The sequence below is a fragment of the Phytophthora sojae genome (assembly GCF_000149755.1).
Source record: "Phytophthora sojae unplaced genomic scaffold PHYSOscaffold_1, whole genome shotgun sequence".
Taxonomy (NCBI): Eukaryota; Oomycota; class Peronosporomycetes; order Peronosporales; family Peronosporaceae; genus Phytophthora; species Phytophthora sojae.
In genome coordinates this window covers 2,649,946-2,710,893 of record NW_009258115.1, presented here as the reverse complement: position 1 = coordinate 2,710,893, position 60,948 = coordinate 2,649,946, and the positions used below count along the sequence as shown (strand labels likewise).

Here is a 60,948-nt window from a genome sequence, read left to right as displayed (position 1 = left end):
GTTGATGATTGAACGAGCAGTGCAGGAAGGATTTCCCGTGAGCAAAGTTGAACGCCTGCGTACCAACGTCTATGCTTACGACGTTTGGAGGCTGGTACTCAGTGACGACCCTCCTGCGGACGTAGAACCCATGCGCGGGCACATGAAAGCAGGCTGCAGGCCGTTCAGCTAAAGCACGGAAGTACGCACCAGAGTATCAAGCGTTTCTGGAGTCGTTCAACGACATGCTTGTCAAACTTGGATGGGTATATGAAAACCCAACGAGTCGTTGGGCTTGTGCCGCATTGCCTTTGCGCAAACGTGGAGGTGGTGAGTTCCGGCAGACTGTGGATTACAAACCAATGAACGCGCAAACGGAGCCCATGGCAGGAGTGATGCCCAACCTGCATGTAGACTTGGAAAATGTACGGGGCAGCAGACACTTTGGCCTTTTCGATTTCATAAAAGGTTATTGGCAGCTACCTTTGGCCAAGGAGTGTCAAGAGCTCCTATCGAACATGACGCACAGGAAGATCTACACTCCACGACGCGTACCTCAAGGCAGCGCAGATGCAGCACTGTACTTCCAGTCCACCATGGAGCGTTGCTACGCCGCACTGTTGTACAAGCATTTATTAGTCTGGATTGACGATCTCTTGCTGTACGCCCCCGATGTTGACACCTACCTGGACAAACTGCAGGAGCTGCTTGAGCTCACGGCAAAGTTCGGTTTTAAGCTGAGTGCCGCCAAGTCCTGCCTCTACAAGCAAGAAGTAAAATGGTGTGGTAAGATAATCAATGGGGAAGGAGTGAAACATGACCCAGAGCGAATTACTGCTTTGCGGAGTATGCCGTATCCAACGAATGCAGGCGAGCTACAACAATTCCTGTGTTCTACGAACTGGATGCTCGACAGTATCATTGACTATGCACGACTCGCTCGCCCTTTGCAAGATGCACTAGATCAAGCGATGACTAAAGCCTCGAGACGTACTAAGCGTGCAGCTTCGGGCATCCCAGTCGCACGTACCTCGTCAGAGCGCGAAGCGTACGACGTGATGAAGCGAGCTCTTGCTGAGTCAGCTAGCCTCGCGTTCCCGAAGCCGGACGCGGAAATGATTCTCCTGACTGATGCCTCGGATGTGGGCTGGTCTGTAATCGTCTCGCAAGTGCCTGAGTGGAAACAAGGTGCTGAGATTCAGGACCAGCAGCACGAACTATTGATTTGTCTCGGTGGTACGTTCACTGGTGCTCAGAGAAACTGGAGTATCATCGAAAAGGAGTCATACCCAATCATCATGGCATGTGATAAGCTGAGTTACCTGTTGCTGCGTCCTGGTGGCTTTCGCATGTACTGCGACCGCCGCAACCTGATACATGTATTCGCACCTGGCAAAGAAGTTAAAAAGCACGTACGCGGGAAACTTCTGAGGTGGGCCATGAAACTAATGGAATACCGCTACAGTATCGAGCATATCGACGGAACCAGCAACGTTTGGGCCGACATGGTTTCTCGGTGGGCCTGGGCGAGTGGAATGCCAAATGTGGCGGTGAAGCGTGTGACGTTGAGACGGCAGCGTGAAGACAACGAGCCTAAAGACCAAAAAAGACGCCGCCAACGTATTCGACCATTTAGTGACGGTACTTTCGTGTGGTTTACGGTGCAAGAACTGCAGGAGGCTCAACAGCGGCACATTGTGAGCCTGCCTAAACGTTTGAAGCGTGGTGATAACGGACTTCTGTGCAGGGATGGCTGCATTTGGATCCCAGACAATGAGCCTGCCCTACTGCAGCGGCTACTTGTGGTCGCTCACTGTGGCGTGCAGGGCCACAGAGGTCGCGAAGCCTTAATGGCTGTCATGAATCGACGATTTTACGTACGGAATCTCTCAGCCATGGTCAAAACCTTTCTTGCTGACTGTTTGATGTGTCAGCATGTAAAGGGGGGGGGAGATTGTAACCAGACCATGGGCTGACACCTTCCGTTGTAAGGATCGAAATGGAGCACTGCACTGGGATTATTTGCATCTAGGAGAATCCTACGGTACCTACAAGTATCTATTGGTACTTAAGGACGATGCGACTCATTTTTGTGAGTTGGTACCATGTGCAACACCGAGTGCAGTAGTGACTGCTGAGGCCATTCTCGATTGGCACAGTAGATTGGAGCCCCCCAAGTGTGGATTAGTGACCAAGGGAGTCACTTTAAGAATCAAGTGGCGATTGAAGTGGCGAAGCGACTTGGTTGCCAGCAACGGTTCACCGTGGCTTACAGCCCGTGGACTAATGGAACTATAGAGAGATTGAACCGAGATATTATTCAAGTTTTGCGTGTGCTTTGTCTCGAAAGCAAAGTGGATATTCGAGATTGGCCATATTTTATCTCGGCGGTGCAGTCAAATTTGAATCACACACCGGTACCTTTCCTTACGAAACAAGGCTCCCGTGGAATTGTTTTGTGTTCTACCTGCAGTCTCTCCTCTAGATTTCACTTTTGAGAAAGACACTGAGACTTTTGTCGAGATTGGCATCAACTCAGAGCAGATTCAGAAGAACCTTGACAAACTACGAGTGTGTGTGCAGGAAATGCACAGGAAAGTGGAGATAGCAAGGTCGGATCAAACCAGGCGTAATCAGGCGATGCAAAAAGGGGCAAGGAAACCAAATTTCAATGTTGGAGATTACGTTTTGAGATCTCGTGTAGACCAGAAACACAACGACAAGCTTTTAGTCACGTGGATAGGCCCGTACCAAGTGGTTGGTTCAGACGAACAATCTTTCCGTGTCCAGCATTTAGTGACTGGTGCGGAGGCAGACGTGCACTCTTCGCGTCTCAAGTTCTATGCGGATGAATCGTTTGAGGTGACAGAGGAAATACGGGAGCACGTGGCTGCTCAGGGTATTGTCCTTACTGTTGCGGAGCTCAAGGATCACCGATGGAACTCGGCCAAGAGATGTTTCGAGGTTCTGGTAGGGTGGAAAGGTCTGGAACCAATTGAGGACTCTTGGGAGTCTCTCAGTTCTTTGTACAAGGACATTCCCGTGATGGTGAAGCAGTATGCTTCGGGTAAGAGCGACTTGGAGTTTGTTTCAGCAGTCGAGCAACTTTAAAACTTCAAGTTGAAGTGCTAAAGTTGCCACTGGTAAGGTGTACCGAAATTCGGGTACATGGATACATTCAAGCAACATTCCTGTGAAGCCAACATTTGATCACCACTTTCAACGGCGTGGTCAAGTGTTGGTGGGGCGGTGTAGTGGGACGATGGTCTTCACGACCTGACCACGCACTGGGCTGTCGATCGAGGATGATCAGAGCCAAGCTGGCGTAGGATAAGACCACGAGGTGGTTAAATTAGAGCAGGTATCGTAGTAGAGCTTGTAGGCGTATCTGAGGTCTATCTAACCTCCTCACTCTAGAACTTGAGAACAACCAAACAAGCAAGGAGTTCATAGGAAGCGCCAGCTTCCTTTGTGACTGTGTTCATTCGAAACCCACTACACTTTCTTGGAATGTCAGATTTACTGTTGACAGCGATAGGTTTGTCAAAGACATTAGTATATGAGATATTAGGATGCCCATCACTGAGACTCTCCAACTCGTATCCAAGAGCGATATTGATCTTGAACGCCATCAACTGAGAGCTGAGAATGGTCTCTAGTTTATCATAAAACTCTGTTGGATTAATATTCTCATATAGATGAGCCTCCGTCAGTTTACCTTGATAAAAGCGATAGTAAGAATCCCCTTGTAATTAGGGGACATGTGAGTATTTAATTTTTTAATAGAGATTTTGTACTGCTTAGCAATCAATTCTCTGTTTTTCGGCTTACTAACATCGCTGATATAAACCATTCTATTGCTGCGACCAAGCACCTTAACGCGGAAATTGCTCCCCCATTTGGTACACGGAACTCCAACTCGCTTAAGACCTTCTAGTTCGTATCCAAACATATCCGTTGTATATCCGCTCTACTATATTTTATAATATATTTATCTCTCAAGATCAGTATTTTTATTGGGGTATAGCCCCCCTTATAATGAAATGTGCATTAAGACTTTTTACCCTTTTTACAGGTACTTTTTACTCCAATTTATGAACCCCTGTATTACAATTGAGAATGGGGTAGGGCAAATGAACTATCATAGCCTGCCCGGGGGCGATTTGGATCGAATTTTACCTCGTTACGAACTCATGTTGAACGGCGCCCAAACGCGACCCTTCCAATATTACCTTGTTCGAAGGTATAACAAGTTCTTTAACTGAGATCAACCTTTTATCGAACCGGTGATCGCCCCGTTTGTATCAGCAAACAAACGATTGCGTTAATCGTTGAAGTTTAAGGTAAGAGTTGACGACCGACGATTCATGCACATGAACCGTGGAACCCTTTTCAAGGGGTGGCTGAACTCCGGTTATATGTGGTAACGGAGGCAAATGACAGTGGAGCCCGCCGTAAAAAACATATGAGAGGTCAGGCAGCTCCGTAAAAAGTCTCCGCTGACGTACGAAACAATGTACTGAAGAGTCGTTTGGATTAAGTTATTCATAGCTAACCTAATTCAAGGTATCGGTCAGTACACTGATTGATCCTTGGCAAAACTGGCATGGAGCAGTGAAGTCTAAATCCAAAGGCTATACTATGCTACCGCTAACAATTACGAACCACTCATGCGGAAGCAAGAAGGCAGCACTAGAATTAGTTGGCATATTAGTTGCTGCAATCGTTGACTGAAGAAATCTATAAATCGCTTGCTACACACAGTTCTGCAGCAGCGGGGGCAACCAAGTACGAAGATGGTGACTAGGCCAGACGTGCCATATAGTGGAGACAACAGCCAGGATGTGTGCTCAGTAGCTGTGAAGAAAACGTGGAGAATTCTCTTTTTGCCCTGACATTTGGTATATTATTCTGACAGCCTTGATAAATAGGCATTTGCGCAGGAAGTAAGACGTCGTTGCTCTTCAAGATCGCATGCTATATCCTGAGCAAGTTAAAGTAGCAATTGCAATTCTGACACCAACTTTTGGTCTTGAATGTCCACACAAACGCCAAATGTATAGCTAACACTAGCGGTTGTTAAATTGTGTTACTGTATAGTGAATCTGGCGAACATGATGTGGAGTGAGACGTGTAGTCGTTCATCTTGAAGCTCTTTTAAATCACTTACAGTGAGTTCGTGTTATTGTGAAAAGCACTTACGTGTTGGGGTTGGGGGGCACACTGCTGGTCTCGCTGTTTCAATGAGCTTTAAATTAATGTAATGTAAGAGCAAATGTGCATACCGGTGGTTGTTGAATGTAATGTGACAGAATTTTTCGCCATGAGTTACAATTTTACTGATATATTGGCTTGCTGAATGCTCGAGCACGATTTAGCCTGGTATTGTGGGGATATTTAACGATGTCCACCCGGAAATTTGTTGCAATCGATTCAGCGGCCAACGGTGGCAACGCCAAAGCCACTTATCATGATTCTAAAGTGTTTATTTACTACTGTAGCATGGAAACCAGGACTAAGCAAAACATTATACATTGTTTTACGGTTGAAAGAGGTCGAAAGCTACGACGGCACTACCAGATGCGGCACGAGATCCCTTGCGGTTACGTCAAGCCTCTTTCCTGTCTTCATTTATGGCGGCGACGGATGACTCGGACATGCAAGTTCTAGTTGATCAGCATGTGTGCAACGTCGGGAACACGCACGCTGTCTACCAGTGCTCGCTGCGCTCGCTCCTGGCATCGGTCCCCAAGCTGCCTATACCGTTTTCCATATTAAACTCCAAGCCCGGTCATTTTAATAAAATCTGCAGGCACTTCGTGCATATATTTTTGAAACCAATTTGGTAAAAGTATGAGTGTGTATAGGATACTTGGGGGCGGTGCTGAGAAGCTAAGATACAATATTTTCCGAAGCAATGCCCCTCTAGTAACCGGGGCGAAAATTCGCCGTGACGATGCTGCTATACTAGTATTAAGACAGATACAAAACATAAATTAATTATTAATTAATTTACCTCTTCCTTATTATTTTTCACTATCTACTCCACTTGAGACCTCAATTCTCGATGCAAGTTTAGATTTTAATTTCTATTCTGGTTTCTGATTTTTCTTTTCTCTGCTAGCTCAACCTTCTGCAATTCATTATACTCCTTTTGCTTAGCTAGACGTTGTTCTCGATTCTTTTGAAAGTACCTCCTTGAAGCAGACCGGTCAGCGACATGAGAGTATTCAGATGCCACATCTCGAATGCTTTTTGCTGAGTCTCAGTAATTCTCTTAGGAATGGGAATAATATCCTCACATCGCAGTAGATGATTTGTTCACATAACTCGCAACCACCGACTAACCACTCGCCATCGCATTGGTGGATCTCTCCATCTGCGATAGCTTCGTAGTATGCTGCTTGGTCACCGTTATAGCGATCAGCAATCATTGCTTGAGCGATAGTACTAGTATTGCACATTGTTATTGTTGGTTGGTTGGTTGATCGTATGATATGTTGTTATTATACTTTAACATTTCTTCTCTCAAGATCAAAAATGAAAATTTTAAATTGGTATGATAATCTTGTAAGTTGAATTTCTGAAGGTAGGTACCTTGGCTAGTTAGTAAGTTGAAATTGTGAAGGTACCTACCTTAATGAGTTAGTGTATTGACTTTACCAGTTTTCAATTCCCCTCGGAGAGAACAGGTGGATTTGCGAGACATCACCCTTATGAGTTGCGAGGGAAGCCCACCACGGGAGGACCGCCCACCGGGGGCCTCCGCCCCTGCTGGGGCTGGAGGTCCCTCTACCAGCTCCCCAGCACCTGCGCTCGTTGCCGCCCAAGCTGCAACGTCACCAGCGGTACCTGGAGCACCGTTCATACCCAGCCATACCGGCGTGAACCAGACCGGAGGGACTGCCCAGCTCCGTGCTTCGCTGGCAACGAATGCAACGGGGACTGAGCGCCTCTCCCCAGAGCTTCAACACCTCTACCAACTCGCGACTGCAGCTTACCCCCTTCACGCTGACTCGGCGCTCCGAGCCATGACGGGGGAGGAAGTGGCCACTATGGACGCCTACGTTTCGCGACGTCTCGACCTGCCAGCCCCACCAACATTCCTGAGCTGCACTACTACGGGTCTGAAACGCGCTGCGTTGTTAGCCTTTCATCAGGAACATGTCGAGGCCTCCGTCATCGCGGACGTACCAGCAACAGTGGGGCTGGGACGGAACATTCCACGCCAATCGATCCTGCGTGAACTCGTGGCAGGCAATGCAGGAAATGAGCCGGGAAAGCTTCGCATGAAGCGGTTCATCAAGGCGGCTCAGCGTATCCTCTTTGACGGCGAGCACACTCTCAGGGTCATCTTCATGTCGCGCCGGGCCGCGATGGAATGGGATGGTCAAGAATTTCGCCTTCGAGGGTGCCTGCTGCGCTTTAACCTATTGGGAGTTCAAGTGCCTGGCGTGCGCCCACCTCCCGAATTGGCTCGGCACTATGCGCTTCGGGTCCTGGGCACTGAGGGACTGAACCCCATGATCTTGGTTCAAATATTCGGCGACATTGCCCAAGAGGCTATTCTGGACGTGCGTCATCCTGGTATGGATGGCCTCCGCCAGATGGACAACGACTACTGGGCGGTGATCTTCGCTTCGATGTCGTGCCCCGCTGCTCTACAAGGCGTGACTTCTATCAGCGCCGAGAATGGGTCGTTATTGCTGCGCCACTTCCAACGAATGCAGTCCCCTCCATGTCGACGCAGTCTCAGCCCCTACCACCTCCAACATCGCTGCAAGGTTTTGGACGCACGCCTGCTTAGCACCCGTGTCCCACGACAGCGGAGATATGTTGGCGCCATGCAGGACCCTCCGCCCGCGCTACCCGACTGTACGGACCTTGTGACATTGGAGGATCTGCTGAGCCGTATTGTCCTCGACCCTGCGATAGCGCTTCCCACCGATAGGTCCACCCCTGTGTTACAGGTGGTCCCCGTCCCGGTGGTGCAGGACGCGCCAGCACCTGTAGCTTCGGCCAGCTCATCGGATGCAACCGGTATGACTGTGGTTCGGAGACGCCGAGGTGCTCCGGCTCACCGATCTGCTCAATCTCAAGCCGACACCACCGGCGGCGGACAAGATTCCGTTCCGGAGGCATCAGCGACATCGGCAGGACAGACGATTGGGGCGGCTCTGCGTCGCACTCCCCCTCAGGGGATGGAGGATGCCACCGCTCGAGCTTCTGGGAAACGGACCCCAGCAGCATCCACTGCCAAGCCAAAGCCGACCGCGGCTGCGCTACGGTACCAGCAGACGCTGGCGGCTTATGCAGAGCTCGCTGGCGATTCTGATGACGAAGATGAGTCAGATGATCGACCCACCTCGGCTCAATCCGCACAAGTGGTGACCGGTAGGTCGTTGATGGCACGGCCAGAGGGGCAAGAGACCAAGTCTGAAGACTTCCGGCCTTCACCAACGGAACCGGCATCGGCGACTGTGGTGGGCGTAAACCAACAGGCTGCGACGGACATCCCCATGTCAACAGCGGATGCCAATGAGTCACAGGATGTCACCACGGAGGAACCTATGCCTGCCACTCGCTCCTCATTGCTGCAGTCACCTGCTGCTGGATTGGCTCAGACCGACCATGTAGGCGGTCCCAATGTCTTAACCGGCTTCCATAGCTCGTCTTCCGAAACTCAGCCATCGAAGGAACCTTACTGGCATTCAGCGTCGCCGGCTAGTCCCGCACCGATTGATACGGACGATATCGTAGCAGAAACCGCCTCAGACGAACCCAGCGACTGTGGTAGTGAGGAATTTGTCATGGAGAAGGTTGTGGCACCAGACAACCCATATCTGCTACGGTACCAAGACTGGATCGGCTCGCTCCATGGTGCGCCAGTAGGGGTACCGTGTAATGGGCAGTGCCTTTTCCTGGCATTTTATGCCTCGGTTCACAATGTCCAAGACTCGCGTTTGAAGCTGACCTCGGCTGTCATCACTGGACGGCTACCAAATATACATTAACGGGCTGTCATACCTGCAGCAGATATGACAGGGTTTAAAAAGATATATGTTGACATAGCGCTCAAAATCTCCACCGCAATTGTCGTACATGCGTCACTTGTGTCCGCTTGATATCGCCCTGAATCAGGCGGCTTGATAGACGCTTGCTGGGCTTTAAGAATGTACCCGTCATTTCGTTCCGGACACCGCCGACGCTGCATCCCTTCTAAATTTCACCAGTTTCGAATTTGGCGCGCGTCGGACACAAGCGCCGGAGCGATGGCCGCAGAGGACGTCGATGCGATGCTGGTGCTGGCTAGCGCCTAAGTCGAGCAGGAGGAGACGCTGCACGAGGTGCGCAGGGAGGTGTACGACAAGCTCGTGGAAGAGGCGTGGAGGATCGCCATGCGGACCAGGCACTACCTGACCACCCAGTGCCTGGACACGCCCTGCGACTCCGCGTGGATGATGTTGTACACGCGCGGAAGCGACATTGTGAGATCGGGAAATGACTGCGGCCGGGCGAGTTCTGGCCGAGGTCTAACTGCCTTGAGCTTGCGAGAGATGGCTGACCGAGGGCTGTGATTGGTCGGTCACATTCCCCGCGCGTTAGTGCCCAGAAGATTGATAGAGACTACGGAGTGACAGGAGGGTCTCGGCGGGTCAAAATAAACCGCCTGCCGAGGTCTCCGAAGTTTCATAGTGGGTACACTTTATGCCCAGTAGGAGTTCGGATTTAGGACGAAGCTTCGTCCGATTGTAGGATCAGCTCGAAAGCTCGGTCCACACTTGATATTTGTATAGACCTTAGGGATTAGCTATAGGAGAGGCCTGACAGCCTCTAAACCATTAAACAGAGCAGAATTTCCCCCCAAGCCACACAAGGGTCAAGTCCGTCTACGGTAAGTCGCTAAGCTTAGCGTAGGGTGTGGATACACTCGGCTGCACGGGGTATGTCTGCCGGTGAGCATAAGGTGCATTGACCGAGTGTTCATCCTGGTAAGGCCAAGAGTGAGTAGGTGGCCGAGTGTTGGGAGGTATTAGAGACCTCTGTGTACAGTTGTACGTTTGACTGGGTGTGAGGCAAGGACCCCCCAGTGTATTTGACTTCTAGCCGAGGCTTCGCCCCGGCGCCCCTGTAAGAGGCTTCGATTGGCCTGGTACCCTTCCTTTCTGAGGGACCACAGAGGTTTAGTGCGAAAGCACGTATTACACATTGCACCCTAGCCGTGGCTCGTGGCTAAGGGTGCTCTTATATTTTATCGAAGGGTAAACCTACCTGACCCGCAACACACAGGGAGGCACATTCCAGCCCGTATAAGGGATCGGACCTGGTCTTCAGGTTTATTATCCCGACAATCTATCGCCGACTCTTCGGAGACGGCGTGTGTTGTTGGTAGGGCTCGTCCTAGAGACTTCGGTTGATAGGGCGAGGACTCGTAAACTCGTGTTTTCCTACACGACAACTGGTGCCGCGACCCGGGACTGGTGTGACCGATTGTGCGTTGTGGTCTGTGTAGGTTTTGCCCAACGAGCATTGAGGAGAGAAGAAGAAGTGAAGAAGAGAAGAAGAAACAAGAACAAGAACAAGATGGCGAAAGGATCCAAGTCAGCGGTACCAGCTACGCCGGTGAAGTCGGTACGAGGATCGGCCGAAGGTTCGTCAACGATCGCGAGTGACTTAACGTCTCGGTTGTCGACGATCTCCGAAAGGTCGGTCAGTTTCGAAGAGTCGGTCGACGAAGATTCGGACGCCAAGGATGACATGATGATGGACTATGATGACCTGGAGGAGAAGACTCCAGTGACGACGCAGGAGTTCGGAGATGAAGAAGATGCGATGCTGTCCGGGGGACGTAGCGGAGGCTCGCGCTCCTTGTCCCGGAACCTCGTCGCAGAATTTGATGAAGTGGCGAAACCCGACCATGCGGATGACGACTTTGAGGATGGCACCGAGACCTCGGCTTCGAGGGCTCTGGTGCAGGTTACTAAGGGTCCTCAAGAATCCCGCGGAAGTCGGCCCGCTATGAACAGCAGCACTCCAGCTGCGAACAAGGTGCTCGGCAGAATGCTCGAGCAGATGGTGGAGTCGAGCGAGTAGATATGGCAGTTCAATCCCGAGATGACGCGTCAAGCGACTTGGGCTGAGCTGAAGGAGGAGTTGCAACACCACGTTGAGTCGACCTCGGTTACTCAGGTGGCCGAGGACACGGTGTCTCTCCTACGAGTGATGGGCTGCGAGCCAAGGAATCGTCCGTCCGAAGTCTCGATCAAGAGTTGGACGCCAGGTCTCGCCGGCAAGGAGCTACATAAGTGGAAGAGGAAGCTTCGCCTGAGCTTCGGGGAGTCGGACCTGACTCTGGGACGCCCCCCGAGTGCTCGCCCCGCGAGGGAGCAAGCTGATCCTTCGAAGATCCCACTGCCACAGACACCCAAGAAGTCCGCCGAGCGGTCAAACCAAAGCCAAGCGACGGACGGAGTGTTCTCCGCCAAGACCGAAGGTTCGCCGTACTTCCAAGACTCGCACATGGCGAGTCGAGCCGACCGTATTGCGCGTGAGTCCGAAGGTTCGCGACGCGAGCGGAGCACGCAACGAAGCTCCACGCGACGCTCAAGCCGCCGGTTTACACCGCGCGATGACTCCTCGTCCGACGAGGACAACAATGACAACATCGACTATGAAGATGGGTTTGACAGCCCGAGCGATGAGTTGGCCCGTCAAGTGCGCGAAGTGAGTGAGATGGAGCGTCTGAGTTCGACTCCTCGGCTTGAGATCGCCACACACCGGCCGCTTGCGCAGATCAAGAATTTCTCAGGAGCCCGCAATCGGAGTGAAAACTCTATGCAGTGGCTCCGAGCTTTCGTCTACAAGATGAAGGGAACGCACACACCGCCTAACGAGTGGTGCATGGCTTTCGAGCTGAGCCTTCGGGACGGTGCCCTTCACTGGTACCGTCAACTCCCGAAGAGGACTAATCGTCAGTGGAAGCGACTGAGTGATGCGTTTATCAAGTATTACTGCTCGCAGTTTAGCCAGTCTGCGAAGGCTCGCTACTACTCTGCGAAGCGCGAGTCCTCGGAACACCTTTGTGACTACCTCAACCGACTGAATGGTTACGCCCGTAATGCTGGCATACAGTTCAAGAGTGGTGGTCGCGATGCGAAGGACCATGTACAGCGGTTCCTCGAGACGTGCGGTGACCGAAGCCTCGAACGCCGGCTTTGCCACGTTCGGGTGAAGGACATTCACGAACTCGAGGACATGATCAACGACATCTTGAAGTCTGAAGAGCGTGGGCGAGACCAACCGCGTCGTCGTGATGACCGTCGCCACGAAGCTTCGCGTGACAGTTACCGTCGCGACCGCGACCGTGGATACGAACGTCGCCGCGAAGACTCGCGCCATGTTCCGCGCATTTCGCGGGCTGAAGCTTCGCTGTCAGACTTGGTCGCTGAACTGCAAGTCCGCGGTACCAAGGGTGGTAGAGCCGAGCGCTCGTCGCCACGCCGTACCCCGTACAGCGACAGCGAGAGTGACGCCAGTTATTATCATTACTCCGAGAGCGATCCGAGTGATGGTGGCTACAGTGACGTTAGCAGCTCTGGTGAGGGAGGAGCTCACGTCGCTGCTGCCAATGAGCGCGAGCGACGCCAAGCAGCTGAAGGAACGTACGCGCGCCCTGACCAACGTCAACGCAAGGGATGAACCCGGCCGAGGATTCGACCGGAGTAACCGCCACTCCGGCCGAGACAACCGTGATGGTCGTCCGCGTCAGTACGGACCGTGCGCAGCTTGTGGTGGAGCTGGGCATTCGGCTCACTACTGCTACCGCCGCTGCCGACTGTGCCAGCAGGTGCATGACATCGGCAAGTGCGAAGCACTTCAAGCCCTCACTTCGTTCATCAAAACGAAGGCCGAGAAGAAGGACCTCTCGCCAGAGCTCCAAAGCCTAGTCTTCGGTGGCAATTTAAACTAGGCAGCCCGCCTACTGAAACTGGGTTGGTCCCAATCGGGCTGCCACAGTTAGCTGAGCCCGCGATTGATGCAGACTGTGTCTACGCATTCGTGGGCGAAAGTAAACGGCCGAACGACAAGGACAAGGAATGTGTGAAAACGACGGAAAATGAAAAGGAGAGAGGGGCAACCCTCGGTGGAGGTGTAACAAGTGAAATGAATGATGATGAAGATGATGAAGATTACACCGAGGCTTGGGTCTCAAGCGCGGTGCAAGAAGGACACCCTGGCCGAACGCCCAGTGGGGTGACGAAGTTACTCCCAGGCGAGAGGCTGGGGTGGTGGTCCGCGCAGAAGTTCGACAAGAGAGCTCGGATGAGAGCTCTGGTCAAGGGCGCGGTAAATGACACGCGAACGAGGATTCTATTGGACACTGGCGCGAATGTTAGTGTGGTCTCCGAACGGTTCGCGAAGCAGTTGCGGTTGCGTGATATCCAAGGTCACTGCCGCTGTATGGAGGTTAAGGTTTTTACGAAAGGAACCATGACAACCGAGAGACGAACTCTCGTGAAAGTAACCCTCGGCTGGAGCAAAGTGTACGAATTCGAATTGTGGATTATGGATCATGGTGCTGGTGTGGATGTAGTCCTCGGCACCGACTTCATGATTCCTGCACGAGTGCGCTTGGACTTGTTCCACGCGACCGCGAGGTTGCCGGACGAGGTGAGTATTCCACTCATTAAGACGCTGAACATGCTGAATGATCAAGGTGAAGGCCCGCACGTCAACGGTGGTCCGTCCGAGGACCTAACCATTGAGAGCCGAGAGTTCGCAGAGTACAGAGTACCGAGGCGTCAACCACCTCTGGATACACACGAGGTGTGGGTACGTCGCACGAAGTCTCTGTTGCCTACGGTAACGAAGTTTCGGCGAGGCAAGGTCGAGAGAGTGCGGTTGACGAACGTGTCGAAACGTTTTACGGTTTGCCGTGCTCACTCACCTATGCTAATGTGGGTACCGATCGGAGATCTCCCGAAGTCTGAAGGTTATGTTCGACTCAGTTCGGAACGATACGAGGACTGGCAGAAGTTGGCGTATGACGGAAGTCGGGATGAAACGGTGTTCAAGCGTGAGTGTGATACGTATGCGGATTGGTTGGCCTCTCAGCCTTCGGCTGTGGTATGCAGTGCCGGCCGGAGTGTTACCCCGGCTACCCGAAGCCTCCCAGACGCACGGCCGCCAGCTGAGTTGTGCCGAGCAGTGGGAACGTGAAATCGCTAAGCGTGTGGAGCAGGAGCAACTCGCCACCGACGGCTCACCAGTGGGTGATGATCCGGTGGCGCTCCCTCCCGTGCACGTGAAAGCCGATGACACTAGTACCGAAGGTTCAATCGAGTCTGAGAGTGAAGGAACTTCGGATGCCAGCACCGATGACTGTGAGATCGGGAAATGACTGCGGCCGGGCGAGTTCCGGCCGAGGTCTAACTGCCTTGAGCTTGCGAGAGATGGCTGACCGAGGGCTCTGATTGGTCGGTCACATTCCCCGCGCGTTAGTGCCCAGAAGATTGATAGAGACTACGGAGTGACAGGAGGGTCTCGGCGGGTCAAAATAAACCGCCTGCCGAGGTCTCCGAAGTTTCATAGTGGGTACACTTTATGCCCAGTAGGAGTTCGGATTTAGGACGAAGCTTCGTCCGATTGTAGGATCAGCTCGAAAGCTCGGTCCACACTTGATATTTGTATAGACCTTAGGGATTAGCTATAGGAGAGGCCTGAAAGCCTCTAAACCATTAAACAGAGCAGAATTTCCCCCCAAGCCACACAAGGGTCAAGTCCGTCTACGGTAAGTCGCTAAGCTTAGCGTAGGGTGTGGATACACTCGGCTGCACGGGGTATGTCTGCCGGTGAGCATAAGGTGCATTGACCGAGTGTTCATCCTGGTAAGGCCAAGAGTGAGTAGGTGGCCGAGTGTTGGGAGGTATTAGAGACCTCTGTGTACAGTTGTACGTTTGACTGGGTGTGAGGCAAGGACCCCCCAGTGTATTTGACTTCTAGCCGAGGCTTCGCCCCGGCGCCCCTGTAAGAGGCTTCGATTGGCCTGGTACCCTTCCTTTCTGAGGGACCACAGAGGTTTAGTGCGAAAGCACGTATTACACATTGCACCCTAGCCGTGGCTCGTGGCTAAGGGTGCTCTTATATTTTATCGAAGGGTAAACCTACCTGACCCGCAACACACAGGGAGGCACATTCCAGCCCGTATAAGGGATCGGACCTGGTCTTCAGGTTTATTATCCCGACAATCTATCGCCGACTCTTCGGAGACGGCGTGTGTTGTTGGTAGGGCTCGTCCTAGAGACTTCGGTTGATAGGGCGAGGACTCGTAAACTCGTGTTTTCCTACACGACATGACGACGCCTCGGACCTAGGGGTGATAGCGAGCCAAGTGCCAGCCGAACCCTCTGACGTAACGGAAGACCGTTCAGACTGGGGTGACAGTGAACAGTCCCCGGGGTCCGAAGACTCAGTCCAAGATGAAGACTCGGTAGCAGTGCTGACACGCAATTATCTGTCGGCCGCCGCCGTTGTCGACGTTGAGGATGGAGAAGCTGACGTCGAAGCTGGCAATGCCCGAGCCGAACACTTGCCCAATGAGATCAACTTGGAAGATTACGCTCATGAACTAGCTTTCCTGCCCGACCTTACAGAAGCCTCGGTCACGGAACTGGACTACTCGGCTGAGAATGTCCGGCACCCGGAACGGAGTAGTGGACGGCAGGATCGCTTAGTGAAGGTTCTGAAGAAACATGAGAAGATCATGAACTCTAGTGGGAATGCTCTACCACCGCCTGCGTACGGTGTAGTGTGCGACATCGATGTACAGGGCCATGCGCCTATCAAGCAACGAGCACGGAGGATTCCCCTCCGACACCTCAAGAAGCTCTACGAGCTTTTGCGAGGTTTGCTCAAGGCCGGTCTGATCGCGTTCTCCAACAGCCCATGGTCGTCACCGATCGTGATTGTGCTGAAGAAGAATGGCGTAGATATCAGCCTATGCATTGATTACAAGATGGTGAACGCAGTCACCGCTATCATGGAGTATACAATGCCCCTTGTGGATGATCTGCTCACAGACCTGGAGAAGTATCTGTGGTACTGCTCGCTTGATGCGGCGAGTGGGTTCTGGGTAATCATGATGACACAGAGGGCTCGTCAGATCTCTGCTTTTGTGTGTGCACTGGGTCATTTCGAGTGGCTCAGAACGCCCTTTGGGCTTAAAAATGCACCTATGACCTACCAACGAATGCTCGACAACGCTCTGTGGGGGTTTGTTCAGCCGAAGGGTGGCTGGAAGCATTATGCGCGTCTGATGGCAGAAGCTGAAGCACGCGACCGTGAACTCGCCGACGCCTCGACCGAACAGTCACATGAAGAGTCGTCCGACCTGGACCAGTCGCCTACGAAGTTTGAAGCGGACTTGGAATCGGATCGAGTGAAAGCTCGGTCTCGGAACTAATCAACAGTCCTATTGCGGACATGTTTGCGAATAGAGAGCCCGACGAGTCTTCGTTGGTGCCGGTTTTCGAACGGCGTTCGTTCGTTGACGATATTTGCTTTGGCGGCGAGTCTTTCGATGCATGTCTAGCGACGCTCGATGGACTCCTCGCCCGGTTCGAGGAATGTCGGATCAGCGTGAGTTTCACCAAGAGCATTTTCGTGCAGCCCAAGGTGGACTTCCTGTCTCACGAAGTGTCCCGGAGTGGTATTAGAGCGGACCCAAAGAAGTTGAAGGCTATCACCGAGCTGTCCTTCCCAACGTCCAAGAAGGGAGTGCAAGCTTTCCTTGGCGCTCTGAACTACTACAGCCGCTTCATACAGGACTTTGCTGTCTACGGTGCCGCGCTATACCAGCTGCGAGACGAAGACTTCGCACCAGGGGGTGACCTCTCTGCAGCCAAGCGAAGCTTCGCGGCATTGCAACGAAAGGTCGGTGAGGCACCTGTCCTCCGACACTTCGACCGTGACCAAGAGGTCCATGTGACGCTGTTTGCAAATGAATGGGCAGTGAGCACCACGCTCATGCAGGAGCACGAGGCCTGATGGCTCAAGGACGCCGAGATGAACTACCACCCGGCGGAAAAGGAGGAACTGGCTTTGCTACAGCTGTTGAAGGTGTGTTACACCCAGCTGGCCGGTCGGACCATACATGTCTACACGCGGTTTTCGACGCTCGACTGGGTCCATAAGTCGAAGACACTCTTCGGACGTGCAACGCAATTTGCCGTCTTACTGTCTCCGTGGAGTCTAGTTGTGCAACGAGTCAAGGAAAAGGATTGCGCCTTCGTGCAGCTCTTACAGTCGACGATCACAAGCTTCGTTGACCTCGAAGCCTCGTTGGCACCAGTGACCCCTCGAGCCAAAGGCTCGCCGAGTGTTCGGATGGATCCGCATTTGCTTTATGCACGGTTGCCGCGTACATACAGTGGCTACGTACTTTCGTTTGATGGCTCGGTGAAGACCGAGAAGCATGGTGGCTATGGCAGTTGCGCCTGGATACTATGGCGACTTCCTGAATGGAGTGTAGCGATCGCTGCGAGTGCGTATCTCGGGACCACGACTGTAAACCTCGCTGAGTACACCGGAATGAACAACGGGGTCTCTGCCGCCCTAGAACATGGGGCCGAGGACTTAGTCATTGTCGGGAACTCGAGACTCGCAATCCAGCAATCCCTAGGGGTGATCGCTTGCCGTAAGGAGTCGCTGATGGCACAACTGAACAAGCACAAGGAACTGACCGCGAGACTTCGGTCCGTGAAGTACCTACATGCTATCCGAGAGTTCAATGCAGCTGCAGACTCTTTGGCGAGCGAAACCTTGGAGAAGAAGGTGTCGATGACGGTGAACAGCGAAGACCGAAAACGAGAGTTGATGGAATTAAATCGGATCCGAGAAGTGCTCTATGAACCGTCAGCCGAAGCCTCTGAAGCTTCTGGAGAAGTCGTAACGCGTCACGTGAACTCGATACGTGTGATGGATACGCGTGACAGTGACCGTAGTAAGAATTTTTTCGATTTTGTACGGGATACTGGGCATGTAGCCGCGATAACGAGGCAACAAGCCCGCGCGCGTGCGAAACAAGTGCGCTTTGCCGATGAAACTTCGGGTGATGAACCAGAAGAAGGAGCCGAAGGAGACGAAGCTAATAATGTCAGCAACGAAGAGTCTAACGAACTTCCAGACCAACCGAAACCTGACGCAATGAACCGAGTGCTGACGACATCGACCCACTAGCTGTGCAGGAAGAACGGCGCAGGCGCATTGGCACAGCCCAGGATGAGGGGCTCCGGTGGTCAAACCTCAAGACGGTGCTAAAGGGAGAAGAAGCGAAGCTTGCCTACAAAGCTGCACGCGAAGCCTGGAAGATGGCGGACAAGTTCGTGTTAAGCGAAGATGGCTTGCTGTATTTCCTTGGTGCGAACCGTCGGTGGGGTCGCGACCGGGCCGAGGAGACGACACTACGGCTAGTGGTGCCAACAGCGATGGTTCAAGAGATCCTACAGAACTGTCATGACTCGTTGGAGGGCGGTCACCAAGGTATCGTCCGAACCTCCCACCGAGTCAAGGGTGACTACTATTGGATTGGCTTGTTCGCCGATGTGGAGAAACACGTACGCTCGTGTCCAGACTGTAGCTCAAGCAAGAGTCGCCCGCAGCTACGTGGGTACTCCCCAGGCAACATTCTGGCCGAGCGTCCGCTACAAATTGTCTCGATGGATTTTGTGATACCCCTACCGAAGACTCGGCGGGGCAATACCGCACTGCTACTGTTTCAGTGTGCGTTCACTGGATTCGTCATGGGCAAGGCGATGGCGGACACATCTGCACTCTGTGTAGCACAAGCATTCGAAGAGTGCGTGTACCGAAGGTTCGGAGCGCCGTCTCTGATCAGGCATGACCGAGACCCGCGCTTCATGAGCGAGGTCTTCCAAACCTTCGCCGAGATGATGCAGTCGAGATCTAGGGCTACGTTGAGCTATCGGCCGCAGGCTAACGGCCAGCAGGAACGCTCGGTCAAGACCGTAATGCAATCGGTGCGAGTGTACGCGGAGGACCCGCTGCAACAAGACTGGGATGAGATTGTGGAGAAGTTGATCTTTGCGATTAACAACTCGCAGGACGCCACGAGGAAGGACACGCCCTTTTACTTGGTGCACGGATGGGACGCAAGGTCCACCCTCCGAGCAATGTCCTCCTCACTGAAGCGAGGTGTCGGGCGACAGTCCGATGCGTTGGCATGGCGCCGAGAAGTCAACAGGCAGCAGGAAGTTGCGTTGGAAATGGCTAAGGAGTACCAAGCAGTCGAGAAAGCTCGGCGTGCTCAAAAGTATAACGAGGCTTTGAGCCGAGCGGAACGTGCCGCGCTTCCACCTTCCGCGACTGGCGAAACCTCGGAAGATGGTCCGACAGGTGCAGAGGGTGAGGGTGACACACCAGACCCCGCACCGAAGTCTCTCTTCCAGCCTGGTGATCGTGCGTGGCTTTACATGGAACGCGTCAAGCCAGGATTGACCAAGAAGTTGGCTCATCGATGGCATGGTCCCTTCCGCATCAAGCAGAAGGTTGACGAGTATGCGTACGAATTGGATTTGCCTGATAAGAGTGGTTATCGGTTCTACCCGGTAGTGCATGTGTCTCGGTTGAAGGCGGTGAACGAGTTTGGCGATCGACCGAAGACTCGACTCGCCGCTGAGGTTACCGAAGAGACGCGACTAGACTTCGACGAGGAGTTACTCCCGGAGGATAGTTGAGAACCCGACCACCTGGCGGGCGAGTATGAGTTTGAAGCCATCTTGGATGACCGAATTCCCCTCTCGACGAGCACTGAGCGAGCCGTCCGAGAGTTCAAGGTGAAGTGGGTTGGCTACGACGAACCCTCGTGGGAGCCCGCGTCGAATCTGTCTTGTGGCGGACTGCTGCATGACTATCTACGCGAGAAACGACGTGACCGAAGGTTGCAAATGGTCCAAGTCGCTGACGAGGACTAGTTGCACCCCCCTCACAATGATGAACTGCCGGCAGGGCTACGCAGCCTGCCCCAGCAGACGAAACATGTTACTGCGGAAAGAAGATTGTATATTTGTTTGTTGGAGTGGACAAGACTTTACGAAGTGGAGATCACGACTGGAGAAACTATGGAGAACAGCTGAAGAAGGACAAACGACTACTGAATTGCATGGGCGAGCTAGTTAAACTACGAACGAACTGTCTGAATACCCTGATCTAGCTCGACCTAAACATGAAGGAACGATGGAGAACTGGAACGAGGCTTAGGCGTCCGAAGACGAGGCAACCTTGGCCAAAAACGCGGAGATGCGCAGCCGGAGAAACTTCGGCTTGCGCGGCATATTGATCAGCAGCACTTGGAGGCGAACGTGGCGCGTCAGCCGGAGTCTCGCTGGCTGGGGCCTCCTCAACAGGGGCCTCCGAAGCCGCGACGCGATCTTGAACCGAGTCCTGCGTTGCTGTTGCTGCATCTTGAGCTCCTAGCGCTTGTGTAGCTTCGCCCGAAATTTCTTGAGCATCCACGGCGCGGCGAGATTCGTCCTGAACCTCTTCCGAAGACTCTTCAGCAACCGGAGACTCGATCTCTTCGATCAGCTCCTCGACCTCCTCCTCTTCCGAGATTTCGTCTTCACCCGGCTGTCCGTCCTCCTGCAGACCGAAAGGAGGCCCGTGAAAGTTCGTGAACTCACGCACCCACGGAGCCGTAGCACGGCGCGGGTCCAGCACTGGGTTGACCGTAATAGCTGTCGCGACTTCACGAACAGTCATGCCACGCGAGACGAAGAGTGGAACCCTGGAGTTACACGGAGCGAAGGTTGTGTTGTACGGGTGCTCGGACGGCACATCGGTGACGCACCAAGCCGACCATCAGCTGAGCGAAGTTTGCGAAGCGTCGTTCCGAATGTTCGCGGAGCTCTTCGATCTCAGCCTGCACCTCGTGGTGGGCGATGTCTTCGACAGCGTACCACTGCGCAGAAGAACGCGGAGGAAGTCCCAAAGCCTCGTGCGCAGTTGCAGGCAGCGGGTCACCCGTGCGGCAGAAATGTGCAGCATTTGACGAAGGCTCGTGCAGAGGACTGGAGTCGGGCGAGGACCTGAGGACCAGCTGAGTACACGCAGGGTCCGACGAAGCCCCGCTAGCGGACGGCAAAGCGGGAGTTGGCAACGTCAGAGCCACTGCACTCGAAGCCGAGGTCTCTCCCGTGCTTGCAGCCGAAGCATGGTGCGCGATGACCGAAGGTGCGGCCTGGAGACCGCCCGCCACCCCGCGTGCTTCTGCAGAGGCGGGAGTTGGTGACGGAGCAGCCCCGGCGCTGCCACCAGCACCAGACGATGGCGCTGAAGCTGCAGGAACTGCAGTCGAAGCCTGGGGCCGTCGGGGCGCCCCGCTTGCTAACGCAGAGGCGGGAGTTGGCACCACCGAGGCCTCCGAGGCCGGCGCCGACGAGTCGATGACCTGCCCCGTGGGGCCACGCAATTGAGCGTCCTGCAGCAAGATGCAGCAAGTTGAAGACGGTTAGACGCGATGAAGAGATCAAGCACAGTACTCAGGCACCTCGCACGAAGACTCACCTGGCCGACTGGACCGAGGTCCGGGAAGGTGAAGGGCGGCGCGCTGCCAGGACCACCGGAGGACTGCATGGCGTCGGCGCGCAGAGAGGCACGAAGGCAACACGGCACTCACCACTTGGGACGGCTCGGGCCGAGTTGGGGGTCGCTGTGAGATCGGGAAATGACTGCGGCCGGGCGAGTTCCGGCCGAGGTCTAACTGCCTTGAGCTTGCGAGAGATGGCTGACCGAGGGCTCTGATTGGTCGGTCACATTCCCCGCGCGTTAGTGCCCAGAAGATTGATAGAGACTACGGAGTGACAGGAGGGTCTCGGCGGGTCAAAATAAACCGCCTGCCGAAGTCTCCGAAGTTTCATAGTGGGTACACTTTATGCCCAGTAGGAGTTCGGATTTAGGACGAAGCTTCGTCCGATTGTAGGATCAGCTCGAAAGCTCGGTCCACACTTGATATTTGTATAGACCTTAGGGATTAGCTATAGGAGAGGCCTGACAGCCTCTAAACCATTAAACAGAGCAGAATTTCCCCCCAAGCCACACAAGGGTCAAGTCCGTCTACGGTAAGTCGCTAAGCTTAGCGTAGGGTATGGATACACTCGGCTGCACGGGGTATGCCTGCCGGTGAGCATAAGGTGCATTACCGAGTGTTCATCCTGGTAAGGCCAAGAGTGAGTAGGTGGCCGAGTGTTGGGAGGTATTAGAGACCTCTGTGTACAGTTGTACGTTTGACTGGGTGTGAGGCAAGGACCCCCCCCCCCCAGTGTATTTGACTTCTAGCCGAGGCTCCGCCGAGCACCATATCGAGGACGCTACGCCGCGCCGAGGAAGCGCTGTCGCAGGCGCTAAAAGGCTACGCTCCTGCCAGAATCTCTTGGCCCTCGCCTGCTCGCCAAGCCGAACTCGCAAAGCTTGTAGAAGCCCGCGAGCCGCTTCTGAAACACACATTCGGCTTCATTGATGGGAAAAACTTAAGGGTGAGTTGTAGTTTGCAAAATGTTACTTGCTATGGTAGAATGCTAACATCAATGATATTGTAGGTTCAGCAGCCGTCGAATGCGGACTTGCAGAACGCCATGTATAACGGGTGGTTGCACACCGTTTTCGTGACAGGCACGATCTGCTTCGCAGCCGACGGCTGCATCATTTGGTGTAAGCACAATTGCCCCGGGTCGTGGAACGACTCCGACACCTCCTTGGGCTTCCGTTCCAAGTTGCTCGACCCTACCCTCTGCCCGAACACACGTATGAACGTGGTGTCGGACTCGGCCTTCCCGTGTTCGACCAGCATGGTCGGTCGCATCCTGACTCCTCTCAAAGATGGCGATCTCGAGGGGATTCTCCCGTCGCTGAGAAGCTCCGCGCGGACGCTTCATAACGCCATCTCGTCCGTGAGGCAGGCGGCGGAGTGGGGCATGGGGAGCATGCGAAAGGTGTACAGCCGCTTGAACCTCCCCCTGCCGTACGACCCCGAGCTTCGTGGGCACCGAATCAACAACATCTTCAGAATGGCTAACTATCGCGTCCGCACGGTCGGCATCTCGCAGATACGCACGACGTTTTCAGGCGAGATGGAGCTATCCAGTGAGTAGGGTGTCGAACTAGCCGTGTTTGTACTGCATGCAACAATACATTTTTATTTGCCGTTGAATTGAGCTGCTTCATTATCTCGATGTTGCTGGCAGCAGCGTGCTGCAAAGGTTTTGCGACGGAGAGCCGAACTCGATGCTCGTGCGTCTTGCACTTGACTTCACAGAGATGTGTACACAGCACGAGAAGTACATGTGATGATGAAGGCGCTAGAAGATCACGTAACCCATGACGGACACGCTAGCGGATCATGAACAACATGTTTGATTTGAGGCTTAGTGGTAAGTGACAAGTATATAGTAACTAGAACGTGAATGATAGCCTCACTTCGAAGAGCATGCGCGCCTTCCGCTCACGCCTTCTTAGTCAGTGCGCCGATCAATATGAGCAGCTCTTGAGTGCGGGCGCGCGCATCTTCGCGCTCACGGCGCGCGCGGTCCTCTCTCTCCAGCTTCTCCTCACGGCGGCGCGCCTCAGCTTCAGCCTTGGCTTCCAGAAGGCGGGCCTCGTTGGCCGCCTTTTCGTCGCGGCGGCGCTGATCTTCCTCGGCGCGACGGGCGTCAGCCTTCCGCTCGCTCTCTTCGCGGAGCAGCAGAAGCGTCTCGAGGATGCCTCCTCGCATGTTGCTGGCGTTGTGTTCAAGGCCATCCAGCTTTGTCTTGAGAGCTGTTGTTGCCTTCATGGCACGGATGCGCTTAGCTTTGGCGTAGCTAGCTTCCGCCGTGTCTTTGTCTTCTTCATGAGCGCGCTTGGCGCCCACCGTGTCGCGAAAGCTGGCCAAGTCCACGCCTCCGAGACGGTTCGACGTCTTGTAGAGCTTGGGGTACTTGGCCGCTTCGGCGGCATCGTGGTTGGTGGCAGCGGCGGCACCTTGAGTCGATGGCTGCTGTGAAGCATCACTACTGGGGGCAGTAGCAGCCGTCTTACGTGGTGGCGGCAGCCCTCCCGAGCCAGCACGACGTGTACTTGGCGCTGCTCGGACAGGAGCAGGACGCGGCGTGCGTGCAAGCTCGTCCAGATCATCGGTGGTCAGCGGCGACGAGAGCAAGTCTTGGAACGCGCCTCGGCTCGATGAGCGGCTGGAAGCCGTCGACTCGTCGGAGCCCGGCGACTCGCCGCAGTCGGACCTGCCCACAGTGGCGGCAGTGGGCACTATCAAACCTTCGCCCTCGCCGTCGCCGCCCTCGTAGAAGCTGTCGTCCGGGTCGACTTCAAAGCAGAAGTCGGGCTGGTCGTTGTCGGCCTCGTCGTCCATCTCCACGACGTTGGCCTTGTCGTTGATGGCACGCTTGACCTCCTTAGCTTTCTTGATGAGCGGGGGGATCTCCTGCACGCCGGTCGGCTTCCGGGTGCTGTGAAGCACCTTGACCTTACGCCGAAAGCTCTCGAAGTCTCGCTCGGGCGAGCCTCGAGGCCTGTTGGCGTTGTACGTCATAGCGAGGCGTTCCCACTCGTCCCTGCCGAGCGGCAGCATCTTCTCGACGAGCGTGAGGAGGCGGTCGACATCGGCCGTCGAGTAGTTGGTGGTTCCAGAGTGCTTGGGCATCTACACACACAGACGAATCAATAAAAAGTCAGCCACGCTGCTCATTGCCACGTTGGACCGTGTTGGCGCGGCGTACCGGGAGTGGTGGGCGGAGGCGAGGCGGCGGAGACACGCTTGGGGGGGGGGGGGGGAGAACTGCTTGGAACGTGGTAAAACCAGAAGTGAGAGACGACGACAGCTTCGCCGCGGCGGCAGCTTGCCAGGGCGATGCCTTCGCCGTCACCAGTTCGCATCGATCTTGAAAGGATGCTAGTAGCTCACAACTTCAACGCTGCGCGCGAAATCTGCGCGCGCAAATAGCAAGTCAGTGTACGTGAAAACTTCGAACGAAGATGAGCCCATCAACCCGTCGTTTGGCGCGAACCTTGGCGCCAGTTTTTCATGCTTCCCTGCTTGTTGCTAGCCTGCAGCTACTTTGCCCTCACGGCAACCACCATCAACAACCGCACAGCAATAGGTTATCTCAATGCAATTCATTTGTTCACAACACGCTTACCTACACAACTACACCTCCTTCACTTCGCTCCCTCCCCCCTTCTCGCTGGTCTCTCTCTTCACCTTGCTTGCTCTCTCGTCCTGCTCACTCTTTGGCCCTCTCACGGGTCTTGGGCGTCTTGAATGTTGCGGTGGCGACAGCCATCCAGCCCACAGCGGCAAACAAACCACAAGTCGTCGCCATAGTCGACTGTCACCTCCTCGCCGCGGTGGATGTCTTGCGTCGACCACGGTGGTACGGTGGCCGTTGGCCACTTCCACGAACTTCGCCACCGGTTGGCACGAGTGGTTTACGAAGCGCATCAGCCCTCCCATGTTCTCGGCGTTGATCGTCACGCAGACTGGGAACGTCGGTCGCTCTGCCCGCTGCCTCATCACCAAGCGGTAGCCGCTATTGCGCGGTCGGGTCGTGCGCGAAACACTCAAGTGCTCCATCTCGCCGAGGTATTGCCCCAGCACATCGCCCGCTTCGATGTCCTCGCCAGCGACCACGCCCAACGACCTCGTGCGCACGTTCCTCCCTAGATACACCTTGCTCGACTCGGCCAGCGCGTGCCACAGAGCCCCCCGTACGGGCAGCAGTTGATATTGCAGTAGAGATGCATTAGCGAATTGCGGCAGGAGTCCACACGGTACGGCGATGGGCAGTCGCACCACCCAAAGTGAGGCACCGACGGAAATACCGTCGCGAGCGGGTTGAACTGCTCGCGAAGCTGAATCACGCGGTGCGGCCACTGCGCTGGAATGAACCGATACCGTGACCGCGGCCCCCGTAGTTGCGTCCGAGGCGATCCGTCCGCAGTGACTCGCATCGCCCCGCGTGGGTTGATGACGGGTCAGGCATCGCGCTGAGGCGCCGACTTCCGGCGAGCGTAAGGCGCGGCTGCTTCACGACGCGCACGACGGCCCTCGTGGCGAGGCTGTAGCGCCGCTGGGGATCTCGGCGGCGTCTCCAGGAGCACCGGCGACGACGTGGTGGGGCTGGCGTACGGGCGGCTGAACACCGGCGGCGACACGGGCGCAGGCGTCGACTCCTGGCTTGGCGGCGGGTTCGTTGCCAACTTGGACTTGGGGTGGCTTCGCTCTGGCGGCAGCCACGGAGGCGTTGCTGTGCCCGTAGCGCTGGCGGACTCGCTGGCGTCTTCGATGCGGCGCTTGCTGTCGCGGTCGTACTGGTGGCTGGGCTGGATGTTCGGCGGCGTGTTCTCTTCGTCCTCGCTGGACGTGTCATTGATGCACCGACGCCGCCAGTGAACGGCGGAGTGGGTTAAGCGCACTATTGTCCCTGCAATCAAACACGAGGTGAGTCCTCTCATAGAGAAGTGCATACAAAGACATCAACCACGCTCACCTTTCGAAGTGTTGGCTGCTGTCGACTTCGCGCCGCCGGCGGCAAATTCGCAACTGAGCGTCTTTTCGATTTGGCGGAAGATATATGATCATCGATATGCCCGTAGAGTGAAGGATGCATATGTTAGAATGATGGGCAGCATAAAGTATACTAACAACAAGACAAAACTTTATGATGGCTACACGGCATATATCTAGGGGTAGGGCAGTTTATCGAGACGATATCTGCGTCCCGCGAGATCTATGCGCGTATATGACGCGGCATATCAGCTGCAGGTATGACAGCCCGTTAATGTATATCTGGTAGGCGTCCACTGGTGCCAATGATCTCAAGAGTCGTGTCCTTGACATTCTCATGGCGAACCTGCGCTATGATGTAAAATTGAAGCTCATCGACCCGCAGGCGGAACTGCTACGTATGTACCCCGATGTTGACCCCCCCAGTTTCAGTCGAAGCGGCTGCTGCGGCGCTGTATGCGCATTACGCGACGGCTAAGACGGTGTCGGTGGCTACCAGAGTACCGCGGGCCTTCTGGGCTGGTGCCCACGTCCTCCGTGCGATGGCTGTCTACTTGAGGGAGCCCCTCTACGTCTGGGACGTTGGCGCGGACGATACAGCCCATGTGCAGCAATACGTGTACGATACCTTCATGATGCCTAATGGGGACAGGCACGAAACTGGAATTGTTCACGTCCTGCAGGACGATCGCATTCGAGACATTCTGGAAGAATGCTTTAACCAAACCAACACGTCATACCAGTCATGCTGTTGCTCAAACATGCTGAAGGCCACTTCAATGGGGTACAGCACGGCCAAACATTTGACTGGCACGCCCAGCCCCGACCAGCCATGCGACGAACTGTCTTAGTTCCAGGCACAGACGTTTCCAGCCGACCACTCCCCCGGTCCGACCGTACTGCGTCAGCGACTCTGAAGCTGCAGCCACCTTTGTCGTGTGGACATCTGCCTCCCCCCGCTCACCCGGGCAGGAATCAGACTGCGCTTCGTCGTCTCATTAAATTCGCACGCCCAGGCCGAAGCCCCGACGCTGATACTCGTTTCCAAGTTCTTCGACATCATGACATCTCCAGGTTGGTATTCTGTGTCCCCCTCTCATCCCAGGGCGGAACTCAGGCCGCAACTCGAAGAATCTCTCAAGAACACAAGTCCGGACCGAAGTCAAGACTACGTTCTTCAACGACTGCTACAACACGCTGCGCCCCCCGTAAGGTTGAAGTCTACATCCAGCCCCCATCCCCCTCTCGCCGGGACAGGAATTGGAATATACTACGCAAGCTCGCAATCAAGATCAACGGATCAGTGCCCAAGACCGAAGTCCTGGACCCATCTCCACCAGGTTTCCAGCCGGGGTTTGTACCCCCAGAAGTCCAGAGCGCACTGGACCATGCATCGCAGGCCGGAAGCTGTTTTTTAGAGAGGAGGTCTCCTCTATATACGCTAGCCTCTTGCGGAGAATTCTCCCCGCGTTCTACATATTTGCTACTTTAGGTTTGGAATTAAGTCAATGTAATCAACATTCCCGGACCAGCCATGCGACTTCGCCTTGATTCAGTTCACCGTAAAACCGATCTCCCGATCCTACCAGCTGATACCTACGATCCTGAGTCGATTGCAGAGGAAGCGGCCATGGAAGAACAAGCTCTTCTGGAGGAAATGGGGATCGACTTTTACGCCAGCGGCTCGCAGGGAAGTGTGGTGCCTGAACCGCAAACATGGGAAGCAGTTCGTCGGGTTGAGCCCGCTTCAGGGTCACAGCTTCATAGCGAGGTGTATGCGCGGCTTCTGGCTCATGCAGATGTGTCGACTATGGATTTGATTGATCGCAAATTGTGCACGCGGCTACACAAGGACAACGAGGGGCACAGAGGGTCAAGCTTATCGGCTGCCTAATCCAGCAGAGGGCCAGCGACCGTGGCTGGCGTCGCTGGACTGGTTGTGTGACACGCCAGCAGCGCTCAAGCATGTACTCGCTTACCTTCCTTTTCCAGAACTTGCGATACAATGCTGTTCCCGTGACTACCTTGCGAGATGGCGAACGGGAAGTGTACTTGCAGCAGGTACAAGCGCTGGAACGCATTTGGACGGATGATGACAGCGATGATCGAGCACGTGAGTACTGCTACCGCTGGATTGAAGACTGCAACCAAGCCCGGCCGGAAGATGCTGGAAATTGCTCGCAATGACACTCGATGGGAAGAACTCGGTGCACTAGTGGACTCGTCATTGTTGCGACAACGGCCACTATCCATCCCAGTTGAACACTGGTTTATCCTGCATGTGCTCCCCTACGCGGTTCTGTCCTGGCAAGATACTGCCATGGGTAGAGCTGTGATGGGGGCTCGCGCCATCTGGTACACAGAGTATGCACAGATTAGAACTCTGTGTGCAGCCATTGCAGATCACCGCGATTGGAGCGCAACGGTCACGCTCCCCCTCGGACTTGCACGGTTAGAGGGCACCTCGCCCGCAGCAGCGCCTGCGAGTGAGGTGAGCACGACCGTGCGCGAGAAATAAGGGCGGCTTAGCCGTCCCAGCCCAGTGCAGTCGGCGGCAGACTACACTTGGGCACTTCTTTCCCGTCCAGGACTCTACTAGACGGGAACAGTCGCTCCTTCGGGAATTCAAGCAGCTTCGGAGGGAGTCTCTCCGCCAAGACAGGAAGGCGTGTGGGAGGACGCGTGGTCGGGGCGACACCCTTCCTTCTCTTCATCCTGACGCTGCTACAATTGGCCTCCTCAGCCAGAACGTTCGAGGCTTCGGCAACTGGACAAGGCAAGAGTGGCTAGGTTCATTTAAGCGGAAGCACGAGCATGGCCATTTTGATCTCGTCTTCCTACAAGAGACGCACGTTGGCAAGACGACGGTCGCTGCTGCAACGCGAGAGCAAGCGAGCCGGTGGGGATTCCGTGTTGGGGCTGGCTGTCCAACCCTGTCCTTGTGGTCGGCAGGTACAACGTCGTCGGCCGGTGTGGGTATGCTAGTCCACCCTCAGAGCCGATTTCAAGACCTTAAGCCGGCTTTTGAAACCTATTGGTCTCCACATTTCATGGCAGCGACGGCCGTACTGGATGGAGCACCCGTGCTCTTATTTAACGTGTACGCACCAGTGGACCCCGCGCAACGAGAACAGTTTTACGAGCAGCTCACGTCAATCGTGATCCCGGAGGACACCCATCTCTACGTTGGCGGAGATTTTAATTGTACCCAAGGCGGACTTGCTGATCGATCGTACGAACCCTACGCGGACAGTTACAGTTCGGATGGTCTTACTCTGCTGGCGCATCAGTGGCGTCTTCATGATAGCATGGCCAACTCCATGCCTGCGCTCGAGGACAAGGTCGGTCTGAAGCGCTTCTACGAAGCCCACCACACCCATCAGTATACTGTGGCGGGCCGTGAGTTGGCCACCAGCCGCCTGGATCGCTGGTACGCCAATGATGTGGCAAGACCGTGGATGGCGTCGACCCAAGTTGATCAAGAAGGGTTCCACTCCGATCATCGTGGCGTCGTCCTGCATTTAAGGTCACCGACGAATCCCATCCAAATTCAGAAAGAGAAACGAGTCTTCCCGGTCCCGGCATATGCACGTGAACGAGCGGACCAGTTTGTCAAATACGAGCTTGAGCAGCTTCGTCAGCGGCTGGCCGCCAGCTTGCTGTCAGCGCAACAGAGCGCAGACTTGTGGGATGCGACGAAAGTGCGTATCCGGACTGGGCTTCTTCAGGTACAGCGAGCTGCCACGCGCAGCAGGACAAATACTTACCGCAAGAAGATTCGGCGTATGTATGGCAGACTGCGGGTCGCAATGGAAAACGCTCGTGTGGATGTCGTCGATGCGTCTGGAGGCGACCCAAGCGCTTCTCCTGCTCAAGCCACCGTTGCGCTCATCACCCAACAAATCGCCACCGTCAAACGCGAATGGGTACGGGCTAAATCGTGCTCTCTTTTTCAAAAGCATACATGGAGGCCAGGCAAGACGACCAAACAGTTCTTCAAGCGCATCTCCTGCATATTTGGGGACAATCTAATCCCGACCCTCCGTTCTCCAAACGGCCAAGGAATTACCGACTCGCAAGCTAAAGCGGAAGCGTTGGCCGACGCCTGGAGTAGTATTATGCAGGGCGATGCTACACCGCCGGAGGCGGTGTCCCGTGTCGCGCAATGGATGGAACAGGACACCGGCGACGATACGACAGCACTAGGAAGCTCGGATTTAATCACGGAAGAAGCCGTGGCGGCGGCCCTCCAAGCGTGCAAGGCGGATAAGGCGTGTGATCCTGACCGACTGGGCAACGACTGGTATCGGGCTAACGCGGAGCAACTGACACCAATTTTGACGACGCTTTACAAACAATGGTACGATGCTGGGATTTTTCCTACTTCGTTCCTGGACGCAGACATATTTTGCCTCAAGAAGAGTGGTGACGGCACGGATCCTTTGAACTATCGTCCGCTTGCTCTACTTAATACAGACTACAAGATCTTGACCCGATTACTTACCACGGAGGTTCGGCGGACGCTTGCCAGGAGAATCAGTCGCTTCCAGAACGGCTTTGTTCCTGGCAGGCAGATTCATGCTACTATCGATTATTTGGCGGCTGCTCAACGGATGGCACAAACCTCGCCGGAGGCGCGCGACGCGTTGGCTCTCTTACTGGACTTTGCCAAAGCTTACGACTCTTTGGATCGCACCTTCCTGTACAAGGTTCTTCTAAGGCATGGATATCCCCCACGATTTGTCCACGCGATTGAGAAGCTGCACACTGGGACCACGGTGCGTTTCCTTGCCAATGGCACTCGATCGCGCAAGGTACTGGTCACTCGGGGCATTAGGCAAGGGTGCCCCTTGCCCCCCTTTTGTTCATCCTAGCGCTGGAACCGCTCTATCGCAGACTGGACTCGGGGCGAATCCACCGCGGAGTCACGCTGGTCACGCAGCAGGCGATGATTGTTCTGCGGGTAGCCGGGTACGCGGACGACACCGCTGTTTATTGCCGTGAGCCGAGTGAAGTCCCAGCCACTGTTGAGACTATCGATGAATTTGGTAGCGCCTCCGGACTCCGCCTCAACCGCCAGAAAACGACTGCGATTGCGCTGCACCCGGACGGACTCAGCCCTGGCGTTGAATGGAACTGGGAACTACGCTTGCTGGCACCCGGGGATACCTGTCGTTATCTCGGCATTCCGTCTGGTAGTCAGCGGTGCATCCGGCGCGTTTGGGAATTAGCAGGTGATCAACTACGGCTACGTATCCGACTTGCAAGTCAGAAGACCCTAACTGTGGATCAACGTGCGAGAGTGGCAGCTGCCGTAATTGTCCCGAAGCTCCTTTTTGTCGGTCGTCATGTTTGGCCGGACACTGACACCGTTGTGACGTTTTCGAAATGCATCCGGAATTACGTTTGGCATGGATTATTTACCCCTCAAGTCGAGAGGCCTAACACGTGGCTCGCAGCTGATGTCACTCGTCTCCCTCGTCATGAAGGCGGCCTCGCTATTCCGGACCTTCGGGCTGAGCTCCTTGCAATGGCCGCAGTGCATGTTTCAGCTTGGGCTGTGAGTGGCTCATTGCTAGATCATATCGTTGGTGACATACTGTTCTCTCGGTGCTCTTCACTGACAGCCTCATCGCTGTATATCACGCCACAGTCCCGCCAGCGAATTGTTCATGGATTTCGCGACGGCTACACGATGTGGAGGGCTGGAGTGCAGATGGTGCAAATGGCGGGGGCGCCTTCCCCGGCGGACGGGCTCAATACGATTTACGCAGAGCTCTTCGATATCGTGACCAATGCGGTCCCTGAGTCCATCTGCTGGGACAACGGACCCTGTGACCTCAGCTTGTTATGTCTGGCGGGTGCAGACACTTCCGCGCAACGACAATGCATGCGTCGTTATCTGGGAGTGCCCCACCTGGAATGGCTACCTTATGCGGAAGTGAAATACGTGCTGACCTGGAATGGTCCGCCGGCGATGTCGTTTCCTGCCAGCATTACGGCACCGGGGATCCTACTTCGTGATGTGTTAAGGTGGACTCACATCAGGACTGGACGCATCGCCTTTCACAAACAAAGGCCGATCTCAGATGATGCAGCGCGTCGCCTAATTGTGGCTCTCTTGACGAATTTCCCAGAACTCGTATTCGCTCCCTCGCTTCAAGCGAGTCGCTTGGTGATGAACTGCGCATCGTTGCTGAACCATGGGACCACCCTCTCTGTGTTCGCACCACTGGGGCGAGGGTGACTGCGGACGCTAAGGTGCCATTATGTCTCTCGGGCACGGGCCAAGGCCCCGGGGTAGTGGTGTATGTTGCGTCGAGAAGCGACGCGGTACGAAGTCTCAATGACTACGTGGGCGACGAGGCCAAGATTCGAGATATTTATCCTCATCCAAGCCTAAACAGACTTGTCTGCCTATGGCATGGTAAGGGGCGCTGGCAACGATCGCGACATGCTTATAAAAGTGCTGTATTAGCGGCGCCTACTCGCCATGGAGAACAAGATGTGGCCGGCCGCCAACAAGCCTGGCGCAACGCACACCCCGGCATTGATTCGGTGTTAGAACAGGTCAGCTGGAAAAGTGTGCGCCAGATTGTCGGAGCTACGGGGTGGGGCGAACAAGTTCTATATCGACTCAAGCTGCGTGCGTTTAGCAGGTGGGATGTTACCCAAAACAAAGTTGGGTGCCCAATCAGTGAGTGTTCGAGCGCCTCGGCTGATGCGGAGCACACATTTTGGGCCTGCGCCGGAGCTGCCAAACTCTGGCAGGTATTCTACGCTGCATGGGAGGCGTTGGGGATTGTTCGGACGACTTCTCGGCTAGACGCAACGTTCCGGTTAAAGCTGGAGCATGTGCCCCCTTCGTTGTGGACATTTCTCGAGGATACGCACAAAAATGACACTGAGGAGAGCCGCAATGCTGTTCGGGGACATTTGTACGAGATTCTTAACGATTGCTGGCGAGTGGGTGCTATTGAAACCCTCCAAGCAATTTGGCGTCGGCGGTGTCTTTATCGAGATGCCAATGAGGACACTTCGCCATATAGGGTAGCAGCGGTACTACATGGGCGACTCCGCACTGCCTATCTGACTGTGCGAGCACATTGCACGACGCATGCTGCTGGGCCCCACAAAGTTGCTGCAGCGAAACTCTGTTACTTCGCATTGACTACACCCGGGCCGGAGACACAGGCGCTGCCGTCACCTACGAGGCAGCAGCAACACCACATCCTCTATTTCGATGGGGGTCCCGAGGCAACCCCGGTCCCGGAGGCTCCGGGTCGGCCATAGTCCAGGTCGGTGGGGCTGATCCCAGTCCGAAAATTGTCTGGCTGGCGAGCATCTCCTCTGCATCCAAGACCACCAACAATATTGCTGAATATCGGGGGCTACTAGTCGGGCTCAGATATGCGGTGTGCGCTACTCTATACGGCATCCATGTCGTTGGAGACAGTCACCTCATCATCACGCAGCTTCGTGAACGGCGATTTCCACGTTCACGACATCTACAAGGGTTGTACACTCAATGTCGTACAATGGCAGATCGTCTGATGGTGCGATCTTGGACACACCATCTTCGCCATTTCAACAAGATGGCGGACGCATTGGCAAACATAGCCATAGATTCCAAGACAAGCAAGCAAGCGTTTGCAGCGGACGTACCTGACTTGCCCCAAAACTGGTCCTCGGTGGTCACATTCCTACAAGGGGATGTTGATCACTGGATAGACACACTGTGTGTCTATGTGTCACACACATCCGGATACGGAGGCAAACTGCCGGGCCTCCACTGAAGAGGGCACACTGTAACAGTCGTGCATATGCTGGTGCTGCATGTAACCAGCACGACTTAACTGCGTCGAATGACGGGCATTTGATGGTCGTTAGGAATACCACGCCCTCGTGGTTTCTTCGGTTCGAATCTCATCGCTATCAGCAGTATATAACACGATAAAATCCGGTCAGTTTCTTACGAATGTGACAATAGGGAGAAATCTTGTAGAAGCTCCACATGCTCTGAATTTCAAGCGATACAAAGTTGACCAAATCGGTTTTAACTCCCCTACAAGAACAGGTCAAGTGTCAAGGTAGGTAGGTATCTTCATAAAGTCAACACACTAACTCATCAAGGTAGGTATCTTCATAAAGTCAATACATTTCGTTTTTCGTTTCAAGGTGAGGTTCCATTTGAGTCATTTAGTTCTACGGCATTGATACTCCAAGCAAGGCCCGGGGAAAACGGAGGTCCCTGTGAAATAGAAAACGACCTGGCTCCCTTCTTGCCGTGGCAGAAGTCAAATACCTGAACGACCGAAGGCCAGCGAAGAAGCAGGCAGGCAGCACTCGCTCCACTCTCTCGCAGGCGCAGGACTCATACACCCGCATCGTTTCAGCTCTGGTGGAGCGAGAACGAGTCTGTCAGCATTCCGAGGATTGCCAGCTGCTAGAGGGCGCGGTCATACGCTTCCACTCCTGTTCTCCTCGCCGACGCGCGGATCCGAGCATCCGAGCTCAAGCAATAGCCTCCCACCTCAGCACTTCACTTGAGAACTTCAGATGCTGCCGCTGCTCCACGGACCGCTGCCGCCGCCCGAGCGAGAGCTGCAACGGGACTCGGACGTCGCCCGTCAGCTGGCGCGGCGCTTCGCGCGCGTGGTGACCTTGCGACATCGCCGGCGCCACCACGCGCCGCAGCCCCCGAACTGCGCGTCGAGACGCCGACAAGGCGCGCGCCGCAATCACCGTCGGAGCGAGGTTGAAACTGAGCCCGAGCCGGAGGACGCGAGCCTGGACGCCTCCATCCGCTCGCTGCAGTCTCACATCGCGTCGCTGGAGCGCTCGACGCTGCTGCGCGACTCGGCCACCCTGCTCTGGCGGGCCAACAGCTCGGTCGTGGCGCTTGACCTCACGCGTGAGTACTTCCTGCAGTTCGCGCACGGATACGACTCGGCGGACGGCGCGCGCAGCTCGACAACCGAGCGCTTCATGACGAGCGTCTTCCGGCGGGATGTCCTGTGCCGGGACTTCGAGGGCGTGCAGGCCTTCATGGACCAGTGGGAGAAGTACACGACGTTCCACCAAGGACTGACGTTCAAGCTCAACTCGGTGCGGCTTGTGGACAACGACGACGACTCGCGCTGCGCCGTGGCCGTGTACGCCACGGGCGAGATCGGCGTCACGTTCACGGAGGACACGCTCAAGTTCCTGTACCCGGCGCTCTTCACGCAGTCGCTGCGGGATTCCAACTACCACCGGGCCCCCACGACGCATCATAAACAACACCAGTGCGTGCAGCTATACTCCTGTCGTGTTGCTCTAACCTAACTACTCACTACTCCGAGGCCCGATGCAGCCACGCCCTCGTGGTTTCTTCGGTTCGAATCTCATCGCTATCGATGCCCTCGGTCTGGTCCAGCATCGTTTGCATGCCCTCCGCTGACCCGTCGACGGCGTCTGCTTCGCCGTCTTCCGCTGTGCACGCGCTCTTTAGTACGTCTTCGTCTTCTTCACCGCCGTTCATGACTGCGGTTGCAGACGCCTCTGGGACGATGGAGTGGAAGCGCTGCATTCGCATCAGTCGGGCTCGCCGGATGGAAATGTACGCTACCACACAGCCCACTGCAATGGAGCAGGATCCCGCCACAATCCCCAGTATGAACAGCGTCTTGGCAGACAGCGGCCCAAGATTTACCAGCGAAGCGGCCGCCGCGACGGAGAGGCCACCCTCCTCCTCGATCCAGACCATTGGAAGCCACCCCGCAGCCAGATCCGCGTGCCAAACGTCGAGCACTTGGGAGTCTCCAACTTGCGCCGTGAGCTGCCACACAAGTCGACGGTGCAGTACTGCACCAGTTCGAGGGTCGACATCAAACACCGACGTTGGGCTGTCTGGGTTCGAGCTGTTTTGCACGACGAAGGGCAGATCGTTGCTGAGGAAACTCATGTTGAGGCTCGGGCGGGAGGGCGCCGCAGCACTCTCGACGATTCCAGTCGGAAGGCGCGAAGGCAGCGTCCAGTCAACAGCGTACCGCATCGTCGAGAGGCCAAAGCGGGTCGTGTTGGAGTCGAAGGAGATCTGAGCCACGCGACGCGCGTATCCCCAGTAGAAGTAGAGCTTCTTGGGCGGAAACTCCACCGAGTCGGCCGTGTTCTCGCCCTGGCCCGTGAGCACCGCAGTCGTGAACTGCGTGCCATCCGTCACTCGCACCGCGCTGAGCTCCACGTCCTCGCCCCACGCGTTCATTAGCGTCGTGTTATCCACTGCAAGAAGTCGGCCCACGACGCTCTTGCTCTTCCTGTACAGCGCTGCGTTGTCTTCCGATGGGAGCACGAACTCAAATGCCGAGGCCCCACGCTCGGTGGTCGTAGCGTTGGCCCACAACGGAGTTATCTCGGGGGAATCGCCCGCCTCGCTTGGAGGTGATGCGAACAACACTTGGGATACCGTGGATGCAGCAAAGTACCCGCCTGTCGGGTAGCCCAAGGATGGCGATTGAGAGACTTCCTGCTGTGGTGAACTTGGGGGCAATTGGAGGATGTTTGGCTCAAAGCCGAACTTGGTGGCCGCATACCGCAAGTAAGCCTGCATGTCATGTACAAAGCTGACCGGTTTGTCATTGAACGCCTCGAGACCGGGCAGGCGCAGATACACTGTTGTCAGCCCCACAACGCCTGCCTCGCCCGATCGATCCACACAAATCTGCAGCTTCTCCTGCTGGCTCCACTCACTATCGTAAGCTTCGATGACTGTCAACGTTAGAGCTTCACACGCTGACGTGGTCTCGAATGGTTGAGCCAGGAACGCATCCAACAGCAACGCACTTCGGAAGGTACTCGGCAGTGCAGATGGAGGAGGGACCCCGCTCTCCGAGAGGCTGGCAGGAACACTGCGCGTTGGCCACGTCCACGCTGTCGTGTCATTGAACCCGAACGCAGTCCAGAGTGCGAGGGTCTCGCTGATCGAGAGCGTATACTCCGTCCCAAAGCTGCACGTGACATCTGCATCGTAGGCAAAGCGACGATCGTGCGCACTTTCACTGCAGAACGCACTCAGCTCGCCGAATCCCGGGGGAAAAGGGATGGTTTGTTGCACAACTGCACCACTCGAAGCGTCAAATACGAACGCGGTGCGTGGAAATCGCTCCGACCGAGTCCCATTGTCGTCTAGAATGGTGTGGCCAGAGCTCGTGTCGAACACGGAGTAATTGGCTGCAGTGGAGCTGCCATTGACGAACTGGGCCGCAGCCAAGTCCAAGAACCTCAACGGACCTGTAGTGCTGTCTTCGTCGCTGTTGGCTACGCGTACCTGGTCAACTGCGTATTGCTCGAGAACAATGTCGTCCAGCAAAGCAGTCAGCCAAGGGACGATGCGAGACGAGATCATGGAGGTTGTGTAGGCCAGCAGAGTTTCGTCACTGGTCGTGGATAGTGACGGAGATACAGCACCAATGCGGTCCAGCAGAGAGCGTGACAGCACTCTGAGAGCCTGCTTCTTGTGGGCCTCGTAGTTGGCAGGCTCGTCAGGTGCTCGGCAGTTCCCCGTCGTCCGATCCGACGAAAAGCAGGCGACCAACATTGTCCGCCACAGTGCAAACCCCTCGTCTGGATTCACCAGCGACACAGACTCTTCAACGTCCAGCAAAACGCGAGCCGCTGCTACCCACCAATCCGTAGTACTGAAGAGCTTTGCTTCTTCTTGTGCTTGCAAGTCCAGCTCGTTCAAAGGGAACGCCTTGGCCATGTCTGCTGCACTCGGAAGTAGCTGGGCGGTCGATGCAGCCCCTTGAGTGATCGGAGCGATCCAGAATTCCTCGATAAACATGCGAGCGCTGGGGTGACTAGACCACGACTTGAGCCAATGTCCCACAAGTTGCAACAGACACGAGACGGTGGCGGCTGCCAGTTGCTGGTCGTCGATCACCTTGGCGGTTGGATTCCCAGAGCCAATTACGTCTGCTTCGACGCTCTCCTCGCGGGTGAATGCAAGCCACGTCGACAGCCCCGTCGGATGGAGAAACGAAGCTGGATTTGAGGCGTCCCAAAGCGTGAAAAGCAGCGAGAGAGATCTGGTGCACTCGTCAATTGTTTTCTCGGTTCCTCCCAGCACTGCAACGTTCGCAACGAGGTCACTAATCGACACACTGCGGGCCACCACCTCAGTTTTCCATGGGAGAACGAACGCCAGCTCATATCCGAACTGAAGGGGGTCTTGGGACGGTTTGGTTGGAGCTGCACTCCACCCGTCTAGCTGGTACACCTGGAAAAACAGCGAGGACTCAGGCACCCCTCGATACCAATACGCTACGGCTTGGAGCTGCTCAGATGTCATTGTAAGAGCCTGCTCCAGGAACCCCAGCGCTAGATCGTTCAGGTCTGCTGTTGACTGAACGATTGGAGTGTTGGGAATCGTTGGCTGGACCAGTGCGACGAACTCGTTGAACGCAGAATCTTCGAGCACTCCGTAGCCGTCGAGAAGATGTGCGCATGGTGCTCTCGTGTTCCCGTCACCGTCAGCTACTGCCACCATGCACCACACGATTCGACTCGCTGGATCCAGAAGAGAGCCCGTGGTCCCAACATCCCACAACTTCCTTAGCGATACTCGGCTTGTACCGGCCAGAACGGGCGAAGCCGCTGTAAAATAATCGCGGTCCATGTCGGAGGTGACGACGAAAGAGTACAATCGCTCCAAGTGAGAGGCTAAGTCCAAGCTCCGAGTTGAATCGCCTCGAAAGGCTTCACCCGCCCCCCATTGCACCAGCATAAAGTATCGCAGCGAGTCGTCGGTGGCCCAGTTGAACAGCCAGCGAGCAACGCCACGGATTTGTGCCTCGGTCAGTGAAGTTGCAGCAGTCATGGCTGCTAACAGTAACGCTTGCTTTGAGGCACTCAAAGTGTGAGTCATGCTTGATGCTCGCGTGACTTGACTCTTCAGCGGGTACTGCGCTACAAGCTGCTCCGACTCATAGTCCACACCGTCGTACATTTCTTCCCAGGCTCGAAAGCCCGTCGGAAGCCCAGCATCGTCCTCAGCGCCATCGCTTCGGACGATTGAGTACACACTATATGTTCTCCACAAGAGCTTTGCCTGTTCAAGCGAAGGCAGCGGCAACGTATTCGCTGACCCTTTGTAAGCAGCGTTCCGGAAGAGCTCAAACCCGCGCTGGTCGCCGGCTTCGTGGATATCCACGTCCACACTTGCCGCGTCCGTGGAGATCCACGAGGCAGCAACAATAGTCGCTGCAGCGTCACTGCCTTCCCACTGCTTGAGGTAGTCCTGGACTGCAGACAAATCACTAGGCGATGAGCTCCCAACGAGTGCGTCCAGGTCCTCTTGAAGCGCTTGGAGAGCGGCAGATCTGTCGATTGCTGGGTACCATTTGTCAAAGAAGGCAGTGGCGTCAAGGAGACCGAAGGCTGACTGCGAGCTCCAGATCTCCTGAGCCACCTCGATGGAGATATCTGCCGGTACCGACCGGTTGAGCTCGAACGTTGCATCCACATGCGTGACGTTGGCGAGCGGGTACAGTTCCGGAGCGGCTAGCACGCTGAGCAAGTTACAAGCCTCGAACTCCTTCTTGCTCTGCCGAGACCCCATCGTTTGCGTGAAGCCCGACGGCTCCAATGGTTCGCATAGCGTCCAGTCCTCATCGACTGTGACTGTTGTGCTGGGTCGAACGAGAGCTGCGTCTTGCACCACGTTCGCGTCAAAGAAGGCAACGGGTCGTGACGCGCGCTGCTGGATGTCGTCAAGACTTGCAGAGAATTTGGTTGACTGCGACGCTATGCACGAAGGCACAGTAGAGATCTGGGGAGCTGCGGTGGTCTCTTCAGTAACCTTAGGCGTCGTGGGGCAGCGCGCGTACAGCCAATGCCCTAGAACATCTCGGTCCAGATGCTCATTAGTTCTCCATCGCTGAAGCCACTGGAACACGCGCTCCATCCAGATCTCCCACGTAGAGGAAGCTCCAGTACTGCCGCAGACTTTTGCGAGGGCTGCTTGGGCAGTTTGAAGACTTGCGGCGTCACTGCTCTCAACTGCTAAAGCCAATGAATCCCACAAAGCATACCCTTCGACAGTGAGGAAGGATGCGCTATGTGAAATATCCCAAAGTTTGAGAGCTTCGCGAGGGACTTCGTACTTTGTTCCGTTCTCAGTGGTGATCGTCGAGCACTCGTCCAGTGTCAACGAAGCCAGCGTCGTCTCACAGCCTGTCGTAAGCTCCAGACCGCTCTGAAGACCGTCGCGATAGGGCTCGATATCCAGCCCTCCTGCTTCGCCTCGTCGCCACTGATCCAGTACGGAGTTTTCCACCCAAGTAGAGCCGCTTTGCTGGTTTACCCAGGCAGCAACTTGCGAGGCGTGGGCCGTGGTTACAGGCGAGCAGCTCGTGTCGGTAAGGGTCACGTTGAAAATCCCCGAGCTGGCCCCTCCACCTTCGAAAGCGTCCTGGCACAACGACGTGATCGCAGCGTTCACGTCGGCGACAACCGCCTGGATTTCCGCTGCTACTCCCGTAGTCCCTCCACTAATGTGTGCTGCAAGCTCGATCCAGTTCTTGTAGCCCTGTGCGTTGCGGAACGAGAGCTCGCTCTCGGGGTCCCACAACACAATTGCAGCAGCTAAACTAACCCGATCCGCGGAGTTCTGCACGAGCGGCTCCAGCTCAAATCCGGTTGTTTCATCGTCCAGGTCGTCCGCCAAGCCCGTTGACACGATATCGCAGGAATACACACGAGCGTTGAGGGTATACGTCTCCCTCGTTCGTGTAAACTGAGGCCCCGTAGGCGGACATGTATCCTTCGTCACCAGGTACGTCCTGTCGTCTGTGAAGAACGGAGATTCATCAGCAGGCGTCGACACTGTGGTTTGCTCCTGTTCATCCGGCGTTTCCGTGCATGTGGACTGGCCCGTGTCAACCGATTGAGACGCGACTTGAGTCGGGCTGTCCTCTTCTCGAGACCAGCATGTACTCCGCAGCCACCAGTAGTAGACGGCGAGCTTGTTCAAGTCGTTCTGGGCCCAATCTAGCAGCCACGCCCCAATAGCTTCTGCGCTCGCCTCGGTAACAGCGAGAGCTTTGAGCTGCGGGGAGTCGTCGATGAGGCGCGCGTAGTTGCTCGTTCGCATCGCTTGCACCCACCGACCATAGCACTTGGTCGTGTCGGCGGGGTGTGCTGGCATGAGGAAGGACACAGAGTCTTGCGTGACATCCCAAAGAGCTTCGCGAGCGGCTTGAGAGATCCCGGAACCGATGTCAAGTACTGCGTCGGGGTTCATCTCGAACCCGAGCTGCTCGCCGTCGATGTTTGGCTCCAGATCATATCGCAGACAACCGTCTTCGCGTGGCAACTGCAGCGCTGTTAAGCAAGTTCCGTGCGTCCACTGCAGAAGCGCTCGTCGCCGAATAAAGCCGTCGACTAGCAGGCGCTTGATCCACATCGAGATGGAGTCCACCTCGGCACCTGTCATACCCGTAACACCATCCAAGAGACCCGAGGTTGTGCCAGTCTCCACTCCACCAACGACATTCATCCACTTCGTGAAACCTGCCGGATGAACGAAAGCGTACTCGATCGACGCGTTCCACAGCTGCTGCGCTGTGGCGACGCTCACTGTCGTCGCGCTTGACGGTGCTGACAAGGGCTGGAGACTGAATCCCGATTGAACGCCGACTTGCTCGAGATCCAAATCCACGTCGGGGTCACTTAAATCGCTGTCGGCTGTGCGCTTCGCAAACGCCTTGCGCCAGAACCTCTGTCTATCGCGCTGCACGACGCTACTCTGCGCCCAAGCGATGATGTAGTCGCGGACCGCCATGAGCTGATCGCGAGTGAGATAGTCACTTCCCAGGGCGACATCGTTGTTGACCCCATCAAGCACGTAGTCGATGGCGGTCTCATTGAGCGCCACGACCTGCTTCCAGATAGCAAAACCCACCGCCGTTGTCTGCGGGCCGCCAAGTCCATCGGCGGCAGTTTGAGTAGCGTCGTAGTCGACGAGCGAGAAGCGCAGGTTTGACGATAGCGAGCCGAGTAGAATGGTAGCGACCTCCAGACTCAGCTGCAGGGCTGATGTAGCGGGCAGCAACTCGAATCCCGTGCGCGCTTGGCCCGTGGGGCTATCGTCGATCCACGCGTCAAAATCCGTCGGAGTGCTGCCTACCTGTCGCCAGAGATTCACCACCGCCAGGTTCGCGGCGTCGGCAGTCACCCGGTTTGTCGCGATGTTCCGAGCCACGATCTCGCTCTTGATGGAGCGCAGTACAAATGGCACTACCTCGAGGCACGCGCGCTCGAAGACTTCCTGCAGTACGTACGGGAACGCGATTCGCTGCAGCTTGAGGTTCAGCGATCCGAGGGTGCGCGGCACGAAATTCACACGCTGAGCCTTAATCTGCCGGCCCAGCAAGTCTGGCACGGCCTCCACGAGCAGCCGATTGTAGAGGTTGCTCAGCACACGTGGCACAGCTTGTCTTCGAGCAAGCGCGTACTGCTCCGCGAGGAGCCCAGGGATCGCGACGTCTGCCTGGTCGCGGAATACATCACGTAGCATGACTGGAATCTGCTCCGTTCGGGCCACCGCATGCATCCGCACCAGGGCTGCCGGAAGATTCGCGTCTCGGATGCGTCTGTGCTGGCGATTGACCACCGCTGTCAGGACCTCGCGCTTCACCTCCGCCACCATTTCGGGGAGCAGCGCACGCAGCGCTCGTAGCTTGGTCGCAGCGAGGAACTCGGTCTGTAGGTGCCGTGTATAGTCGCGGATGTGCGCGTGCGCGAACTCGGCCGCGAGAAACCTCTCCGAGTGGCCGGTCTGGGCGTGCAGCTTGGCCAGGTGGCGTACGTACGAGGCGTTGAGAGTCACGACGACGTCGCTCTCGGAGCCGTTCGAGCGCTCGCTGGAGAAGTGGTAGGTGGAGGCCACCTCGTAGCTCACGGCGCCGTAGCTGTCGGCGTCGTACGCGTCGTCGTCGATGGCGTTAAAATTCACATTGAGCTTCCTCGATCGCTTCTCGTACGTGTACGGCCCGACCTGCTGGAGCTTCGGCTGAGCTGCGCCGCCGGATAGCAAGTCTTCAGCGTTCGTGAGGTTCCAGAGGTAGAAGCTCGTGAACTCGGGTGCGTCCATTGCGTAGTTGAAGCCCGATGAGTTGAGGAAGTTGGCGCCGGTGACGCCATCAGCGGCTTTGGGCACCCATTTGAACAGCGCCGCGGCCTGCGCCTTGCGGTCGGCCTCTTGCACCTGGAACCCCAGCACGATGAGCATCACGCCCACGGCCACCAGTACCGAAGCCAGACCGATGCCCCACATCGTCGGCCGTTAATGCAAGTGGCCGGCCGCACCTTTTGTTATTTTGGCCCGATACGCGATGGTTCTTGGTCAAGTCGGCCACACAGTACAAGAAGCCCCCCCCTTACAAGGTACATGAAAAGAAATAATGGACAATAACTTAACTATCTACTATCCTGGCCCCAACGCTAGCTATGCGTCTTGGCGGCTGATAGCGTGGCTTGCTCGCTGAAGTACAGTCGGTTGGTGCGCAGGTTGTCGAGCGTTGTCTTCGCCGCTGGAACGAGGCCGCTGATCGCCACCCAGAGCGGCGCCACGAGGTAGTCGATGAAGTTCATCTGCAGGCGGCAGCGGGTGGTCTCGTCCTGCAGGTTGAGCAGGTGCGGCGGCACGTTCAGCCCAAGCTCGGCGGACCGCTCCGCTTGCTGCGTGAACTCGGTGCACACGCGCTCCACCCACTTGAGCGCCACGCGCAGCGGCCGCCCCACCGACCCAAGGTCGGCGCCGTGGATGATCATGTTGAGCATGAGCTGTCGACCTTCGGGCACGTTCTCGAACTCTTGGATGGACCCAACGACGGCCAGCTCCGACAAGAGTTTGGTGTGGTGCTTCATGTCGGTGCCGAGAATGCAGCGCACGATGTGGGTTCGAGCCGACACGCGGGCAACGGCGCTCAGGTCGCGGAGGATATCGCAGCCTTTCACTGGTAGGAAAGGCGACAATGAACAAGTTAGACAAGCTACCAACGCCACAACTAGCAGCACAAAGAAGGAAACTTACTCCGAAGCACCGAAAACGTTGTGGCCGCGTGGTGGTTTTCAAGCACCGAGATGTCGTTGTAGCAGAGCGCTAGTGCCGAGTTCGAGTCCACTTCGAACTGATTGTCGTTGCCCGGGTGGTCCGCGTCGTGACCCAGCGCGGCAATCAGCAAGCTCAAAGCCTCCAGTTCCTTGATGACCGAGAGCACCTCGCCCGAGCGCATGAGCGCGTACGAGGCCAAAGCCACGTCGAAGCCGTGATAGAAGCTGTGGTACGGCACGTCGCGGTATTTGCTGGCCAGCTCGCCGATAAACGCCCGCAGCGCATGCTCTTCGATGCGAAAAGTGCCGATGAGCACCAGCCCCTCGAACAATTGGTACGAATACTTCTCCAGCTCCGAGATCGACTTCGTGAGAGGGTCGAAGCTGTCACGCAGTAACTCGTCCACGTGATCAAGACCTTCCTGCCCCATTGTCATCCGATGCCATCGCGTGATGAGGGAGTGAGTGCGGCTCGCTCGTACGACAGAAGCCGTACGACTTCGGACACGAGCGCGAACGACGGGCTTTTCGACCTCTTCCTGTGTGTCATCACTGTCGTCTTCATCGTCATCACGTTGACCCTGTTCAGCTCTCTCACGGCGCATTTGGGCTAGCTGCTGCAGCCGCAACCTAGCCATCCGACGCAGCGCGATCAAGCGTCCCAGAGCCCAGCAAGCGTAGGCAAAGGTGCTCCACTTGTTTCTAGGAATACGCTTGGCCTCGTCAAAGCCGCTCAGATCCAGCAGCGAGTGCACACTGGCCACCTCGAGTTTCGCATCGAGACCAATGTCCGCGCTGCCCGTGCCAGCCGCAGCACTGCTGAATTTGCCTTCAGCATTGGCCACAGTGTCTTCCCGCGTTGATTCTTGGGCGGCGCGATTCGCCCAGTAATCGGCTTGCACCTTGGCGAAGATAATGAGCGACGAGTTCACATGCAGTGCATGGGCCACGAGCCGTAGGTAGACCGCCATCACCTCGTTATCATAGCGCGCGACTGGGGGGCTCGCTGCTGGGAATTGACCGAAGTTGACTGCCTGCAGGACGCCCACCGTCTCGCCCGAACGCCCCAGCACGGGCTGAGTAAGCAGGCACTCCGTCTTGAAGCCGAACTTGGCGTCGAAAGACCTGTCGAAGCGCGGGTCCTCATATGGTCGATCTACAGTCAACGCTTCCTTGGTAGCGGCAACATGGCCAGCGATGCCGCGTCCGTATGGGATGCGTAGCCCGTTGACGCTGCTGAGAGAGCTGAGACTCCAGAGCTCCTGCTTGATCGTGTCGGACACGTAGAGCGTGACGTGGGCCGTATGGAACACGGCACTGCCGATCTCGCAGATCAACGACACGAGGCTCGAGGGATCACGAACCGATTCCACTAGGAAGTGTGAGCGACACAGCGCTAGCAATTGCCGCTTTTGCCGGGTCGACGCGCGCAGATCATCTGATCGTTGTTTGGCCGCTAGGGCCAGCGCTATCGCTGCCAGAATGGGCTGTAACTGAATTTCAAGCGGTAGCTCAGGCTCCACTTCAAGCATCGACTCCGACAGAGTCTCCGCAGAGGTTGACACAAGGCAAAGAACGCCGCTCGGGTTCGCTCCTCGACTGGCAGGTACGGGCAAAAACGTCAGCGCGTGCTCCACGTCAGTCTCCAAGTGCAGGGCAGACCCCAAAGCTGCATCGTCGCTAAGATCTAAGCGTTCATGAGCCCGAGTACTCCCCAGCAACCGCTGGAACAGTACCTTCGTAGAGCCAACGAGGGCGCAGAAAGCTTCCCTGTGGTTCTCTTCGAAGCCCAATCCGTGACTAGCAAGCACGCTGCAGCTGTGCTTGTCGGTGTGAAGCTCAATCAGACAGACCCCCGACACAACCGGGGCTGCCGCTGTAATCTCCGCTGCCAAGTGTCCGATGTCTGGGGCGTGTAACCACTCCGCCTCAGCGTTCGTAGGTCTCTCGGACTTCCCTCGAATGAGGCTTGTCCGCTCGCCGCTGGTAGCGTCTGCATTTTCCAGGGACGTGTCTGGGGGTGGGCCCACCGCGTGCCAAAGAACTTCTTCCACCACCGCTTCAGATTGAGTGTGCCGCGCTAGTGCCCGCCGCAATTCGAACGGATACACAGCGTTCTCGACTGCTGTGAGCGTGGCTTGCATGAATTCCTTCGAGAACGACAGCCCCTCTTGGGTACTCCTCGCCTCCACCACAAAACGCGGTCGTCCGTGCTCATCCGGCAGTACTCCAGCCAGCACGCTGGCGGTCGAAAAGCCCAGCACCGAGTCCACATCGCACGCGAGATCGTATGTCCCCAAGTTTTGCAGGCACGCAACGTACGTGGCCGCGGGTCCTGTGGTTGGTGCTCCATCGTCGTGGATGCTAAAATGCTCAACAAGGCCTCGCAAGGCGAAGTTCTCTAGCGAGGTTTGAAAGTTCACAGCTGTTGAGGTGGAGCAGGCTACAACCTTCACCACCGGAACCTCGGCCGTTGACAGCGAATAAAGCACCACAACGGTAGCATCCAGTGCCGTGGCTGCTGCAAAGAGTAACGAGGTGAGCGTCTTCTGTAAAGCCTGCTCCGACTGCGCCGCGTCTCGCATCTTCAGGGCGGCGAGCGTCTTGTAGAACTGCAGCTTGCGATCCAGCTCCTGGAAGGCGCTGAGGTTTTCCGATACGGTGCTGCCTGGTTCCATCACAGTCGAGTCCCAGGAGACTCTGCCCGACGACGAACTGACCGTGAGCCTCGTGCTGCTTACCCGCCCACTGGCAACCGTTCCTGCTGTCGGCGGACGAAGCGGCTCCAGGTGGATGCGGCTATCACTCAGCTGCGTGTTCTTCTTGGAGTGGGGCTTGCTGCTGCGTTGCGGCGGCATCGGCATAAACTTCTTGTCGCCGTCGTCCAGCGGCGACGGAGTGGAGATTGAGGGGAGATTCACAGTCAGCGAGGAGGGGCCCGTGTGGGTTGAGGCGTCGACGTGTGGATGCAAGTGCGAGTCGCCTTCAAGCCGATGCAAGCGGGCCATCGTCGCGCCCCACCCAGTTAGGTCTACGCAGCGGTTGAACACCGAGGGCCCGAGAGCGACCGGAGAGCAACACTCACTCACTCACGCGCGTGCGTGTGCGTTTCGGACTCGATTCGCCCGACGAAACGGAGGCGATGGCTTTCTCGTTGTCAACACTCCCCGACTTGATCAGACTCACTGACTGATTGTTGGAGACTTCAAGTCGCAATGCCATTTACAGCAGCGACCAGGTGCTGAGGCGACGGCCTCGTTCGTTTCTGCGGGGGCTCCGATTCCATGTTAAGAGCGCAAGCAGCAAGGAAGGCAACGGTGCTCGGTCTTATCCGCTGGGGGCTTTTTCGGGCTGTCGTCGGGGGCTGCTGCTGCATTACGAAAATCGAAACTCGCTGCCGGCTTTCTCTGTCTCCTCCGCGTCAACTTGGTCCGCCCCTCGTGTTGAGTCCAGCGTGGCGTTTGGCAGTCGAAATAGCAGCGAAACCGCTTCCTTGCCAGCTGTGTGACTTGGGCACCAGGAAGCTCCATCATCGAAGCGCAGCGCATTGAGAATATCGGATACGGATCCACTTGAATTACGCCACACGCTGTCACTACGAACTTCTTGCCACCTACTACAGTACTTCAATCTGCTTCGTCTTACATGAGCGGCTTGCCGACGGCTCCGATCGATGCCAGCGCCTTGACTTCAGTGGGCTGCCCCCCGTCGTCGAAGAATCCGTAGCCCTTGAACGAAGCCTGCACGGCCTTCTTCTTGGCCGCGGTGGAGTGCGGGAAGCGGATCTCCTCCTCGTGCATGAGCAGGTCCTGCACGCGCAGCAAGTATGACTCAAGGTTCTTGAGATACCGCTCGGTTTGGCGGTGCCGCGACGACGCGCAGAACTGGATGCCCTCGTCCTTGATGATGTAGCCGATACCGAATCCGTCCGGCACCACGGGGCCGAAGCCGAACAGCCGCAGACTCGGGTTGCCGCAGTTACTTGTCGACAGCACCGAGTGGTTGAGTTTGCGCCAGGCGTCATCCGCGAACAGCGCGGGCGTGGGCTTGCTGCTGTCGGCCGCCTTCTCGTGCTGCCAGAGGCACTCGAGCGCGTACAAGTGGCGCTCGGGGCCCTTGCCGGCAGCGCAGTCGCGTACGTTGCTCACGTGAGTGGCGATGGCCTTGCGCAGCGACGTGATCTTCTCCAGCGGCGTCTTCTCCGAGAAGAACGTCTCCACGAACTCCAGCGCGTCCGACGTCATCGCGCGTGCTGCCTCGGTGCGGCCATGCTGGAAGCGCTTGGTGAGCACAGGCTCGTAGATGCACGGCGCGCTGCCGTACTGGAAGTAGTAGGCGGCCACGAAGGCCATCTGCACGAAGGCGTCCGGGCTCATGTTGTGCTGGGTGATGAACAGCTTGCCGAACGCCGTGAACTCCAGCACCTTGACCTCATTCTGCAGCATCAGGTCCGTGAGCTGCGCCTCAGCGAACTTGATGCCCTCTTGAAGCTCGCGGTCCAGCGTCCACTCGAGCTTGTGCGGCTGCACGCGGGGACGATCGGGCGAGTCGGCCGGACTTAGCTGCGGCGCGCGGTAAGAGGCCTCCAAGAACGCGTAGTTGCCGGCGCGGATTGTCTGCGCGAAGCGGATGATGGTGTCCGTGAACACGTCCGAGACGAAGCGCAGAACCGTGTGGCCGTCCACGAAGGCGTGCTCAAAGTTGCATCCGGCCACGCCGTTCTCGCACACGATGAGCTGGAGCTTGTCGTACCAACGGTTCATGCACGTGCCCGTCTGCACGCCGTCCTTGGTGATGCTGTAAGTGCCGTGTAGCGCCGTAGCCGCAAAGGCCGCTGCGTCCGGAGGAGACGTAGTGTCCAGACACACAAGGAACAGCGCGCGGTCGATGACGGCCAGTGTGTCCTTGTTGGCCGACTGCAGCTTGGTGCGCAGGCTGGCCCACTTGGCGCGTCGCTCGGTGGTGAGCACGCCGACGGCGTTGGACGCGGCCTCGACGTCGTCGGCCTTGAGTGCGTCCTCGTGGATGGCCTTGAGGTTGGCCAGCAGCTCTCGCTCCGTGATGGCCGTGACGCCGTCCTCCCAGATGACGTCGAACCAGTAGAACTGGTTGCGGCAGACCACTACGATGTGCTTGGATAGCTCGTCCACCATGACGTCGTCGGCGCCCGCCGAGGGCACGCGCGCGCAGCCGAAGAGCCGCTTGTACTGGTGCATGCACAGCGCCATGTTGCCCCTCCACATGTCGGGCTCGAGCGTGCCTCTCCGCAGCGCGTTGACGAACTTGAGTGCGCCCAGCACGAGCGACGCGGCCCTCGAGAGCTGGTTGTTGCGCGACGGCGTGGGGTCGTCCTCCAGCACGAAAAAGGGGTTGACATTGAGCACGACGGAGCTGCGGTGGTTGAGGTAGGCCTCGTACCAGAAGTCCTCGATGAAGGACACCTTGTCCTTCTCGTACTCCAGCAGCTGCGCGTGCAGCCGCGGGCCGTCGCTGGCCAGGAACTCCTTCACGTGCTGCTCCGTGAGCTGCTGCTCCTCGGGCGTCTGTAGCGCCTTGACGAACGCCAGGAAGCGGCGGCACGTCTCCTCCAGCGACGGGATCGGAAGCTTGGGCAGCGACGCCTGGTGGCGGTACGTGGTGGACTCCTCGTCCGTGGGCGGGCGCCAGGCAGCGGCAGGCGACGCGGCCGCGTCGTGGCCCGAGGCGCTCGAGTCGTTGGCCACCATAGATGGCCTGGGCGCTCGTTAGTTGCGGGTCGGAGCGCGAGTTCGAGAATGAAGAGATCATTCATTCAACGGCTCTTTAACATGAGCAGATGGCTACATATCGAACTTCAACTTGGTTTGGGGGTCTTGCGTTGTGTCGGATTGCGACGTGGTTTTGACGAGGGGCATTTTGCGTGTCAGCGCATTGCGTACGAATTCAACCTGTTCAACTGCAAGTTGCAGTCTGCACCTGGCAAGCCTCGCCTTGGAGAGACCATCTTCCCTTCCAGAGGCCGAGCGAGCCACAGAGCTGAAGACCGTTTGGCAGCCCGTCACTATCCCCTGTCACTATCATGAGAGAAACAAATTCCGAAGCGGTGGACCGTGGCCTCAGCGACGATGACTTCTTGGCGGGCCACCCGTGCGAGTGTGCTGCCGTCTGCAAGCACTCGCACGCCCCTCACGAGAGACCCTGCATCGGGGAAACGAAGATTGCGTCGGTTGTCGCCTTTTACCCGTCAAAGCGAGTGAGTGAGCCCAACGGTGGTATTCAAGCGCGTCTTGCGACCGCGTTGGGCGAAGGGGAGAAGGAACTTGAGACCAGCCTCGAGGCTCAATGGGACGAGGCGTGAGCAATATGACGCCCTTGGGCTTGATCATATTCATTCTGCAATTGGCCGGAGAAAGCTTTTGACCACCACCAACAGAATGGCTCCGACCGAGGACTTCGTGAACGAGCTTGGCCAGGTACAATGGGACCGAGTGCCACTGAATGCCGCTCTTGACAGACTCAACACGTCTCGCGAGGGCCTGACGTCGGAAGAAGCGGAGAAGCGGTTGCTGGTGTACGGACCGAACAAGCTGCCGGAGGAGAAGGTGAACAAGCTGCGACTCTTTCTGGGTTTCATGTGGAACCCGCTGTCGTGGGCCATGGAGGTGGCCGCCATCCTGTCGATCGTGCTGCTGGACTACGCCGACTTCGCGCTGATCCTGTTCCTGCTGCTGCTGAACGCGTGCATTGGGTACCTGGAAGAGATTCAAGCAGGAAACGCTGTGTCGGCCTTGATGGGCCATTTAACTCCCGAGGCCAAAGTGTTGCGCGATGGTGGAATGAAGACTGTGCCCGCGAATTTGCTCGTGCCCGGCGATGTGCTGCGTGTGCGTCTGGGTGACGTGATCCCGGCCGACCTCAAGTTCCTGGAGGGCGACGCGGTCAAGGTGGACCAGTCGTCGCTGACGGGCGAGTCGCTGCCGGTGACCAAGAACGAGGGCGACGAGGGCTACTCGGGCTCGGTGGTGAAGCAGGGCGAGATCGAGGCCGTCGTGACGAGCACGGGCATTAACACGTTCCTGGGCCGCGCCGCCGAGAAGATCGCTACGGCGGACTCGCACGGCCGTCTGCAGATGGTGCTGACGACGGTGGGCAACTTCTGCATGGTGTCGATCCTGTTCTGGTGCGTGGTGGAGCTGCTGGTGCAGATGGCCGGCCGCACGTCGCAGAACCCGTGCGTCATCGTGACGGACGGCTGCCTGGGCGTGGCCAACATCCTGGTGCTGATCGTGGGCGGTATCCCCGTGGCCATGCCGACGGTGCTGTCGGTGACGCTGGCCATCGGTTCGTCGGCGCTGGCGAAGGAGAACGCCATCGTGACGCGTCTGACGTGCATTGAGGAGATGGCCAGCATGGAGGTGCTGTGCTCGGACAAGACGGGCACGCTGACGCTGAACCAGCTCTCGGTGGACATGGACAACCTGATCCCGTACAACAACTTCACGGCGGATGACATCCTGAAGTACGGCGCTCTGTCGGCGCGTACGGAGAACAACGAGGCCATCGACGTGGTGTGCCACAACACGTACCCGGGCAAGGACACGATGTGGCAGGAGTACACTCTGCTGCACTACACGCCGTTCGACCCCACGACGAAGCGCACGATTGCCAAGCTGAAGGACAACCGCACGGGCGAGATCCTGCGTGCCGTGAAGGGTGCCCCGCAGGTGGTGCTGGACATGGACGTGAACGCGGACACGCTGCGCGTGGAGGTGGAGGACCGCATCAACGAGTTCGCTTCGCGCGGGTACCGTGGTCTGGGTGTGGGTATTTCTCGCAGCGGCGACGTTCCGGTGGAGGAGTGCGAGTGGCAGATGATCGGTCTGCTGCCGCTGTTCGACCCGCCTCGCCACGACACGGCCGACACGGTGAAGAAGGCCATTGCTCTGGGTATCGCTGTGAAGATGGTGACGGGTGACCAGAAGGCCATTGCCGTGGAGACGTGCCGTCAGCTGGGAATGCCGACGAACATCCTGGACACTTCTTTCTTCAACACTGCGCCGCCTCCTGGCCTGAACCTGGCGCAGATGATCTACGACACGGACGGCTTCGCTCAGGTGTTCCCGGAGCACAAGTTCGAGATCGTGAAGCACCTGCAGTCGCTGGACAAGGTGGTGGGCATGACGGGTGACGGTGTGAACGACGCTCCGGCCCTGGCTCAGGCCGACATTGGTATTGCTGTGGACGATGCGACGGACGCTGCGCGTGCTGCGGCCGACATCGTGCTTGTGTCGCCCGGTCTGAGTGTGATCATCACGGCCATCCGCATGAGCCGCGAGATCTTCCTGCGCATGAAGAACTACGCCATGTACTCGATCGCCATGACGGTGCGTATCGTGTTCACGTTCGGCATCCTGACGGTGGCGTGGAACTGGTACTTCCCTCCGATCCTTGTTGTGATTCTGGCCATCCTGAACGACGGCACCATTCTGACGATCTCGAAGGACAACGTGGTGGCGTCGCCGCACCCGGACTCGTGGAAGCTGAAGGAGGTGTTCATTTCGTCGATCTCGTTCGGCCTGTGGCTGACGCTGTCGACGGTGGTGCTGTTCGCGATCGTCAACAACTCGAGCGGATTCGAGAGCACGGGCGTGGAGAACCTGTGCGTGAGCTGCATGAAGAACGAGTGCCACGACTTTTTCCAGGACCAGTACCAGACGTGCGTGATGGAGAACAACGCGACGGGCTGTGGTGAGATGACGGGCAGCGTGCCGCAGGCCGCTAGCATCGCGGACGTGGGCGACTTCCGTGAGAAGGCGATCGACGCGTACTGGACGCAGTACCAGGAGAAGTACGACTCGCGCTCGAAGCTGTTCGAGGACCTGGCGGACGTGCACCTCAACTCGCTGCCGAACGACGCGAAGCCGTCGGCCGAGGTTGCGTACAACCAGTACGTGTACGCTTACACTATGGGCGCTGGCGGTGCCGCTTACGAGGGCGACTACGACGTGTTCACGGCGGCTCAGCTGGGCAAGGGTGTGACGTTCATCGGCAACGACGAGGTTCCCATCACGAACCAGGTTGGCTTCTGCGACTACGTGTGGGGCTTCAGCAACTGGAACCAGACGTGGACACGTGACTACGAAATGATCGGTCCTGGCCTCCAGCGCAAACAGGGTGTGCTCCGTTCGCTCATATACCTGCAAGTTTCGATCTCCGGCCAGGCGCTGATCTTCGTGACGCGAACTGCCGGTCGCAACAATTGGTTCTTCTTGGAGAAACCATGTGCGATGCTGATGATCGCCTTCGTGTTTGCTCAGATCGTGGCATCCTTGATCGGCTGGATTGGCTTCGGTGGCTATCCAAATAACAATCGGATTGCCGTGATCGGCTGTGGTGGGGGCTACGCGCTGATTGCCTGGCTGTGGGCCATCGTGTGGCTGTTCCCGCTTGACCTGATCAAGTTCTCGGTGAACTATATATTGACGAAAGAGGCATACGCCCGGAAGGCGTTCACGGAGCGTATCAATGCTGGCCACCCGACGATGACGCACTCGGTTGTATCGAACCCACAGCGATCGATCCGTGCTAGTCGTGCGGTGTAAGTTGATTTGGAAGTGCAAAGAGCACTAACGTTAAATAAATCAAAGCGCTCGATTATTGTTATCAAGTTAGTTCACGACATTGACTTGAGTGCACTGCTCCAGTGCCAGCTTCACGATCTGCATGATGTCGTCCGAGCTCGAGTGCTGGTTGTGTGTGAGATCGATCCAGGAGCTCTGGAGTTGGCTTGATCGGACACAGATTCCTATCAAGGCCAGGATCATCGCCACAATAGCTGCAAGAGCAACGCGCTCTTCACATGAAGGTGGGACGTGAGTTCGTGCGGCCTTGAAAACCGTTGTGGCGGCCCAAGCAGCTACACCGACCGCAGTCTGAGCCGCACTCAGTGCCACTTGGACGGATCTTGGCTCATTAATTCCTTGTGCCGCACAAGTCCGATGAAGGCCTTGGCTTACTGCTCTAATGCTTTCATTCGCATTGTTAGAGCCTGGAGGTTGATCGTCTTCACTCGCAACGACGGGTTGATCAGTCACCGTGATCGAAAGTCTCTCAGTGATGTGGCTCCACGGCTGCGAGGCCACGACGGACTTCCTGCGCTTCGTTTCTGGGGACTCCGCATGCATCGTAACCTTCAGCGTAGCCAGCGCCTTGTTAACGTGCTTGACGTGGTCTTGCACCATTAATTCCAGCGTCTTCACAGAGAGATACGACGTCTGCTCCAGCACCTGAACCATCTCTTGGCGCTGCAAGGCCAGCTTCCTTTCCAACCTCTTCAGGTCAATCTGCTCCGGTGAGCTCTCGATCAGCGTACATGTATCCTGTTGTGGCACAGGGTCACTGGCTTTCGGATCCTCCTCGTTGTTGTCGTCCATGCTGCAGTCCGACGTTTCCGACGACGTCATGCTGTCGCAGCGGACGGGGATCTCTTCCTCTACTTTGTCCGTTGCCAGTCGCGCGTTGACGCGATTTCGAGCGCCGTCAACGAGATCTCGCGTCTCCTCCAGCGACTTCACCAACTCGTTTCGCATGCGCTCTTGCCGTTCCTGGGAGAACTTGAGTGTGCGCATAATGGGATTCGAGATGTTCATCGTCAGCAGACCATGAAACTGGATGAATCCAGCAAAATGAGCGCTAAACCCCACGCCTCCGAAAGTTTTGCACAGCGCTCGGTCCACCTTGATGGCCTTCTGCATAGATTTCGCGAACTTGAGCTCTGCTGGCACTAGGTGCTTGAAGAGCTCGCTCATCCAGCTCGTGATCGTCACGTGGCACTCGTACGCTGCCAAAAATCTCTCCCAACTATCCTCGGAGACGGCGCTGCAGTTGTTGTCGCTGTTGAGCTTCAAAACCGTGGTGGCCTCGTTGGGATCGCGGCCAAGCTCTTGATAGTCGCCAGCAAGCTTCGTCATGGCGGCGACCATGCGGTCGTATACAGCGATGATCAGCTGCAGCACATTCCGAACGTGTGCTTCATAGCGTTGGCCAGCAAAGTGCAGCGCTGTGATCCACTGCTGGATGGCGAGGCGCTCGGCATCTCGCTTCCGAAGAAGCTGCTCCATGTGCACCCTGTGTAGCAGCGCCTCCGCTTCAACGAACTCACCATTAGCTGATCCGTCCACTGCTGGTCCAGCGTTGTGATCTCTCTCACAAGTCTCCAGCAAATTCTGGTACGCGACGTCGAACGCCTTCTCTTTCTGCAGGAGCTCATAGAGCTCCGAGAGCAGGTGCTGGGTCTTCTCCACGTGCTCCGCTGTGAACGCTTCCAGCGGTGCAATCACTTTCTTGGACAGGTCGACGGCGACGGCGGCCTTGATAGCTGAGCTATTGCGCACGAATTGGCTGAAGCCGTCGCTAACCTGCTGCAGTTGTGGGAGTCCTTCGAGAGTCAACTGGGTGGCAGCGGGCAAGTCGAGCGGGAGGGCGGCGTAGTCGTCTGCGTACTGCTTCTCGACGGCCTGGAGCTCGCAGACGACGCCGGTGACGGCCGTCAGGTGCTTGACTTGCGCCTCCACGTGCGCCTCCAGCGGGGCGAGCTCGTCCGATACCATGGCTGCGGAGCCCCTGGTGGTGCCTTCACAGCAGAAAGGCAAGTGAGCGAGAACACCTCGGTCTGCTTGGCTTGAGACAGCCTGCACCATCCCAAGCTCGCGAGACCGTTAGCCACTGCGGCCTTTTGGCTGCCAATTGCAGCGCGCCAGTATCCACAAACGGCCACAGCCCAGTCAAGGAGAAACAGCTTCAGCCTGTACATGTACTAAGCTCGTAGCAACGGTGTTGCATCAATTGCCAGAGCGCCCAACGCCCGCCGTGCGCTGGCACACTCTCGATTGTTACAGTTCCAACCAATGCATACAGCAACTGACAAGACTTCGAAACGCCTATTACACGGCCGCCTTCCAGGCCCCGATCACATGCTCGATGATCTCCTCGACGCCCTTGCCCTGGTTGATCTGCGTGAAGACCGTGGGGCCCTCGCCGCGCATGAGCTTCGCGTCGCGGTCCATGACGTCCAGGTCCGCGCCGACGTGCGGGGCCAGGTCGATCTTGTTGATGACCAGCAGGTCGGCCTGCGTGATGCCCGGACCGCCCTTGCGAGGCACCTTGTCGCCTCCGGCCACGTCAATGACGTAGATGATGTAGTCGGCCAGCTCGCGGCTGAAGTTGGCGGCCAGGTTGTCTACAGGATACACAGACGCACACGCATAATTCCAGTTAGCTACATCTATCTACCGCCGCCAAATTGCGCAGCTCCACCTCACCTCCGCCTGACTCCACCAGCAGCAGTTGCGTGTCGAACTCGTCCGTCAGGTCCTCGCAGGCCTGCAGGTTGGCCGAGATGTCCTCGCGGATGGCCGCGTGCGGGCAGCCGCCCGTCTCAATGGCCCGGATGCGCTCCTCCGGCAGCGCGTCGTGGCGCACGAGGAACTCGCCGTCCTCGCGCGTGAAGATGTCGTTGGTCACGGCGGCCAGGCTGAACTTGTCCTTGAGCGCGCGGCACAGCGCCAGCATGAGCGCCGTCTTGCCGCTGCCCACGGGCCCGCCGATTCCCACGGTGAAGGCCCGCTGCGCCCAGTCGCGGCCCGTCCTGGCCGCGTCGCGCTCGTGGAACTCGCCGGCGTGCTCCATGTGCTCGTGCGTGTGGCCGTGCTCCCGCAGCTGCTTCTCCTCGTCGGCCGTGGGCGCGCGCCCTCGGCTCTGCGTGAAGCGGCGAATCACCTCGTCGCCGTCGATCGCGTGCTCGGGCCCGAGCTCGTGGCTGTGACTGTGGCTGTGGGAATGCGAGTGCGTGTGCGAGTGAGAGTGCGAATGCTCCATTGCGAGGGCTGCTCTGCTGCGCTTGTCCTCCTCTTCCTGCGCGGTCGCTGGCCGATTGAAGAGTGAGCTGGTGTTCGGGATCTTTTCGATGCTGCGTCGACGTACACGTCGGTGATGCGCATCACGGGCCAATCAGAGGGCTCAATTGGCCACTTCAATGTGGGGCTGTAGCGTGGGGGCATCACACGCGAAGAACGCAATGCAGGCTGCATGATGCAGTGCATTATGCAGCTTCCTACAAGGCCTCACAACGTCAAAACACCAAGCAACAATCGTTTAGAGCAATGCAAGTTCTATTGAGAGGCGTTGGCAGCGATGGTCTATTTGGCGCTGGCCTTGGTCTTCTGCAGCACGTAGAAGAAGTACCCCAGACCGATATCTGCGAGAAAATGAGCAAGAGAGAAGTTAGTCCAGAGCGGCGTGGAGCTTGCAGGAGGACAAACTGCGCACTGACCGATTTTGTGGTAGGAGTAGTTCCAGCCGTAGACCGTGCTGGTCGGCGCCTGCTCGCCCTCGCCCAGCAAGAAGCGCTTGCGGAAGTGCGGCTGCGCAAACGAGATCTGCAGGAAAGTGCCCTTGGGCACCAGCACGGACGTGATGCCGCTGCACATGGCGGCGGCCTGCTCGATCACCGCCTCCGAGGGCGACCAGACGTCGCCTTCGTCGCACATGAGCGCGTCCATCGCGGCCTTGTCGATGACAACGTCGAAGCTGTCCGCATCGAACACCTTTCGCAGCGTGGTCATGTCCGCCTCGAGCCACTTCATCTCCGGCATCTCTTCCTGCAGAGGCGGCGCTGGTTAGTGCTGTGTATAGGTCGACACTCTGGAATTACAGGCACGTACGCTGTACTTGGCGCTCATACGCTCAATGACGACCTTGGAGAAGTCGATGTTGGTGATGTTGCGGAAGCCCGCTTTGTACTGCCGCAACAAAATACAACCCACAGCATGAGGCTTGGCGGACTCGGGCATGCCACCATTAAAGCACTGAACTGAAGCCGTACCATGTCGACGCTGAACGTCGAGTTGCCACAGCCAACCTGCAGGACACGCACAACCGCCCACGTTGTCAGCTCCGGAGCAAAAGTTACTCGTCACCCCACCACAACATCCCCAAGCTATCATACCATGAGGATACGGTCCGACGGGCGCACGTACTTGCTGAGCAGCTCCGCTACGTTCTCATAGCGGGCCAGCCAGTCATAGGACTCCTCGCTGTCTCGTCCAGCCCAATTGCAAAAGAAAGAGTAGGGTCAACTCAGCTCCTGCGAGTTTCCAGTGCAGCGCGAGACACTGATACACGTACAACACCGCACCTGTCGAAGCGCGAGTCCCAGTAACCCTTCTCCTTGTACGTGCGGTTGTCCTCGGGCAGGTACTCGGTCATGATCTCCGCTAATTTGATTGTAAGAATCGAGTGGCACTCGTCCGGCTCGCATAGCCAATCAGATTCAAGGCATTCGTATATTTTCAGGCTTAGAATTGAAATTGAAGTTGCGGGGCAGTCATTCGTTGTGGCCGGCCATCAGCACGCAACACGCTGCTCACTGCTCGGCGCTTACTTGCGGCCGCTCTGCTTGGCGGACTTGTTCGAACTCTGCTTCGCCTTGTTCTGCGTCGCCGGGGCGGGGGTATTGGCCGGGGACGGGGCCATCGGGGCCGGCGCAGTGGTCGACGCTTTCGATCCCGCAGTCGATCCACCCTTCCCACCCTTCAAGCCGCTGCCGTTACCACCATAGCCACCCTTCGAGGAGCTGACGCCGCCTTGGGCTGAGGTTGGCACACTGGGAGCAGGTCCGGTCTGGCCACCCTTCGAGCCATTACCAGTGAGGCTGTTTGGTGTCGGGTTCGTGCTCTTCGATCCGCCGACGGCAGATCCGCCCTTGCTTCCCTTCGCGGGGCCGTACGGGGCAGGAACAGGACTGGAGTTACCGGTATTTGAGCCGCCCTGACCGCCCTTTGAGCCATTGCCCGTTGGGCTGCTCGGCATCGGGTTGGCGCTCTTTGAGCCGCCGACAGCAGACCCGCTCCTGCTTCCCTGGCCGCCCTTAGTCGGGCTGTTTGGTGCTGGAAGCGGGTCGGTCACTCCAGTGTTTGAGCCACCCTGACCGCCCTTCGAGCCGTTGCCGGAAGGGTTGCTCGGCGCCGGGTTCGTGCTCTTCGTGCCGCCGACAGCAGACCCGCTCTTGCTTCCCTGACCTCCCTTCGTCGGGCTGTTTGGTGCAACTGAGTCAGCCGCGTATCCACCTCTGCTTCCCTGCTTCGAGCCGCCAGTAGCGGCAGAAACTGGAGCAGGTGGGGGCGTCACATAGTCGTTCTTGCCACCTTTTCCGTTCGTGTAGCCGCCTGACGATGGCGAGACAGGAAACTCGACGCCCTTGCCACCTTTGCCCGCCTTCCCATAGTTGCCATTCTTGGTGTCGCGCTTGTTGTCGCGCTTGTGGTCGCGATTTAACGGGCTGTTACGGCCGTAAGTTCTGTCTTCGTCGACCTTGGCACCCTTCACATCCTTGGCGCCCTTGTAGCCGCCACTCGACGGCGCGACACCGCCCTTACCGCCGATACTGACGCCTCCGACGGACGGAACAGCGGGGATCTTCACACCATAATTCCCGCCCTTCGTCGGCGGAACAGCAACAGCGGGGGTGCCGTAGCTGGCATTCTTCTTGTTTTTGTCCTCAACGCCATCCTTGACATCCTTCTTCTTGCCGCCCTTGTTGTCAAGACTTCTTGGCGATCCGTAGTTGTTGGCGGCGATGTTGACGTATCCACCTACGCCCTTTGCAACATTCGACGGGCTCGCAGCGGAGAAGTGGACACCTAGGTTATTCGGTGACGTGATCTTGCGCAGGTTCGCCCCAGCTTGGACATTGGCACCGGCGGAGACGTAGGCGGTCGGCGTCCCCACATGCAGAAGATCGGGTCCCGTGGTCCCGTACGCGTTGGCGGTCGTGTCAATGTATCGTCCGCCCTTGCCGCGCTTGGCCCCAGCGGAGGAGTGTCGGGGACTCACCCCGGTGGCTTGCGAGGCCGCAGCTACCGTCGAGAGCGCAATGACAGTCCGGAAGATGGCCTTGGGGTAAATCATTGTGGTCGGAGGCGAGTCACGAGTGGGGCACGAGCGCGGACGCTGAGCGGGAGGAGGTCGCGGTGCGACGAGGAAGCGCTGGAGAGGCTGTGGAGCTTGCGAGGCGAATTCAAAAGTGAGAGAGCACTAAGGCAACGCGGGACACCGCTAAAGCACCAGAAGCTCCACTCCCCCGGTCATATTGAAGACGCCAGGTCTTATCCCGATCCTTCTCCTTTCCTAGCATCCTCGCGTCTGGCCCAGCTCCAAAGAAAGCAAAGCATCCATACACTCGAAATAGAAGACAACACTGCCCGCTTGGCCAACCTCATTGGCTACGCTCAACCTCACCGTCCGCTCCGTCGCAAGGCTTCTTA

The 60,948-nt window shown here is 56.9% G+C and overlaps 19 protein-coding genes across 19 annotated transcripts in view; 8 read left to right on the top strand and 11 right to left on the bottom strand.

The window, feature by feature from the left end:
• Positions 1 to 739: 739 nt before the first annotated feature.
• On the bottom strand, positions 740 to 1,141 carry PHYSODRAFT_470290 (hypothetical protein; the record flags this gene model as incomplete). Its single annotated transcript, XM_009516292.1, has 3 exons — positions 740 to 816; positions 878 to 914; positions 974 to 1,141. Coding segments are annotated over 3 exons (282 nt in total), but the record flags the coding sequence as incomplete, so codon positions are not given.
• Positions 1,142 to 2,619: 1,478 nt separating this feature from the next.
• Positions 2,620 to 3,090, top strand: PHYSODRAFT_476950 (hypothetical protein; the record flags this gene model as incomplete). Its single annotated transcript, XM_009516291.1, has 1 exon — positions 2,620 to 3,090. The coding sequence occupies one exon, from the start codon at positions 2,620 to 2,622 to the stop codon at positions 3,088 to 3,090; it is 471 nt and encodes a 156-aa protein (XP_009514586.1).
• A 3,944-nt stretch (positions 3,091 to 7,034) lies between these two features.
• PHYSODRAFT_293273 (hypothetical protein) lies at positions 7,035 to 8,707 on the top strand (the record flags this gene model as incomplete). Its single annotated transcript, XM_009516290.1, has 3 exons — positions 7,035 to 8,373; positions 8,509 to 8,612; positions 8,648 to 8,707. The coding sequence occupies 3 exons, from the start codon at positions 7,035 to 7,037 to the stop codon at positions 8,705 to 8,707; spliced, it is 1,503 nt and encodes a 500-aa protein (XP_009514585.1).
• Positions 8,708 to 9,305: 598 nt separating this feature from the next.
• PHYSODRAFT_390176 (hypothetical protein) lies at positions 9,306 to 9,464 on the top strand (the record flags this gene model as incomplete). The annotated part of the gene is made up of 1 exon (XM_009516289.1): positions 9,306 to 9,464. A coding segment is annotated over one exon (159 nt), but the record flags the coding sequence as incomplete, so codon positions are not given.
• Positions 9,465 to 10,563: 1,099 nt separating this feature from the next.
• Positions 10,564 to 12,678, top strand: PHYSODRAFT_257631 (hypothetical protein; the record flags this gene model as incomplete). The annotated part of the gene is made up of 2 exons (XM_009516288.1): positions 10,564 to 11,055; positions 11,170 to 12,678. 2 exons carry the CDS (start codon positions 10,564 to 10,566, stop codon positions 12,676 to 12,678), a joined length of 2,001 nt encoding a protein of 666 aa, XP_009514583.1.
• Positions 12,679 to 20,252: 7,574 nt separating this feature from the next.
• Positions 20,253 to 21,630, bottom strand: PHYSODRAFT_321132 (hypothetical protein; the record flags this gene model as incomplete). The annotated part of the gene is made up of 4 exons (XM_009516287.1): positions 20,253 to 20,318; positions 20,401 to 20,820; positions 20,855 to 21,475; positions 21,562 to 21,630. 4 exons carry the CDS (start codon positions 21,628 to 21,630, stop codon positions 20,253 to 20,255), a joined length of 1,176 nt encoding a protein of 391 aa, XP_009514582.1.
• A 710-nt stretch (positions 21,631 to 22,340) lies between these two features.
• Positions 22,341 to 23,144, top strand: PHYSODRAFT_469825 (hypothetical protein; the record flags this gene model as incomplete). Its single annotated transcript, XM_009516286.1, has 2 exons — positions 22,341 to 22,529; positions 22,623 to 23,144. Coding segments are annotated over 2 exons (711 nt in total), but the record flags the coding sequence as incomplete, so codon positions are not given.
• Positions 23,145 to 24,364: 1,220 nt separating this feature from the next.
• PHYSODRAFT_469185 (hypothetical protein) lies at positions 24,365 to 24,688 on the bottom strand (the record flags this gene model as incomplete). Its single annotated transcript, XM_009516285.1, has 1 exon — positions 24,365 to 24,688. A coding segment is annotated over one exon (324 nt), but the record flags the coding sequence as incomplete, so codon positions are not given.
• A 1,331-nt stretch (positions 24,689 to 26,019) lies between these two features.
• PHYSODRAFT_476424 (hypothetical protein) lies at positions 26,020 to 26,499 on the bottom strand (the record flags this gene model as incomplete). The annotated part of the gene is made up of 1 exon (XM_009516284.1): positions 26,020 to 26,499. One exon carries the CDS (start codon positions 26,497 to 26,499, stop codon positions 26,020 to 26,022), a length of 480 nt encoding a protein of 159 aa, XP_009514579.1.
• A 7,562-nt stretch (positions 26,500 to 34,061) lies between these two features.
• On the top strand, positions 34,062 to 34,525 carry PHYSODRAFT_353397 (hypothetical protein). Its single transcript, XM_009516283.1, has one exon. The coding sequence runs from the start codon at positions 34,090 to 34,092 to the stop codon at positions 34,345 to 34,347; it is 258 nt and encodes an 85-aa protein (XP_009514578.1). The 5' UTR covers positions 34,062 to 34,089; the 3' UTR covers positions 34,348 to 34,525.
• Positions 34,526 to 35,539: 1,014 nt separating this feature from the next.
• Positions 35,540 to 35,788, top strand: PHYSODRAFT_390355 (hypothetical protein; the record flags this gene model as incomplete). Its single annotated transcript, XM_009516282.1, has 1 exon — positions 35,540 to 35,788. A coding segment is annotated over one exon (249 nt), but the record flags the coding sequence as incomplete, so codon positions are not given.
• A 97-nt stretch (positions 35,789 to 35,885) lies between these two features.
• PHYSODRAFT_472178 (hypothetical protein) lies at positions 35,886 to 43,241 on the bottom strand (the record flags this gene model as incomplete). Its single annotated transcript, XM_009516281.1, has 2 exons — positions 35,886 to 36,116; positions 36,267 to 43,241. The coding sequence occupies 2 exons, from the start codon at positions 43,239 to 43,241 to the stop codon at positions 35,886 to 35,888; spliced, it is 7,206 nt and encodes a 2,401-aa protein (XP_009514576.1).
• A 794-nt stretch (positions 43,242 to 44,035) lies between these two features.
• PHYSODRAFT_474675 (hypothetical protein) lies at positions 44,036 to 47,655 on the bottom strand (the record flags this gene model as incomplete). Its single annotated transcript, XM_009516280.1, has 3 exons — positions 44,036 to 44,550; positions 44,628 to 46,575; positions 46,705 to 47,655. 3 exons carry the CDS (start codon positions 47,653 to 47,655, stop codon positions 44,036 to 44,038), a joined length of 3,414 nt encoding a protein of 1,137 aa, XP_009514575.1.
• Positions 47,656 to 48,288: 633 nt separating this feature from the next.
• PHYSODRAFT_470072 (hypothetical protein) lies at positions 48,289 to 50,373 on the bottom strand (the record flags this gene model as incomplete). The annotated part of the gene is made up of 1 exon (XM_009516279.1): positions 48,289 to 50,373. The coding sequence occupies one exon, from the start codon at positions 50,371 to 50,373 to the stop codon at positions 48,289 to 48,291; it is 2,085 nt and encodes a 694-aa protein (XP_009514574.1).
• A 687-nt stretch (positions 50,374 to 51,060) lies between these two features.
• PHYSODRAFT_472773 (hypothetical protein) lies at positions 51,061 to 54,228 on the top strand (the record flags this gene model as incomplete). The annotated part of the gene is made up of 1 exon (XM_009516278.1): positions 51,061 to 54,228. The coding sequence occupies one exon, from the start codon at positions 51,061 to 51,063 to the stop codon at positions 54,226 to 54,228; it is 3,168 nt and encodes a 1,055-aa protein (XP_009514573.1).
• A 1,191-nt stretch (positions 54,229 to 55,419) lies between these two features.
• PHYSODRAFT_476498 (hypothetical protein) lies at positions 55,420 to 57,502 on the bottom strand (the record flags this gene model as incomplete). The annotated part of the gene is made up of 3 exons (XM_009516277.1): positions 55,420 to 56,205; positions 56,599 to 56,864; positions 56,947 to 57,502. Coding segments are annotated over 3 exons (1,608 nt in total), but the record flags the coding sequence as incomplete, so codon positions are not given.
• A 320-nt stretch (positions 57,503 to 57,822) lies between these two features.
• PHYSODRAFT_476587 (hypothetical protein) lies at positions 57,823 to 58,891 on the bottom strand (the record flags this gene model as incomplete). The annotated part of the gene is made up of 6 exons (XM_009516276.1): positions 57,823 to 57,881; positions 57,957 to 58,284; positions 58,348 to 58,425; positions 58,509 to 58,544; positions 58,632 to 58,719; positions 58,821 to 58,891. 6 exons carry the CDS (start codon positions 58,889 to 58,891, stop codon positions 57,823 to 57,825), a joined length of 660 nt encoding a protein of 219 aa, XP_009514571.1.
• A 171-nt stretch (positions 58,892 to 59,062) lies between these two features.
• PHYSODRAFT_343566 (hypothetical protein) lies at positions 59,063 to 60,592 on the bottom strand (the record flags this gene model as incomplete). Its single annotated transcript, XM_009516275.1, has 1 exon — positions 59,063 to 60,592. One exon carries the CDS (start codon positions 60,590 to 60,592, stop codon positions 59,063 to 59,065), a length of 1,530 nt encoding a protein of 509 aa, XP_009514570.1.
• Positions 60,593 to 60,945: 353 nt separating this feature from the next.
• Positions 60,946 to 60,948, bottom strand: part of PHYSODRAFT_321118 (hypothetical protein) — a gene marked incomplete at both ends in the record, with an annotated part of 564 nt that continues 561 nt past the window's right edge. The window contains one exon of the mRNA XM_009516274.1: positions 60,946 to 60,948. This exon is cut by the window's right edge and continues 561 nt beyond it. Coding sequence (XP_009514569.1) covers positions 60,946 to 60,948 — 3 coding nt within the window.

Excerpts from the sequence above, each read along its gene's own strand:
- PHYSODRAFT_353397 (XM_009516283.1), top strand. The coding sequence starts at position 34,090 with ATGGCAGATCGTCTGATGGTGCGATCTTGGACACACCATCTTCGCCAT.